General features: G+C 42.9%; 7 protein-coding genes across 18 annotated transcripts in view; 3 read left to right on the forward strand and 4 right to left on the reverse strand.

The window, feature by feature from the left end:
- Positions 1–65, forward strand: part of LOC139555044 (interleukin-6-like) — a 2410-nt gene extending 2345 nt beyond the window's left edge. Inside the window, exon 5 of the mRNA XM_071368440.1 lies at positions 1–65. This exon is cut by the window's left edge and continues 806 nt beyond it. The gene's annotated coding sequence lies outside the window, so the exon portion shown is untranslated.
- A 7930-nt stretch (positions 66–7995) lies between these two features.
- LOC139555045 (hyccin-like) lies at positions 7996–28210 on the reverse strand. Of its 5 annotated transcripts, XM_071368446.1 has the most exons (13): positions 28029–28210; positions 23927–24011; positions 22158–22259; positions 21753–21935; positions 21345–21425; positions 21070–21185; positions 20621–20716; positions 18431–18547; positions 17361–17448; positions 16999–17105; positions 13749–13807; positions 11331–11630; positions 7996–10590 (listed from the first exon to the last, which is right to left on the reverse strand). In XM_071368446.1, the coding sequence occupies exons 2-12, from the start codon at positions 23975–23977 to the stop codon at positions 11350–11352; spliced, it is 1281 nt and encodes a 426-aa protein (XP_071224547.1). In that variant the 5' UTR covers positions 23978–24011; positions 28029–28210; the 3' UTR covers positions 7996–10590; positions 11331–11349. The 5 variants fall into 5 exon arrangements, with proteins under 5 accessions (XP_071224547.1, XP_071224546.1, XP_071224545.1 ...); XM_071368445.1 differs by lacking the exon at positions 11331–11630 and having other exon boundaries at positions 28029–28208; XM_071368444.1 differs by lacking the exons at positions 11331–11630; positions 28029–28210 and adding an exon at positions 27362–27380.
- Positions 28211–30128: 1918 nt separating this feature from the next.
- Positions 30129–32291, reverse strand: LOC139555046 (uncharacterized). The gene is made up of 4 exons (XM_071368448.1): positions 32059–32291; positions 31596–31674; positions 31245–31454; positions 30129–30879 (listed from the first exon to the last, which is right to left on the reverse strand). The coding sequence occupies exons 1-4, from the start codon at positions 32110–32112 to the stop codon at positions 30488–30490; spliced, it is 735 nt and encodes a 244-aa protein (XP_071224549.1). The 5' UTR covers positions 32113–32291; the 3' UTR covers positions 30129–30487.
- Positions 32292–33076: 785 nt separating this feature from the next.
- klhl7 (kelch-like family member 7) lies at positions 33077–40157 on the forward strand. 2 transcript variants are annotated; one of them, XM_071368495.1, is made up of 13 exons: positions 33077–33709; positions 33778–33880; positions 34014–34107; positions 34193–34317; positions 34410–34585; positions 34716–34890; positions 37417–37559; positions 37727–37889; positions 38319–38396; positions 38547–38748; positions 38967–39064; positions 39155–39338; positions 39427–40157. In XM_071368495.1, the coding sequence occupies exons 1-13, from the start codon at positions 33557–33559 to the stop codon at positions 39563–39565; spliced, it is 1833 nt and encodes a 610-aa protein (XP_071224596.1). In that variant the 5' UTR covers positions 33077–33556; the 3' UTR covers positions 39566–40157. The 2 variants fall into 2 exon arrangements, with proteins under 2 accessions (XP_071224596.1, XP_071224597.1); XM_071368496.1 differs by lacking the exon at positions 39155–39338 and having other exon boundaries at positions 39427–39566.
- aste1b (asteroid homolog 1b) lies at positions 40148–46669 on the reverse strand. Of its 2 annotated transcripts, none has more exons than XM_071368493.1 (8): positions 46602–46669; positions 45903–46165; positions 43214–43347; positions 42963–43095; positions 41805–42862; positions 41368–41593; positions 41016–41181; positions 40148–40942 (listed from the first exon to the last, which is right to left on the reverse strand). In XM_071368493.1, exons 2-8 carry the CDS (start codon positions 46138–46140, stop codon positions 40657–40659), a joined length of 2241 nt encoding a protein of 746 aa, XP_071224594.1. In that variant the 5' UTR covers positions 46141–46165; positions 46602–46669; the 3' UTR covers positions 40148–40656. The 2 variants fall into 2 exon arrangements, with proteins under 2 accessions (XP_071224594.1, XP_071224595.1); XM_071368494.1 differs by having other exon boundaries at positions 45903–46160; positions 46602–46647.
- A 2702-nt stretch (positions 46670–49371) lies between these two features.
- LOC139555054 (putative nuclease HARBI1) lies at positions 49372–53127 on the reverse strand. 6 transcript variants are annotated; one of them, XR_011670931.1, is made up of 9 exons: positions 52358–53127; positions 52094–52270; positions 51942–52003; positions 51773–51859; positions 51644–51685; positions 51402–51575; positions 51287–51322; positions 50241–51188; positions 49372–50146 (listed from the first exon to the last, which is right to left on the reverse strand). XR_011670931.1 is itself a non-coding variant. In XM_071368498.1 (9 exons), exons 7-9 carry the CDS (start codon positions 50700–50702, stop codon positions 49776–49778), a joined length of 552 nt encoding a protein of 183 aa, XP_071224599.1. In that variant the 5' UTR covers positions 50703–51188; positions 51287–51322; positions 51402–51685; positions 51773–51859; positions 51942–52003; positions 52094–52270; positions 52358–53127; the 3' UTR covers positions 49372–49775. The 6 variants fall into 6 exon arrangements, 3 of the variants coding, with proteins under 3 accessions (XP_071224599.1, XP_071224601.1, XP_071224600.1); XR_011670930.1 differs by having other exon boundaries at positions 50241–50352; positions 50449–51188; positions 51402–51685; XM_071368498.1 differs by having other exon boundaries at positions 50241–50352; positions 50634–51188; positions 51402–51685.
- Positions 53128–56122: 2995 nt separating this feature from the next.
- The window catches only part of smarcc1b (SWI/SNF related BAF chromatin remodeling complex subunit C1b), a 23584-nt gene continuing 10757 nt past the window's right edge, over positions 56123–68949 (forward strand). The window contains exons 1-6 of the mRNA XM_071368501.1: positions 56123–56363; positions 56988–57107; positions 66447–66532; positions 66688–66862; positions 67067–67136; positions 67303–67375. Coding sequence (XP_071224602.1) covers positions 56187–56363; positions 56988–57107; positions 66447–66532; positions 66688–66862; positions 67067–67136; positions 67303–67375 — 701 coding nt within the window. The 5' untranslated portion in view covers positions 56123–56186. The remainder of the gene's footprint in view (positions 56364–56987; positions 57108–66446; positions 66533–66687; positions 66863–67066; positions 67137–67302; positions 67376–68949) is intronic.

Below are 68949 nucleotides of genomic sequence, written 5' to 3' on the forward strand. Positions count from 1 at the left end.
CCAGCTCTAACTGTGACAAATGTTTTGGATATAAAGAGGAATAATAAATGGTATCTGAGAGAATAGAGAAATGTGTTGCTCCTATGTTGTTCACCAAACATTGTTTCAACAAGATGGTTATTCTCACATGTGGTCATCACAACAAAACATTTCAATTTCCACTTATCGGTAGGTGTCATTTGGTCAGCAAGACGCATACATTAATTCAGGCGACAAGAGTGTGTTGACTCAATGACAATCGGCAAATGTCATTACACTTTTTGGTATTTTTTAACAGATGCCTTTTTCCATTCATCAAACGGCATGAGTGCATGGAATTATTTGAGTGGACGAACATGCGAAGGTAGCCTATTTTAAGATATTTGTTTGACAGTAGCTAGGTTTCCATCCAACTGGAGAGATTTCATTTTCCCACCAGTGGTGTTTTTCACTTAAGTTCTCATATACTGAATAAAAATCTAAAGTTCAATGTGTTTCCATCGCATTTTCAACTCTACCGATAGTTTTGTCACAAAAACTGTTGCGTTAAATAGCAAATGTGCCTACTCTGGTCTTGACATCTGCGCTCTAGCCAAAAGCTCGCAGATACAGTGCGGGTAAGCTAGTCTACATGTTGAGAAATGTATGAAATTAATTAAGGGGAAAAACTATCTACACACAATACCCCATAATGACAGGAAATACATGTTTTTAGATTTTTTTCAAAATATTTGTATTTATTTATGAAGTATATCAAATTTACAGAAGTATTCAGACCCTTTACTCAGTACTTTGTTGAAGCACATTTGGCAGCGATTACAGCCTTGAGACTTCTTGGGTATGACACTACAAGCTTGGCACACCTGTATCTGGGGAGTTTCTCCCATTCTTCTCGGCAGATCCTCTCAGGCTCTGTCAGGTTGGATGGGGAGCGACACTGCACAGCTATTTTCAGGTCTCTCCAGAGATGTTAGATTGGGTTCAAGTCCGGGCTCTGGCTAAGCCACTCAAGGACATTCAGAGACTTGTCCCGAAGCCACTCCTGCGTTGTCTTGGCTGTGTGCTTAGGGTCGTTGTCCTGTTGGAAGGTGAACCTTCGCCCCAGTCTGAGGTCCTGAGTGCTCTGGAGCAGGTTTTCATTAAGGATATCTTTGTACTTTGCTCCGTTCATCTTTCCCTCAATCCTGTCTAGTCTCCCAGTCCCTGAAAAACATCTCCACAGCATGAAGCTGCCACCACGCATCACCGTGGGGATGGTGCCAGGTTTCCTCCAGAGGTGACGGTTGGCATTCAGGCCAAAAAGTTCAATCTTTGTTTCATCAGACCAGAGAATCTTGTTTCTCATGGTCAGAGTCCTTTAGGTGCCTTTTGGCTAACTCCAAGCAGACTGTCATGTGACTTTTACTGAGGAATGGCTTCCATCTGACCACTCTACCATAAATGCCTGATTGGTGGAGTGCTGCAGAGATGGTTGTCCTTCTGGAAGGTTCTCCCATCTCCACAGAGGAACTCTGGAGCTCTGTCAGTGACCATCGGGTTCTTGGTCATCTCCCTGACCAAGGCCCTGCTCCCCCGATTGCTCAGTTTGGCCGGACGGCCAGGTGTAGGAAGAGTCTTGGTGGTTCCAAACGTCTTCCATTTAAGAATGATGGAAGCCACTGTGTTCTTGGGGACCTTCAATGCTACAGAATTTTTTTGGTACCCTTCCCCAGATCTGTGCCTCAACACAATCCTGTCTCGGAGCTCTACGGACAATTCCTTCCACCTCATGGTTTTTGCTCTAACATGCACTGTCAACTGTGGGACCTTATATAGACAGGTGTGTGCCTTTCCAAATCATGTCCAATCAATTGAATTTACCACAGGTGTTCTCCAATCATGTTGTTGACACATCTCAAGGATGATCAATGGAAGCAGGATGTACCTGAGCTCAAACTTCAAGTCTCATGGCTAAGGGTTTGAATACATTTTTTTAATTTTATTACATTTGCAAACATTTCTAAAAACCTGTTTTCACTTTGTCATTATGGGGTATTGTGTGTGTAGCTTGATGAGGGAAACAAATTATTTAATCCATTTTAGAATAAGGCTGTAACGTAACAAAATCTGAAAAAAGTCAAGGGGTCTGAATATTTTCCGAATGTACTGTAAGTTATTTAATCTGTAGCCTAATAAAAATGCACATTTTCCCAAGTCGTAGTTGGAGGAACACACACCATATCATCCCGTGACTCCAAGTTACTTCGATATGATGGGTTATCATATAAATATTTGCGCATAAAGGTGTTTCCACCACCATTTCTCACATAATTCATTTTACAGACACAAAAAGATCACACTTTGTCCAGCGTATTTTGCTTTGTCGACATTTGGAAAGTTGACCGACAAATGGTGTTTCCACCAGGCCAGTCAAGACATTTTTTACCCGACATGTACTTTACCCCCATAAAAAGGTTGAATGGAAACATGGTTAATAAGATGAAAACGTCATGACTGGTTGTGTTAATGAGAAATTAAAAAGTTACATGTTTTTTTTTTTTTACCGTTTACTGGATGGCTTTAGACTACTATTAGGCCCATACAAATGTGTAGGAGGTTCCATGAAAAAAAAATATTGTCACGGTATAATTCGGGAATCAAACTAAACAAACAGTAATCTTCTCTCAAAAGGTGATTTATAGACAAACTCAGGTCCATTTTCCACCAACAGGCAGACATTTTATACAGGATGATTTAAGGTACACAGACAAACACAGATCCATGACCAAATGAAAAGACTAGGTTTTACATGTTTCCAAACTGTCAGGAAACAAAATGAGAGAAAAACAGTCCATCACCAAGCAGTAAGGTGCAGTTTCAGAATAAGATGTCCATCACACCATTTGGTGTTTCAGAGTGAGAGGGAATTCAGCGCTTCAGGTCTCCGACCCAAACGTGAAGTGACAAAGAAAGTTCCAACCAGCCTAAAATATATGGGCCATATAGAAATTGGTGAGGGAAAGATGGCATCCACTTCCGTGGTGACAGCTGGGAGTCACATGACCATTGTGGGAGGAGGTGATTGGGTGGGTCAGGGTTGTCCTCAGCCCCACAGCAGACTGGAAGAGAGAAAACAAGGTCAGAGGTTATATTTGTCTTAATGGTATGGCCAGAGATGGTAGAGAAAGCAAGACACCCCACTCCCTCATCTAGGGGGTGCCACAGGGTGAGACATCTCACTGCCAATTTTTTTCTGGCCGGGATAGGTGGGCACAATAAGTAGACCAGAGCCAGCTATTCCCTCTCTTGCGTGAGCATGCCAGATATTATTGAGGAACCATGAGATCACGCAGGAAAAGCATGCTCACACGAGTAGAAACGCCCACTTGGACAGGAATCATGACCATTTCTAACAATGGTAAACGGCCGAGTAAACTATCTTATTAATGTATTGCTACCTATTCCCTATATAAATGCACTACTTTGACCAGAGCCATGACACACTATACCGTATGTATTTAACTACTTTGACCAGAGCCATGACACACTATTCCGTATGTATTTAACTACTTTGACCAGAGCCATGACACACTATTCCGTATGCATTTAACTACTTTGACCAGAGCCATGACACACTATTCCGTATGTATTTAACTACTTTGACCAGAGCCATGACACAATATTCCGTATGTATTTAACTACTTTGACCTGCGTCATGATACCGTATTCAAATCAAACTTTGTCACATGCGCCGAATACAACAAGTGTAGACCTTACCGTGAAATGCTTACTTACAAGCCCTTAACCAACAGTGCAGTTCAAGAAGAGTTAAGAACATATTTACCAAATAAACTAAAGTAAAATAATAACACAAAGTAGAACAATAACGAGGCGAGCATAAAAGGCATCAAGCTCGTCTGGTAGACTTGAGTCACTGAGCAGCTCGCGTCTGGGTTTCCCTTTGTAGTCCGTAATAGTTTTCAAGTCCTGCCACATCCGACGAGTGTCAGAGCCGGTGTAGTAGCATTCAATCTTAATCGTGCATTGACGCTTTGCTTGTTTGATGGTTCGCAACATTATGTACAAAATAAGTTACAAACAATCCAAAAAAACTAACAAAATAGCACAACTGGTTACGGCATGTAAAACGTCAGCCAACTTAACATTCCCTATATCAGATGGCCAAACCAAAAACAGACAGACACACACAGAGATGGACCGACAGAGACAGCGCACCTCAGGATGTTGGGCTCCGGCATACCAGGATCCCCCCCTCGTGCGAAACCTGTACATCAAAAACAAAAGAGAGCAGAGATGAAGAGAAGCAAATCGTTGTAGAAACATTAATTGCACTCCCGAGCTTCGTTTTTCAAAGCCTGCGTAACGTGACGTCTGTTCATATCGGAGCGGTTTTCCAATAAAACAGTCTCCATCATATCCTCTGACTCAAACACAAGTGATGTAGTTATCTAGCATCAGTAGCGTGTTCCTGAGAAGAGGTGAACATGCGTGTTGCGTGGCCAGCTCTTGACGTGTCATAACATTCCGAACTGGAGCTTCAGACGGACAGCTTTGGGATTTTCCCACCCACCCCTCTCTCTCTCTCTCTCTCCGTCCACCCCAATCTCTCCCTCACATTTCCCCTCTCTCTTATCCCTTTTGGCCAGCAGTTCTCACTGTGGTCCAATAAAGATGTCCGGGAAGGAAACTGAATGTTGGAACTGACTACCCTAATAGCTAAGACATATTGCAAAGATGAAAGGCTAAAAGCTGTGGGTGTCAACGAATGGTGGCGATTAAACATCTAGAATCTTCGAGAAATTAACTGATTATGACAGCCAATCTTCTGGTCAGAAGCGATAGGACAGCCACCCGCTGCTTCTGACTGTTCAGGGTTGAGTAAATTGTAGGCGTTAGAGACTAAACACATCAGGGTTGGGGTCAGCTCAAATTTAAGTCAGTCAATTCAGGAAGTAAACTGAAATTCCAATTCAGAAATTGAAAAAAATGGCTTCTCAATAAACCCGAAATTGAGAAAATATTATTCCAAAGTTTTTTGGTATTTCCATTAGTTCATTTCAAATTCCAATCACTTCCTGCATTGATTGACTTAAATTCAAACTGACCCCAACCCTGGTGTTTAGTCTCCAATACCTACTATTGGACCTGAGAGAGGGGGGAGGGGAAAAGAAAATAGCAGCAATGCTCTATGAATGAACTCATCATAAGTCACATTTCTGTTTCTGCAACACTTCATTCACTCATGCCAGAACATTGCATCAACGTCCTCATTCCTGACACATGCAGATATTCTGGGTTTCCCCATCACTTTCTCTGAAGATAGTTAGCGTATGTGTCTGTGTACTGTGTAGCCATGCTAGCTTGTGGCAGACACTCAGGGTCTCCCCCGTGTAATTATCTCCCTCCCAGAGAAGCTGTAACTATTTCCATCCTACCCTGGAGCTAAATGTAACTACTGATCAGGTACCGAAACTGGCAGGGTCCTCCGTGGCCTATCATGGGCTAGCTGTGGTTAGCATTAACATTAGCCCGGCCTGTAGCAGGTTGATGACAATAGCAATCTGCACTGGTCTATGAATACAGGTCATGATGCACGCGCGCACACACACACACACACACACACACACACACACACACACACACACACACACACACACACACACACACACACACACACACACACACACACACACACACACACTGATCCTCAGTTAGCACATAGAGGGACACACACTTGGAAAGTAGGGATGCAGTTAGAGGGAGAGGGGTAGAAAGTGAGAAGGCAGTAGGAGAGGTTGAAGAAGGAAAGAAGTAGAGAGAGGGGTTGATGGACAGAAGGCAGAAAGTCGGGCTCACAGTCTCAAAATCAGTCTCACCCTCGACCCAAGAAGGAATTTCCTATTGGGATAACACAGCGTTTCTCAAACTTGGTCCTGGGGACCCCATCGAGTGAACATTTTGTTTTCTCCCCTAGCACTACACCGCTGATTCCAATAAGGGTAAACCCATTTTAATTCAATCACTTTTTGAAGGCCTCTTTTGAACTTCACCAAACCTTCCATACCCATTGTAGAAACGTTCATAAAGTGACTTTTTGGACCTGAATGCCAAAACATTTGAGAGATAAAGGGGCTGAATTTTGCATACCCCACCATACCATAAGAGATCCATGTCTTCATCATTGGAAAAGATAGATGGTTGTCAAAGCATTTTATAAGTTCTGGGGGGGAAAAAAAGCATATTTTGTGATATAAAATGGACCTTTTCTCCTTTGACATTCAACATTGATTCATTTAAAATGTCACTGGTGTACCAGCTAAATTGCAGTGGTCTGAAGGTATGTCAATTCTATGAAGTCTATTTCTATGATTGAAATGACACCTACCCTGTATTCAAGAGCATGTGTCTCAACTGGCACAACACAAAAACCTCAGATGATGTGAAATAGGGTCTAAGCAACAACATTTGCTAATATGAAAAAAATCTGAGTTTACACGTTTTTAGATTATTGACGTTAAAAGGTTTAAAAATGACTATAATAAAATTGTTTGACAACACTAAGCTTTTAAATGATATCAAACGCAACCGTTTATATTTTCCAGTGATGAAGACAGATTTCTCATGGTGGGGTATGCAAAACGGACACCTTTTTGAGCCCCTTTAATCTCCTGAATGTTTTGCCCTTCAAGTCAAACCTCTTCAATGGGCAAACGTATCGAAAGTTGTTTAAATCTAAAGGGATGCTGTCAAAAAGTGATTGAATTCAAATTGATTTACCCATAGTCAACTCATCAAGTTTCGATTATTTTTATCAGCTCTGTAGTGTTAGGGCAAAAGTTTGGGAAACGCTGGGTTTATGGTTAAGACTTTGGTTTCTCCCGTGGGAGACCTCAGATCTCACCCGAGAAACACGCAAAGTCGTACAAACACACCGACCAACAGCATGAGTCCCAAATGTGTGTTTTGCCTAATTTTAGTTAGCTAGTTTCCCTTGACAGCTGGGGTGTTCCTGCTGTAGCTAATTCAGGAAATGTCTCACTGGCTTCGTTTCCTCACTGACCACTGTGAGCTAGCTGTGGTTTAGCTGTTATATGACAGTCCCCGTGTCACACTATGGCCACAAATCTCCATACATTTTCGGACGTAGTTTAGCTAACCGAAATTGGGAAAAACATACAACTGATTATGCAATTCCAAATGCATGCAGTGGTCGCGTTACACAAACGAGGTTTCCCTAACTTGAATTGGTTAATCATAAACAAATCTCAACCATGCTACCTATAGCTAGCAACATACCACAACAGTACAAATACTGTCACTTGGACATATCCCCCTACCCGAACTGCTATCATGCTAAGCTAATCGACTTGCCATATACTGACCAAGGTAGAGCACCGTGGGGATGAAACCCCAGCGGATGACGAACTGTCCGGCCTGAAACACCGTCTGTAGCCGCTGCTTGGTCTCTTTACTGAGCTTCGCCATGGTAGCTAGTTGGTTCACTGGTTCTGGTTCTGAAGGACGTGAAAAAGAGGAAGCCGACGCATGGCCGTAAAGCGAGGCAGGTGGTTTAGATTTTTTGCGATAGTTGGTTCAATCAGAAATATGACGAGCGCCACTTTGTGGGCGCAATGGGAAATGTTAATCTGCGCCTACAGTAGCAAACTCATACTTAAATCAACATTTCGCCTAAAATTATCATAAATACACATAAATGCATACATACACATAAGATGGCTGCATAATTTCACTCAGATGTTTTGGATTGAGAGCTAGGCCATCATGTTAGGATGATTGTTTTTGCTTTTACTATCCTTGTGTTCTCACAAGGACAGTAAAACAAGGACAGTAAAACAAGAAAATTCAGACAAGTGGGAAGAGGACAAAGGCTACTTTAGGGTTAGAATTATGGTTAGGTTAAGGAAAATCGGATTTTGAATGGGAATAAATTATTTGGTCCTCACAAGGAGAGTAAAATAAATGTGTGTATGATGAAGAACAGGGTCAGACATATAGTGAAATATAGAACAATTTTATTCTCAGAGAGTAGCTCTAGCAGAGCATTATCTTCAGACAGAAAGGCCAAACCAACAACTGAAGTCCAACAATAATATGTACAGATTCATGACATTCCATAAAGCAACAGAATACAGAAACATGATTGTTATTGTTCCACCGTATGAATATAAAACAGATCTAGAACACTGACAGACTGAGAACACTGGTTCTAGTGCAAAGGTTCCAGTAGGGCAGACGTTATTCTGCATTCAGATGTCCAGTAGCACATGACCTACACCCAACACGCTTCTCTCCAACCGCACCACAGTGAACTTCATTGCCACCAAATGGAGTGTGACTGTCGTGCAATCGTTGACTTAAAATGTTCCGCCAGTCAGCAGTGCGCCTCTCCTCAAAGGGAGCAAGTTCTTTGTCTGTATCCTCAATTTCCATTATGTTATAAAGCAGGTGATGATGAACCAGAGAACAGACAAACACAGTCAAGTTCATGTTAACATAAAAAAAATATATAATAATAAGTTAAATCAACCAATCACTCAATAAAGATCAACCAAACACAACATTACTGTACTGACACTTCAGAGTGGAAAGGGATTGGAGAGGACAGTTTACAGGCCTAATCCCAAACCAACTCCTATAAACCTATTTCCTAGCTTGTATAAGCATACCAATATTCCCTAGCCCTTATACCCACTACTCCTAGGCCTAGGGGTGTGTTCGGTTTGGTGGTGGTGTGGTTTGGGCATCAGGCACATATCGTGCAGGTTTGGGTTGGATTCTTCTTGTGCTTTAACACTGAGGAGATTCAATACGGCTCGAACAACTACGGTCTCTCCCTCCCTCTCGTAGGAAAATACCACATTTATAACCACTGTCTGCCGTACATAGAACACCACAGTTAAAGGTAGACGCAGCAATATGACATCAGCATCGACAACAGGGTGACTTCCTGCTTATGCATATCAATACCGTTAACAGGTAGGCGCCCCACTGCTTTTGATATATTGTTGCATCTATATTTAAAAACCCAAGTCTCTCAATCATAGGAAAATTCATTTACATCATACAAAGTTTATACATTATCATACAAACTTAACAAACCCACCCCCAATCAATTTATTGATCAGAAACATAAATTACCCCAATCAGCTTGTTTGTTGATCAGACCAGGGAGAAAATAACCACAGAAAGATAAATATTGCTTCTAGTAGGATGACATCAATCAATACTTTTCACACGTAAACATGAAAGACTAATGAATATTTTTGGTTTCTATCATTTTTGTGGTCTGTCATTTAATAATTGTGTGTAATGCAGAATTATTCAGACTGGATGAATAAATATTTGCTATGGCAATGGGCGTGTGGAGGTCACATTGTGTTAGGGTTCGTTCAAACCCTAGTCACTAGGGCCTAGTGCATGATGAGTAAGGAGAGGGGAAAGAGAGGGCATCTGAAAAAAAGAGTTTCACTAGAGACTGTAGTTATTTTCATTTTATTTTTGGGAGTATCACACCTTGTTCATTGCAGCAATCAGCAACCTTTATTCTAAAAACAGTCACTAACGCTTGATTGCATTCACACTCACATGCAAGCTCACACACACACACATGCAAGCTCACAAACACAGTACTTGCCCGGTGATGGGGGCGTGGTCGGGAGGGATGTACAGAAAGCCAAACAGGACAAACAAGAGTCTTAAATACTCCATTTCCAAACCCTCTCAGAAAAGTCTGCAGATCTGTCTGGTGGTTCTGTAGTTCCAGGGCGGAGGGATGGACACAGGCTCCCTGCTCTCACACCAGGCTCTCGCTTTGGAGAGAGAGGAAGTGGAGGAGAGAAGCCGGTTTCTAGAGGGGGCAGCTGTCCTACTGAAGAAGAAGAGAAGGAGATGAAGAATGGTATGGATAGGAAAGAAAGGGAGATGGTGAGGAAAGGAGGGGGATAAGAGGGAATGTGTTCATGAATTTGTGTTCCAGTCCTCCTGGCAGGCTGGGAGTACAGGTCACAGGTACAGGGGCATGGGGTTAGAGGGTTAAGATGGGGGTGAGAGCTCAAGCGTTAGAGGTCAGGGTTCACAGGTCGCTCCTAAAGTGCACGCTGATGCTGGGCGAGCGCTGGTTGTGGCTGGGGGTGGGGCTTAGATAGCCTAACTCCTCCTCCTGCAGGCTGCCACTGCACGAATAGCGGCCAGCCTCTGGGTTGCCACGGTTACCCCCGGTGTTGTTTCCCTCAAAGGAGCGGGAGAACACAGCGCTGGCCGTACGCGATAGGCTGCTCAGTGCGCTATGGCTCGGTCCCTTGGGCACCGATTGGCTGGACGTCAGCGTCAGACGTTTGATTGACAGATCCAGGTTCTCGCCCAGGGTCTGCCCCCCTGGAGGACATGCCTCCTTCTCCTTATGCGACCGTCCGCCTAGATGCCACTTCCTGCTTCCTGTCTTGGCCCCTCCCACCCCAGGGGTAACGCTGTTGCTGATAGTGATGGTAGGTGGAGTCAGTGAGTCCGGGCCACCCCCTCCTGTAGGCCACACCCCTTCGTCCACTTCAGAGATATCCATCAACTCGTCCGGGGAACCCAAATCCACTGCGTCTAGAGATAGAGAGAAAGAAAGAGAGAGGGGTTAGTTATTGTTAAATGACAGACAGAATAGTAGAGCAGGCTACAGGACAGGACAGTGGGCTGGTGCTAACCCTGGTAGTGAGTAAAGACACCTATTTACATGGTTGCCATTCAGCTGTACTACAGTTAGTGGTGCTACGATCAGTTAACTTATCAAGTATCAAATCTGAGAACAGCAACAGGCAGAGGTCTGGGCAGCAGGAGTTGTAGAAAGCAAAACACATACCAACCAACCACACACACACACACACAAAACACACGACTAACAACTCACATCTGACTGCAATCTACTATCTTATACCATCAGACAGACAGATAGGGAGGTCCTTCAGACACACTGAACTGATATACATACTGAAATTAAAACTAAATAAATACTGGGGAAGAGACTAATGACCAATCCAGAGCTGCCTATTCTCCTCAGCTGCTGCAACTAACCAATCAGGAGAACGCAGTCTGTCTCCCCTGGCAACCCAGGGATGTGTTGGAGTTAGGCGTTTTAGAGACCAAAATACCTCCACCCCCCCACCACACACACACACACACACAGAGAAAAAGGATGGAGTGAGTGATGAGGAAGGGTTCTCTCAAACTGAGTAAATCGGAGGACATGTCAGGAGGCAACGCAGTGCGGCGAAAGTTAGTCAGCCAACCAATCAACCGTCATGCTTAGAGAAGACCACGCCTCCACACAATGTTACTTAGGTTACCCCGGGGATGGGGAGGGTCTTAGTACTGGGCCCTTCCTGCGGAGGAGGGCCCAGAACTCTCGTCCACCAATCGCCTCACAGACTTCTGCCTCCTGACCTCCTGACCCCTAGGACTGGGGTCGTGGGTGGGGCTGACCTCTGAGGCTGACCCCAGCGGCTCAGGCTCGGACTGGGTTAAAGGTCGGGGGTCGCGGGGTCGTAGAGAGTCTCCGTTGGGCATCGTCACACTGATCTCTGGGATGGATGACCCTTGACCTCCAGGGGTCGCCGGGTCACCATCTACACTGACCTCCTGGGACTCTGGGGTCATGGAGATGGAGACAGATATAAAACACACACACACGAAGACACAGATAAGAGACACACACAGACAGTCAAATAAATGTGATGGCAAAAAAAATCCTAGACAAAATCATGATGACCATAACAGTATACAGAATATAGTGACACTGCACATGCAGACAGTGACAATGTACAGTTGAAGTCGGAAGTTGACATACGAGTTAATGACTTCAACCTAAGTGTATGTCAACCACTTCACAAATTTCTTTGTCGGTCAGGACTTTGAGCATGATACATTTTCCAATAAATTTTCCAATAACTGTTTACAGACATTATTTCACTTATAATTCATTGTATCATAATTCCAGTGGGTCAGAAGTTTACATACACTAAGTTGACTGTGCCTTTAAACAGCTTGGAAAATTCCAGAAAATGATGTCATGGCTTTAGAAGCTTCTGATAGCCTAATTGACATCATTTGAGTCAATTGGAGGTGTACCTGTGGATGTATTTCAAAGCCTACCTTCATACTCAGTTTGCTTGATATCATGGGAAAATCAAAAGAAATCAGCCAAGACCTCAGAAAAAAATTGTAGACCTCCACAAGTCTGGTTCATCCTTGGGAGCAATTTCCAAAAGCCTGAAGGTACCACGTTCATCTGTACAAACAATAGTACGCAAGTATAAACACTATGGGACCAAGCAGCCCTCATACCACTCAGGAAGGAGACATGTTCTGTCTCCTAGAGATGAACGTACTTTGGTGCGAAAAGTGCAAATCAATCCCACAACAACAGCAAAGGACCTTGTGAAGATGCTGGAGGAAACAGGTACAAAAGTATCTATATCCACAGTAAAACGAGTCCTATATCAACATAACCTCAAAACCCGCTCAGCAAGGAAGAAGCCACTGCTCCAAAACCGCTAAAAAAAAAGCCAGACTACGGTTTGCAACTGCACCTTTGGGGACAAAGATCGTACTTTTTTCCCCGATGAAACAAAAATAGAACTGTTTGGCCATAATGGCCATCGTTATGTTTGGAGGAAAAAGGGGAATGCTTGCAAGCTGAAGAACACCATCCCAACCTTGAAGCACGGGGGTGGCTGCATCATGTTGTGTGGGTGCATTGCTGCAGGAGGGGCTGGTGCACTTCACAATATAGATGGCATCATGAGGTAGGAACATTTTGTGGATATATTGAAGCAACATCTCAAGACATCAGTCAGGAAGCTAAAGCTTGGTCACAAATGGGTCTTCCAAATGGACAACGACCCCAAGCGACTTCCAAAGTTGTGGCAAAATGGCTTAAGGACAACAAAGTCAAGGTATTGGAGTGGCCAGCACAAAGCCCTGACATCAATCCTATAGAAAATGTGGGCAGAACTGAAAAAGCGTGCGCGAGCAAGGAGGTCTACAAACCTGACTCCGTTACACTGGCTCTGTCAGGAGGAATGGGCCAAAATTCACCCAACTTATTGTGGGAAGCTTGTGGAAGGCCACCCAAAATGTTTGACCCAAGTTAACCAATTTAAGAAGGCAATGCTACCAAATACTAATTGAGTGTATGTGAACTTCTGACCCACTGGGAATGTGATGAAAGAAATACAAGCTGAAATAAAATCACTACTATTATTCTGACATTTAACATTCTTAAAATAAAGTGGTGATCTAACTGACCCAAGACAGGGCATTTTTACTAGGATTAAATGTCAGGAATTGTGAAAAACTGAGTTGAAATCTATTTGGCTAAGGTGTATGTAAACTTCCAACTTCAACTGTACATGCATGTACAATAATGCATACAGTAAACTATTAAAACAGACGAGGCAGTGATCATGTATAGACAGTAAACATTAAACGTAATAACATGTACAGACAGTGATAATGTCTAGAGAAGACAGATGAGAAGAGCTGTAGTGAATGATAAGAAGCTAAATAAACATCCTGATGCGGAGAACCCATAGCATGCTGAACTCCGGTAGAGAGTAGTCAGTAGAGATGGGTGAGCGGGAAGCGTCTGGAACTGAGAACCTCTTATTGCAGACAGACAGCCTAATGTCTATAATCACTAGACTAGCTACAGATAATAGGCCAGATACCCTAGGTTAGCGTTTCTAACCGTCTGTCTGTCTTACCATGTCGTTTCCAGCGGTGTCCTCTGATAGAGAGTGACGTGACCGCATTCCGTGAAATCCTACAGAAGGGAATTCAAATTCAATTATTAGTAGTTCAAAAGAGGTCAACAGGAAAATCAATATAAAATGCAGTCTATAAAAATCATCACCATTCATCAAAAAACTATATTTATGTTTACAAACCAAGATCTTATGTTCACATTAAACTGTTATTGAGTGCAATGTGAAAATCCAAAAGACAATTTTCCACTAAAAAAATAACGATCAATCTATGAACCTATAACTATAGATCAAAATGGATACTGTGTATACTGTATATGATGTATTTTGCTCCTTTGCACCCCAGTTACTCTACATGCACATCCATCACTCCAGTGTTTAATTGCTATATTGTAATTACTTCGCCACCATGGCCTATTTATTGCCTTACCTCCCTTATCCTACCTCATTTGCACACACTGTATATAGACTTTTTCTATTGTATTATTGACTGTATGTTTGTTTATTCCATGTGTAACTCTGTGTTGTTGTATGTGTCGCACTGCTTTGCTTTATCTTGGCCAGGTCGCAGTTGTAAATGAGAACTTGTTCTTAACTAGCCTACCTGGTTAAATAAAGGTGAAATAAATAAAAATGTACCTAGAGGAAGTATACTGTGTAGATATATATATTTATTATATACACATACAGAGCCTTCAGAAAGTATTCACATCCCTTGACTTTTTCCACATTGTTGTGTTAGTCGGAATTTAAAATTGATTAAATAGAAGAAAAAAATGTCTCTGACCTACACACAATAACCCCATAATGTCAAAGTGGAATTGTGTTTTTCAATTTTTTTAAAAATAATAAAAAGCTGAAATGTTTTGAGTCAATAAGTCTCCAACCTCTTTGTTATGGCAAGCCAATAAGTTCAGGAGTAAAAATGTGTTTAACAAGTCACCTAATAAGTTGCATGGACTGAGTGCACTAATTGTGTTTAACATGATATGTTAATGACTACCTCATCTCTGTACCCCACACATACAGATAATTTTAAGGTCTTGGAGTTGAGCAGTGCATTTCAAACACAGATTCAACCACAAAGACCAGGGAGGTTTTCCATATGTCTCGCAAAGGCAACCTAATGGTAGATGGGAAAAAATAAAAAAGCAGACATTGAATATCCCTTTGAGCATGTTGAAGTTATTAACTACACTTTGGATATATAAATATACCAGTCACTACAAAGATACTGTACAGGTCGTCCTTCCTAACTCAGTTGCCGGAGAAGGGAACCGCTCAGGGATTTCACCATTATGCCAATGGTGACTTTAAAACAGTTACAGAGTTTAATGGCTGTGATAGGAGAACACTGAAAATGGATCAACAACATTGTAGTTACTCTACAATACTAACCTAATTGCCAGAGGGAAAAGGAAGCACGTACTGACTAAAAATATTCCAAAACATGCATCCTGTTTGCAACAAGGCACTAAAGTAATACTGCAAAAAATGTGACAAAGCAATTCACTTTTCGTCCTGAAAACAAAGGGTTATGTTTGGGGCAAATCCAATACAACACATTATTGAGTACCACTCTCCATATTTTTAAGCATAGTGGTGGCTGCATCATGTTATTGGTTTGCTTGTAATCATTAAGGACTAGGGAGTTTTTCAGGATAAAAAAAGAAACGGAATGGGGCTAAGCACAGGCAGAATCCTAGAGGAAAACCTGGTTCAGTCTGCTTTCCACCAGGCACAGAGATGAATTCACCTTTTAGCAGGACAATAACCTAAAAACAAGGCCAAATCTACACTGGAGTTGCTTACCAAGAAGACAGTGAATGTTCCTGAGTGGCCGATTTACAGTTTTGAGTTAAATCTACTTTAAAAATCTATGGCAAGACCTGAAAATGGCTGTCTAGCAATGATCAACAACCAATTTGACAGAGCTTGAAGAATTTTGAAAAGAATAATGGACAAATGTTGCACAATCCAAGTGTGGAAAGCTCTTAGAGACTTACCCAGAAAGACTCATAGCTGTAATCGCTGCCAAAGGTGTTTCTACAAATTATTGACTCAGAGGTGTGAATACTTACGTACACTGAACAAAAATATAAAAAACACAACAAGTGTTGGTCCCATGTCTTATGAGCTGAAATAAAAATAACTTTTGTTCACATCCCTGTTAGTGAGCATTTCCCCTTTGCCAAGATAATTAATCCACCTGACTGATGTCAAGAAGTTGATTAAACAGCATGATCATTACACAGGTGCACCTTGTGCTGGGGACAATAAAAGGCCACTCGAAAATGTGCAGTTTTGTTACACAACACAATGCCACAGATGTCTCAAGTTGAGGGAGCATGCAATTGGAATGCTGACTGCAGGAATGTCCACCAGAGCTGTTGCCTGAGAATGTAATGTTTTGTAGTATGTCCAACTAGCCTCACAACCACAGACTACGTGTACGGCGCCGTGTGGGTGAGTGGTTTGCTGATGTCAACGTTGTGAACAGAGTGCCCCATGGTGGCGGTTGAGTTACGATAAGGTACGGCATAAGCTATGGACAACAAACACAATTGCATTTTATTGATGGCAATTTTAATGCACAGAGATACCGTGACAAGATCCTGAGGCCCATTTACTTTTTATGTATCTGTGACCAACAGATGCATATCTGTATTCCCAGTCATGTGTAATGCTTGGAGTCGGGCCTAATTAATTTATTTCAACTTACTGATTTCCTTATATGAACTGTATCTCAGTAAAATATTGTAATTTCTTGCATGTTGCGTTTATATTTTTGTTCAGTATAAACTAGATATCTGTATTTCACTTTCACCCCCCAAAAATAAAACTTTTTCATTATGTGATATTGTGTGTAGACGCGTGAGAAAAATAAACAAATGAATCCATTTTGAAGGCAGGCTGTAACAACAAATGTGGAACAAGTCAAGGGGTATGAATACTTACTGAAGGCACTGTACATACCTAGTGTAGATAGAGAGAACATACGTACCTAGAGGAAGTATACTGTGTAGATAGAGAGAACATACGTACCTAGAGGAAGTATACTGTGTAGATAGAGAGAACATACGTACCTAGAGGAAGTATACTGTGTAGATAGAGAGAACATACGTACCTAGAGGAAGTATACTGTGTAGATAGAGAGAACATACGTACCTAGAGGAAGTATACTGTGTAGATAGAGAGAACATACGTACCTAGAGGAAGTATACTGTGTAGATAGAGAGAACATACGTACCTAGAGGAAGTAGGAGTGATCTCCACCTGAATGCTGCGAGCTCCTTCTTTACTAGCGCCAGACTTCAGCGCTGCACACTGTTGGGACGACTTGATGGCATTACCCACCTAAATAACACACACAATGTTAAGTACTGACAACAACCACAGGATGCTCTGTGTGTGTGTGTGTCTACGGTACTGTTGAACAACCGCTGCCTGCGGTTTGATGAAGCAGCCTTCAGGATTACAGATTAACATCTCAATGTTTTAACACTGTGGGATTACAGGCACCACACGCACACCATCTGGTGACATGACATGGGAGAGGTTGGTGTCCTGGCACACACCTGTACAGGTGTGTGTGTTTGTGATGTCACCCACCAGTAGAGCTTCAGGGTACAGTTCTAGCTGAGCTCGGTACAGAACATCATCCAGCGCCTTGGAACCCAGGTCCATCTCCCCATTACACCTGGAACACACAAAATAATCAACCCTCTCGTTCACAGGGTATTTTATTTTATTTGTTCACCTTTATTTAACCAGGTAGGACAGTTGAGAACAAGTTCTCATTTACAACTGCGTTCTGGCCAAGATAAAGCAAAGCAGTGCGACACAGACAACACACATGGAATAAACAAACGTACAGTCAATAACACAATAGAAAAATCTATATACATACAGTGTGTGCAAATGGTGTAAGGAGGTAAGGTAATAAATAGGCCATAGTAGCGAAGTAATTACAATTTAGCAAATGAACACTGGATTGATAGATGTGCAGATGATGATGTGCAAGTAGAAATACTGGTGTGCAAAAGAGCAAAAAAGTTAATAAAAACAATATGGGGATGAGGTAGGTAGATTGGATGGGCTATTTACAAATGGGCTTTGTGCAGCTGCAGTGATCGGTAAGCTGCTCTGACAGCCGATGCTTAAAGTTAGTGAGGGAAATATTAGTCTCCAACTTCAGTGATTTTTGCAATTCGTTCCAGTCATTGGCAGCAGAGAACTGGAAGGAAAGGCAGCCAAAGGGGGTGTTGGCTTTGGGGATGACCAGTGAGATATACCTGCTGGAGGGCAGGGTGGGTGTTGTTATGGTGACCAGCAAGCTGAGATAAGGCAGGGCTTTACCTAGCAAAGACTTATAGATGACCTGGAGCCAGTAGGTCTGGCGACAAATATGTAGCGAGGGCCAGCCAACGAGAGCATACAGGTCGCAGTGATGGGTAGTATATGGGGCTTTGGTGACAAAACGGATGGCACTGTGATAGCAAACTGGATGCAGTCTGAGTAGAGTGTTGGGGGCTATTTTGTAAATGACAAAATAGATAGTCCGTTTTACGAGGGTATGTTTGGCAGCGTGAGTGAAGGAGGCTGGTTTCATGGTTAGAGGTTAGGGATAGTGTGTGTGTGTGTGTGTGTGTGTGTGTGTGTGTGTGTGTGTGTTTTCTCACAGCGCGTAATGTATCCCAGTGATGAGTTGGACCAGGAACTCAGAGGTGACGGTCAGACGAGAGCTGATGCCTTTATACCTCCTTAGCTGTTGCCGCGGGTAACCACAGATACACACCCTGTAGACCAATCACACAACAGAGAATACCGTAATTCAACCAATCACAGTACAGAGAATACAGCCACCAACCAGAACACAAATGGCAAGCTTTGAGAGTATCTTCATAAAAGACCAGTATGATTTGAAAAATCCATGCCATCAATAATATACTGTTGTGTTTCGTCAAGCAGCCAGATTCCTCTAGATCAGTGGTTCCCAAACTTTTTATAGTCCCATACCCCTTTGAACATTCAACCTCCAGCTGCGTACCCCCTCTAGCACCAGGGTCAGCGCACTATCAAATGTTTTTTGCCATCATTGTAAGCCTGCCACACACTATACGATACATTTATTAAACATAAGAATGAGTGTGAGATTGTCCCTTCCCACGAGCCGGGTTGTGACAAAGAGCTCTTATAGGACCAGGGCACAAATAATAATACAATAATCAATAATTTTGCTCTTTATTTAGCCATCTTACAGATAAAACCTTATTTGTTCATCGAAAATTGTGATTAACTCACCACAGGTTAATGAGAAAGGTGTGCTTGAAAGGATTCACATAACTCTGCAATGTTGGGTTGTATTGGAGAGAGTCTCAGTCTTAAATCATTGTCCACACACAGTCTGTGCCTGCATTTAGTTTAAATGCTAGTGAGGGTCTTGAATCACTCTCACATGAGTACGTGGTTGCAAATGGCATCAGTGTCTTAACAGCGGAAGCGCAGCCCTATCCAGAAATCTGGCAGTGGCTTCTGATTAAATTCAATTTTCACAGAACAGCTTGTTGCAATTTCAATGAGGCTCTCTTGTTCAGATATCGGTAAGTGGACTGGAGGCAGGGCATGAAAGGGATAACGAATCCAGTTGTTTGTGTCATCCGTTTCGGGAAAGTAACTGCGCACCCAACTCACTCAGGTGCTTCGCTATATCACATTTGACATTGTCCGTAAGCTTGAGTTCATTTGCACACAAAAAAAATCATACAATGATGGAAAGACCTGTGTGTTGTCCTTGTTAATGCAGACAGAGAAGAGCTCCAACTTCTTAATCATAGCCTCAATTTTGTCCCGCACATTGAATATAGTTGTGGAGAGTCGCTGTTATCCTAGATTCAGATCATTCAGGCGAGAAAAAACATCACCCAGATAGGCCAGTCGTGTGAGAAACTCGTCATCATGCAAGCGGTCAGACAAGTGAAAATGATGGTCAGTAAAGAAAACTTTAAGCTTGTCTCTCAATTTAAAAAAATGTGTCAATACTTTGCCCCTTGATAACCAGCGCACTTCTGTGTGTTGTAAAAGCGTTACATGGTCGCTGCCCATATCATTGCAGAGTGCAGAAAATACACGAGAGTTCAGGGGCCTTGCTTTAACAAAGTTAACCATTTTCACTGTAGTGTCCAACATGTATTTCAAGCTGTCAGGCATTCCCTTGGCAGCAAGAGCCTCTCAGTGGATGCTGCAGTGTACCCAAGTGGTGTCGGAAGCAACTGCTTACACACGCGTTACCACTCCACTCCTCATGTCATGGCTTTTGCGCCATCAGTACAGATACCAACATAAGTAGCAGATACGTTTAGCTACATACGGGCTGTTAATGAAATCCCTGCAAGAGTGTAACGGTTAATGTGATTGGATGTTAATTATTAGGCTACCTGTATTTGACATTGTATTGTTATTTTGCTGAACACTAGATAGTTTAATTTGTTGTCAGTGAAACAAGGCTACTCGGGTGACAAAAAAAAACGATTATTTGGCATACCCCCGATGGCATTGAACGTACCCCAGTTTTAGAATACCTGCTCTAAGTCAAAGAGTAGAACTGCAGTGAGCTGATCACCTCCCTGTCTCTCTTTAGCTCAGTGTTCATCACACTAATGCTCAACCACTGCCAGCAGATTAACAACTCCTCAGACAGAGACCTGTGTGTGTGTGTGTGTGTGTGTGTGTGTGTGTGTGTGTGTGTGTGTCCTAGGCTCTCAGGGAAAGTGGTAGTATCTTGGCCCAGTTCTCCGCTAAAGTCTTTAAGAGGATCAAATAAGCGGATGCTGGCAGGGGAGCGTGTGTGTGTGTGTGTGTGTGTGTGTTACCTGGAGCTGAGCTGGCAGAGGGACTGCAGAGATGAGGAGGTCATGTAGCTGAGAGCTGCATTGTAACACAGCAGCAGGAAGGTCAGCACCTCAAACCTACACACACACACACACACACACACACACACACACACACACAGAGAGTGGGTTTAGAAACGCTAACCTAGAGTCAGTAGGGTATCTGGCCTATTATCTGTAGCTAGTCTAATGATTATAGACATTAGGCTGTCTGTCTGCAATAAGAGGTTCTCAGTTCCAGACGCTTCCCGCTCACCCATCTCTACTGACTACTCTCTACCGGAGTTCAGCATGCTATGGGTTCTCCGCATCAGGATGTTTATTCAGCAACGTTAACACAAACCAAGATCTTAAGCACTTCAGGCAAATTGCCATAAAACAAATTTATCACACTGCAGCCCAGCTCCAATTCAACCATAACTCTGTCTGACCTGTTCTGAGCCGTGAAGGTTTCTCTCTGTAGGTGAGGCCCGCTGTACACCACTCTACGCAGCCCATGATTAGCTAGAGCCCCTTCCGTCAACGCCAGGGAGCCAATGGTGGAGGGCTGGGGGAAGGGTTTATTCATATTACTAACTTGATCTATAAAAAGTTATTTAAAGATGGTCATGGATTATAAACTTTCATCTAGGGAGGATTTAATAGTTAGCCAACTCATCCATATACCATGTTCATAGAGAAAGACTGACTTGAAAGGTGAACTTACTTCGTGGTATACTGAGGGTTTGGAGAGGGAGGGGACAGTGAAAGAAAGGACTTTACTCTGTCCATCCTTATCTACAATCTCCTACAGAGAGAAAGACAGAGAGAGAATGTCAGTGTGTGGGCGAGGGAAATAAAAGCTATTTTAAAGAGTACACCTTATTAAAGCAAAGCAGTGTCTCAGTGGTGTCTGTCTGTCTCTGTGTGTGTCTGTGTGTAAAGGCCTGTTTGGCGATGTCAGAGCTGTTAATGTCAGGATGAGTAATAGCTGTGACAGGATGCTGAATGACAGCTGACCTACTCTGCTATTCTGAGACAGACAGTGAGCGACAGAGAGAGAGAAAAAGCCCTAATTGCTAACCCCCCCACACCCTCCTGAAATTGTGTGTTAGACTGTGGGTGTGTATCTCACCAGATTATATATCCCCAGTAGCAGTGCCTCTATACAGCCGGAGGTATGTGGGTCCCTGGCTGCAGACGGAGCCAGGAGGAGGGACCAGAGCAGCTCAGGGAGGAACTGGAGAACAAACCGCTGCAGCCGTGGCTCTCCGCTACGATAGAACTCAAACAACTGGTGACACACTGGCTCCAACAACTAGAAGACAGATATAGAGGAGAGGGTTTGAGGGAGAGTTCACTTTTTGAAGTTTTAGCTTAGTTCTGTTAAATACCTAGGTTGTTAATGTTTCATTAGCTGGATATTTAGCAAAGTCCAGAAGCTCCTGGCGAGCATTTTTGCAGAATGTTGCAATGCTAGTGGAAACGGATTGTATCCGTGTATGCATTAACGTTGTATGTGCGTGTGTGTAGTACGTACGTCACTGTAGTTCTCCCTGATGACTTTGTAGAGCGCTGGGATCAGGGAGCCTTTCTCCTTCAGAGACGCTGCGTAGCTGGACACTGCACTGTCAGGAAGGGTCTGTACACAATCACACAGATCAACACTCTGTACCCGGAGCAACCTTGAAATAACAGGTAACTATGTGTGTACTAAGCCCACACATCTACGCTTGTGTGTGTGTGTGTGTGTGTGTGTGTGTGTGTGTGTGTGTGTGTGTGTGTGTGTGTGTGCTGACAAACAGAAATACTGATGAGGAGACAGTGACACTGGCTCTCCCCTAAAACACATACACAAACACACCAGGGTTTCCGTTAGGAAAATGTGGCGTCAGACAGCGGACAGGCAGAATTGAATTTTCTGGACCCATATTCATTGGGTGCATAACCCACTAGGGCGTCCACCCACGGTGTTCAGAATGACAGAAATCACACTTAGATTATGGTAATGCATCTTAACAGAACATGCAACTCGAGGATGCAACGGTGTGCTTCCTTCTTACCGAATTCTGATGCATACTTTGAAGATGTCTTGTTGGCTGAGGAAAAGTACGAGTAACGAACAGCAAACTCACTAGCCTATCCCCCATAGTAGAAAAGTTGACCTATTCTATTGGTCAGCTTGTTGTTCTGTGCGAGAAAGAAATAGCCTATTCCAAAACAGATTCTAGGACAGTTGTAGGACGATAGATCCCCAAATTCACACAACCAGTAGGCCTAGGCTACACCAAAACATCTTTAAAAAGAGGCTGATGCAACAGATCAGAGTATTTATCTTCAAATGTTGATGAACTATTATTTCTTCACATTATAAAGCTCAGCGATGCGCACAAGGCAGTAGGCTACACGCACATGTTCTTTCCATAATGCAATTAGCGGGAAAACAGTGGTAAAAAGCACACCGCATGTCAGCAGTTTCATATGACAGACGAAAATATAATTTAGAAATGTTGAAAAAGGGGAGGTCTAAAGATGCAACTAGCATTGGTTGCTAATATGACTAGGATGGAAGTTTAGCTACTGGACAATGAAAGAAAGTTGATTTGAAAACCATTAGCTACTGGTTTCAATGGCATATGGAAGTCTTTATAAAATACTTTTGGCTAGGCTACTTTGAAGCAAGGTAAGACATGCCTCATAATATGATGTAAAATGTTCAGATTTCAAACAATTAAGAATATGTTTACAAAATGCATACTGCCTCCAGCTCATTGTAAAGCGGTGTGTGATGGATTAAAGCCTGCCTATCATTGTCTATGTACTTGAATGGCGAATGGGAAGCAAGCTTCAATTACCAGTTGAGAAATAAAAAAAGGATATATTTTTAATCGTGGACATCAAAACTGTTTTAAAGACGCGATGGCATTTGCAATTGTTGTGTAATGATTGGGCTTATAAAAGCATGCTTTACCCCATTAACAACGAACGAGCTGTGTGATCAGCTGTAGCAGCAGCTCTCGCGCTGTATGACAGATTTTCCGCTCATATACAGGCTCTGTATCCGTTTGCGTGTGATAAATAAGACACGTAATGACCAACGAAAATACACACGCACCAATTTAATTCCACAAAATTATGCAAATTAACCTAGAGACCGATAAGACCGGTCAAATGCATTTCCATCAATGAATAAAAGTCATTATTTTTCTATGGGATTTTTAGCTGGTGACAATTTTACTTATGGGCTTGGGGGGGGGGGGGGGGTAAAAGCTTACCGGCTAACGGAAAACCTGACTGACAGACACACACCTTAAACTCTGACAGCCACTCCTCCACCACTCCTTGGTCCATAGCCAACATCTTCCCTCATCTGCTGCTGTGGACACACCTCTACCTGGGAAGCAAAGAGAGACTGTTGTTAGTACACTCACAAACTAAGACAGACACACAATACAAAATCCATCTCTTTCCCTCACGTTCCCTTAGTTACAGCTTCACACAATCTCTGCTGTTTCTCACCTCTCTCACTATCAACAGCACTCTCCCTCGCTCTCTCCTTATAATGTTACTTCAGGCTCTCCCGCAGTTACATAAGAGTGTGTGTGTGTGAGAGAGATAGGGAGGAAAACAGTGCTAAGCCCCCACTCCCCCATCCATTTCTACATCCCTACCATCTCTCCCCTCATGGATTTGATATGTTTGTTCAAGACAATGAAGTACAGCACTACATCTGTGTGGTGTGTGTGTTTGTGTGTCGTGAGAAGTGGGTGCAAGGGGAAGAGATGGACCATGTCCACACACTGTGTGAAAGAGAGGGAAAGAGTGAAAAAGAGAGGGGGTGAGAGAGAGAGAGAGAGAGAACTCTCATGCAGGAACATGTGCTCAGATTGGAATTATTCTTTCTTCAACTACTTCTTAAGATTCTTTACATTCACATGATGTCACACAAACACAACACATTAGTCTGGTTCTACGAGACTACACACACACACTGCTCCTCGTATGGTATAAACAGAGCTAGATGAATCATGTAAATATCATCCATCTACAGTGTGTTTCCATGAGCTCAGATCTGGCCTGCTAGACTAGAAGACATAATGACCAAACGTTGACCATGGTACCGGGGGATCACCGAGCTAAAGCAGCATGTAAAGTGCTGCTCCCATGTTTCATGAGCTGAAATAAATTAGCACAGAAATGTTTCATACACACAAAAAGCTTATTTCTCTCAAATGTTGTGCACAAATGTGTTTACATCCCAGTTAGTGAGCATTCCCCTTTGCCAAGATAAATCCATCCACTTGACAGGTGTAGCATTTCAAGAAGCTGATTAAACAGCATGATCATTACAATGTGCAGTTTTGTCACACAACACAATGGCACAGATGTCTCAAGTTAAAGGAGCGTGCAATTGGCATGTTGACTGGAGGAATGTCCACCAGAGCTGTTGTCAAATAATTTCATGTTAATTTCTCTACCATAAGCCGCCTCCAATGTCACTTTAGCAGTATGTCCAACCGACCTCACAACCACAGACCATGTGAATGGCGTTGTGTGGGCGAGCCGTTTGCTGATGTCAACGTTGTAAACAAACAGAGTGCCCCATGGTGGTCGTGGGGTTATGGTTATGGAGAGGACAATGAACACAATTGCATTTTACCAACGGAAATTCAAAAGCACAAAAATACTGTAACGAAATCCTGAGGCCCATTTTCTATGACAACAGATGCATATCTGTATTCCCAGTCATGTGAAATCCATAGATTAGGCCTTAATACATTTATTTAAATTGACTGATTTCCTCATTATGAACTGTAACTCAGTACAAATCTTTGAAATTGTTGCATTTTGCATTTATATTTTAGGTGGAGACACAGTGGAGTGTTGCCCAACACCAAACAGGAACGTGGGCGTGTGTGTATTCTAATATTCACCTCCATGTTTCACAAAACAGAGAGCCTGCCAACCGGTTATAACTGCAATCATAAAGACTCCATTCACGGTCTCACACACACTGACCTCTAGGTTCCTACCACAGAGCTTAAAACAGGCAGCCTCTCCTCATAATCCTCTCTATTTAAACACATTCCTCTGCTAGTTTACACTTCTAATCCTCTCTGTGTGCCTGTGTGTGTGTGTGGTCCGAGTGGTACAGTAAGCCCAAACGAGTAGCAGCCAAACAAACAACCTTTAACATCAATAGGCCAGCCACACACACTCCAGGTGGATGCTAGCTCCACAGTAGTAGTTTCTTCTCCATCTATCAATCACAGTACCAATACCATCAAACTTGTCCTATAAACACAGCCTATCAGAAACAAGCTAACAGACAGCACAGCCAATCACATACTCTTACACTGGCTAACTGGAGAACAAGCTAATCTGAATCAACGTTATTACACAACACACTACTTACTGCGCTGTCAGCAGGAGATCTTTTATCGCAAGACTGTATACCAACGCACACAGAACAGACACACCCACCCACCCACCCACTCCTCCTAGACAACTCACTCTCTATGACAACTCTTTCCAATACATAAGCCTACTCACACTATGATGCATTCCAATTCTCTGTCCTTTCTCTTAAAGAATGCGCTCCTCCCCACGCACTTAAAAACAATGGGTTGGCGTAAGCAAGGGCTAGCCGTGTTCAAAGCAAGTTTCCACCATATTTCTTACACCAGTCTTATTCCTTATGAATCAAGGAAGTGATCAAGTGAAAAATGGACAGGGCAAGCCAAGGACTGCTCTGGCATGTTATCAGACCGGAGCAAAAGCCAGGAAGTGAATGGGCCAATCAGAACACCCTGTTTTGGAGAGCTTGGAGGAAAGAAGAAAGAGCTGCCCGAGCCGCTTTTTCCTGTGTTACGGGGTAAACCACACACACACGGTAGTCATATAATTGTGCCATGCCCTAGAGGAAACAGAGGAGAGAAAGAGAGCGAGAAAGAAAGAGCGCTGCAGCCCAAATGAGGTGAAGGAATGTCCTGAAAAGAGTCTACATTATCCTCATACTCACTCACACGAGTACACACACAATCCTAGCAGATCTCCCTCTCCTTTGGAAATAATGCCCTTGTTTTCCTAACCTCTTACTTCCTCCAGACTTCCTCTCCTCATCGCTCAATCACCCGATTCTGCAGAATCTGCACCCCCCCTTCCCCTGCAGTAGTTTCTCTGCCAGCAGCAGTAGTGTGCCTAACTCTAATTAGTAGCTGTGTGTGTGTGGTCTGAGCTGTGGGTTCTGAGAGAGAAAGCAGACAGGCTGGAATCCTCTTATAGCAGCCTACACTCCTGTTCCCTCTCTGACTCTCACTCTCTCTTCACCCCCCTCTGTCTCAGGTAACTATAGGCTCGGCCCTGATCATATTTACAGAGAGCTCTCTCCTCATACTGCTGTTTGGCAAACTGTCCTATCATTCTGTATAGCAGAGGGACTGGACTGTGTGTGCGTGTGTGTACCATCCTACAGAGGTTCCACTCCATTAGAGCCGTGTTTCTCGCCAGTCTCTAGGGCTTTACTGAGGAAAGCTGCGTCACATGTCAGCTATTGCAAAAATCTGAACAATGCATTACTCAACCTGTCCGACAGGCAGGGGAGCGAGCACACACACACACGGTCGTGTGTGTAACAGCTATTAACAGCAACATTTAATGAAACAAAGGATTTTAATCAAACATGCTTGACAGAGCGAACACAGACACAACTGGCTAAAGACTCGGCATAGCGTACACACTCACCCCTATGTCTATGTGGTGTCCACCACTGATCGATCCTACAGGACTATTGATCAGCGTACAGCCACAATATCCACCGGCAGAAACCCTAAACAGTAGATAGACCATCACTATAAACATCATCCTTGTCATCATCATGTAGTTACATCATGTGGAGACTAAACCATTGACTGACTGAAAAGGGTACTACTTGAAATAAGACTATGGGTACTTGCTAGCTAGCTAACCAGAAGACGAGCTGAGGGACAAACTTTTTGACAGCCTTCTGGCTAAGGAAGCTAACTGTCCTGGGCTTGTCAGGCCAATGACAGTTAAACCTGCTAGCTAGCTTGCTGGCCAACGTAGTGACAGAACTAAGTTAGCTGCTAATTGTGAGAGTTCCACTTCACGCCTGTCAGTTGGCTAGCTAGATGCTAGCTGGCAAGATCCTTCACCTTTCACACAGCTTCGCAAGTCTGGTCTACAGCTATACACAAGCTCGCTACATACAAACGGTAGCTATTTAACTATTACCGCAAACAACTTTGTGTGAGATCTAGCTAATGTATATGCTTCCGAGCTCGACATAATCTCTAGCCGAATCGGCCAGGTTTCAAACTGAAAATGTTCATGCAGAAAGCGCTCTCCAAGAAGACGAACTAGCTGGCTGGAAAGTTGTTTGTTTACTTACTATCATGCTATCTCGAGATTTCCTTTGTCTCCAAGTCCACTATTGTTCCGTCCGAGGAAATAGGTAGATATCAATTACTCCATAAAGACACTAGCAAGCTAAATCATTAATCAACATCAAAACCTCCATTTTCATTTACTCCCACCACTCGCCAACACTAGAGCGAACTCGAGAAGGACTAATTCGGATTGGCAGGCCTGTAAGCCAATGGTTAAGCAGTATAAAAAGTAAGACCCGCGCCTCCAGAAATAGCGACCAATTAAATTTGGTGTAGGGGCGGGACATAATCATTTTCACAAATAGGGTAGATTGTCGCTGTCATCGCTGTTTGACAGTCCGGTCATTGTCATAGTTATATGATTTATGACCTTTGTGTTTTAGCTATCATATCTTATAGTTCTAACTTTTAAATAAAACTTTGATTTGTGATTTTAAAAGGGAAAGTATACTATGTCCCATATCAAATCAAATACATTTTTATTTGTCACATGCGTCGAATACAACCTTACAGTGAAATGCTTACTTACAAGCCCTTAACAAACAATACAGTTTTAAGAAAAAAAGAAAGGAAAAAAAGTAAGAGATAAGAAAAACAAACAGTTAAGGAGCAGCAGTAAATAACAATAGCGGGGCTATATACAGTGGGTACCGGTTCAGAGTCAATGTGTCAATGTGCGGGGCACCGGTGTCGGGGTAATTGAGGTAATTATGTACATGCAGATAGGGTTATTAATGTGGCTATGCATAGATAATAACAGAGAGTAGCAGCTATGTTGTCAACTCTTTAAAGGGTATGTATTTATAATATGCTGGATTATAAATTGTATGTACATGGTTATTACTGCAGGGTCCATTATATAAAAATGTTATGGTAGTCTGTAATAATAATTATAAACTGGGTGGTTCGAGCCCTGAATGCTGATTGGCTGACATCCGTGCTATATCAGACCATATACAAAACATTAATTTTTCCTGCTCTAATTACGTCGGGGGTTTGTGATATATGGGATACCACGGCTAAGGGCTGTGTCCAGGCACTCCATGTTGCGTCGGCGGCAGGTAGCCTAGTGGTTAAGAGCGTTGGGTCAGGGTCACTGGTTTGAATCCCCAAGCCAACTGGGTGAAACGTCTGTTGATGTGCCCTTGGCCAAGGTATTTAACCCTAATTGCTCATGTAAATCACTCTGGATAACAGCGTCTGCTAAATGACTAAAATGAAAGAGCAGCCCTTAGCTGTGGTATGGGCCTTATTGCTTAATTATATAAGGTTGACATAATAATTAACCTGGGAAAAGCCTGTCTGCCAGTCTCAGTATGAGGTGCATAGCTAATGGCCATGCAAAGGTTATGGATGCAGAAAAACAGTAGGCCTTCAGATAATTGCAGTACTTAACATTTGAGCTAATACATTATGTAAGTTATTGACTGGCATGTCCTAGTCCACACTACAGCAGCAACATATCAGTAGCAAAACTTTTTCTTCCATCCTCTCATCTCCCTTTTTTCCCTCTCAACACACACACACATCTCTCTCACTCTCTCACTCTCTCCCATCCCTAACCCCCCACACAGTCTCTCCCTCCCTCTCCCTACCCCTTCCTCCATCCCCTTCTCCTGCTGCGGGGTCCTGTCAGTACCAGTAAGGAGTCTCTATGTGCTAAGTGGTTGTGATGTGTGGAATAAAAATGTTTAATACTATGTCTGTCACACTCTGACCTTAGAGAGCCTTTTTATGTCTCTATTTGGTTTTGTCGGGGTGTGATTTGGGGTGGGCATTCTATGTTTTGTTTTCTATGATTTTGTGTTTCTATGTTTTGGCCGGGTATGGTTCTCAATCAGGGACAGCTGTCTATCGTTGTCTCTGATTGGGAACCATACTTAGGTAGCCATTTTTCCCTCCTTTCGTTGTGAGTAGTTAACTTTGTTTGTGGCACTAATGCCCTGTAAGCTTCACGGTTGTTTCTTTCGTTTGTTGTTTTGTTGGCGACATTTCTAAAATAAAAGGAAAATGTACGCTCACCACGCTGCATCTTGGTCTTCTTCCAGCATCGGCCGTGACAATGTCACTCAAACATATTCATTCAAACCTTAAGACACTAACAAGTTTGCAGTTTTAATGTGTTATAAAATACAATAACATACAGTATTAACATAGAAAAAACACTAACATGATCTCTAACATTGACAGTGGTTTAATCAACACAGTGTTTGATTAGATTAGGATTTAGATGAGGAATTCCTGTGCAGAATACATTAGGATATATCACAGCTAATTTCTCTAACATGTTTATAGACATACTCACTATATAATACTGAAATACTATCTAGTGTGCTGTGTAACAGTGTAGGTCCATAGTGTGCTTTTACATGATAGTAAAAATAGCCTAAATTAATTCCCAAAAGATTTAAATGTGACATTTATAGATTCAGTGTTACCAGAGTGTGTCTGTATGCGTGTGTCAGGCCAGCCCTGCTATCTGTGCGGCCTCAGTTTGGATCTCTCTAGCCTGCAGGCAGTACCCTAGCGAAAGCTCCCTCACCCTTCTCACTTCCTGCATGGTCTCAATCAGGTTCTCCTCCAGCCTACAGTGGTCCTGATGAGTTGGTGCCACCTCCCTGACCTGCTCCGCCATTCGCTCCCCCCGACTAAGCAGCCAGTCTATCAGCACCTGGAGCTTGGTCCCGGCAGCGACTATTGCTATGGCGCCCTGGGAAAAGCCCCTGAGCTCATCCTGAGCCAACCGGAGTAGGCGAGGTAGAGACTTCTCTCCCTCATCCACAGACCTCAGCGGAACCACAGAGAGAGAGAAGTCATACCCCTTTATCACCACGGTTACCCTGTAGCTGTCCTCTGGAGCGAGAGAGAGAGAGGGAAAGATAAAAAAAGTTATATGGCTTCATCTGTAGTAGGAGTGAGAGGGGTAAAAAGAGGACATCTTTTGAAAAATAGATTTTTAGCTCAACGAAACTAACCTGGTTAAATAAAGGTTCAATAAAAGAGAGAGAAATAAATAGAAAGGAAGGGCATGGCTCTGTTATGTGTGTGTGTGTGTGTGTGTGTGTGTGTGTGTGTGTGTGTGTGTGTGTGTGTGTGTGTGTGTGTGTGTGTGTGTGTGTGTGTGTGTGTGCGTGCGTGCGTGCGTGCGTGCGTGCGTGCGTGCGTGCGTGCGTGCGTGTGTGTATGCATGCGTGTATGTGTGCAGATGTGTGTCTCACCGTACTCCTCCTTGATCTTCCTCACACACTCGGTCAGAGTCAGGGTGCTGTCGTTGTTACAGTTGTAAGTGCGGCGAAGAGATATGACGCGTTCCTTCATGACATTATAGCTCTCATGTTGTTGGTTGAACGTCTCGGTCACATCAGAGAACCGCTGGTCCAAGTCCTTCACACCCACACGCTTCGGGACCAACTGACCACTCCGACTCACTGAAACACACACACACACGCACGCAAACACACACACACACACACACACACACACACACACACACACACACACACACACACACACAGTCAATAACACACACATACACACTTGTAATATGATGGTAATATGTGTGATTGAACCTGTGGGTGCTGGTCGAGGCTGTCTGGCCGACACTGGCTTCTCTGATTCTGGAAGCTTGGGGTGCAGTAGAGGCTGTCTCTGTAACACACACGTTCCACTATGTGTGAATGAGGTATAGGGCGGGTTATACTAATCCGATCAATGTCTAATACTGTAACAACATACCTATTCTATTCAGTAGTCCGTGTTTCACTCAGTTGGTAATATTGTGGCATAACACTTCCTGATGCAGAAACATGTACGTTGTGTGTTGTCATACATGCAATGACCTATTGGCTTAACATGATACGTTTTTAAACAAGCCTATTTGAAAGTAGCCTAATGCATGAGTGATTATAATGTGCTTGTATGTATCTTATTCCACAAATGCCTCCCTCGGGTAAAAAAAATGTGGTTGTACGTGTTACTGTAAGCACACCCAGACAATAAATCATGCTTCTTTCCTGTTCCCATATACAGTACCTCGTCGGTGTCTTCGGAAGGAAAAACACAGCGGCAACAAAATAGCACAGACATTGCGGCTGAAATAAACGATCCCGAGACCCGACAGTTAATCCTCGCAAACAATCTCTCGTTATTGTTTGTCACAGACTTTATTTTTCTCTCTCGTTATCCAGGTCAATCCATCACTGCCCTGCATTCCTGGTGACGTCATCTGTCATGGGACTTGCGGGAAAGTTTTGTAGCTGTACTACAATAGATAGGACAGGTGCACCCAATTTATATGCCGGAACTGTACAGGTGAAATGCATAGCTATACGTTTTAGCATTCAATAGTAAACAACAAAGACATTTGACACGTCAGCTCCGTCTTTTTCGGTAGTGCATTTCAGTGGTATAAAGTACTTAAAGAAAAAAAAATTAAAGTACTACTTAAGTATTTTTGGGGGGTATCTGTACTTTACTTTACTATTTATATTTTTGCCAACTTTTACTTTTACTTCACTACATTCCTAAATAAAACAATCAAATTTTTACTCCATACATTTTCCCTGACACCCAAAAGTACTTGTCACATTTGACAGGAAAATGGTCCAATTCACGCACTTATCAAGAGAACATCTCTGGTCATCGCTACTCTCTGATCTGGCGGATTCACTAAACACAAATGCTTCGTTTGTAAATTATATTGGTGTGCCCCTGGCTATCCGTCAAACTATCTGGTTTGCTTACTATAAGGAATTTGAAATGATTTATACTTTTACTTTTGATACTTTAGTATATTTAAAACCAAATACTTTTAGATTTTTACTTGAGAAGTATTTTACAGGGTGACTTTCACTTTTACTTTACTCGGTGACTTTCATTTTCTATTAAGTTACCTTTACTTTAAGTCAAGTATGATAATTGAGTACTTTTTCCAACGCTAGTGCCTTTATGAAACGACAAACCGTAGGCTGCCTGTAAGAAATACACTTTTTCCGTTCAGAATGAAAACAGATAAACGGAGGCGGTCTGTCAACTGACGCTAGAGGGCAATATTTGACAGCTGCTGCTACTGATTCTACCACAACAGGGAGCCGGAAGAAGTGAGGAAGTGATCAGTGCGAGAGATACTCTGACAGTGCTAGCCGGCTAGCTAACACATATAATAAGAACCCACTTTTCTTAACTTATTCTGTGAGCAAACTAAACCAATATTATAGCCCAGCGGTTTACTCGCAGCGAGTCAACATCAAGATTCGTGTATATACGAGCTGGACATGCCTATGTATGTAGCTAGCTGTTGAACTGCACGCAGTCTATATAGCTAGTTAGCGTAATTACTATCTCCAAAACAAACAGGGTGTGATGTGCAGTGGACTTTGGCAGCAGCAGAGTGGGAGTTCTAGCTACTATTGCAAGCTAGCCAGTTTATCCATACACATTATTATTGGTGCGTATTTGAATTTCCTGTCTTATGAGGCTATTGACAACCCTAAGTTAACTAAATATACACTAAATTTAGTAGCCAGCAGCTATGGCCAGCACCAGCATGGCTTCTGCAGCTGTAACAGGAGACAAACCCCCAGGTTCGGGTTCTAAGAAGAAGAATGAAAAGAAGTTTGCTTCCAAAGAGGAGTCCAGATTCCTGTCCAGTATCATGGGCGTCATGAACAACCTAAGGAAACAGGTGTGTGCGTGCGCGCCGTGTGTGTATGTCTCTAACAGTGTGTGTCTAACAGTGTGTGTTTTCTGCAGGGTACCCTATGTGATGTGATCTTGGTGGTTCAGGGGAAACATATTCCTGCTCACAGAGTGGTTTTAGCTGCAGCCAGCCACTTCTTCAGCCTCATGTTTACTAGTGAGTACACTACACACATACTCAACTTTATTGTAACCCTATCTCTTTCTCCCCTACCTCTAATTACCCAATGTGACACATGTCTCTCTCTATCGCTCCCCCTCCATATCTCTCTCTCCATATCTCTCTCTAGCCAGCATGATGGAGTCTACCAGTCACGAGGTGGAGTTGAGGAGTGCTGAGCCTGAGATCATAGAACTGTTGGTGGAGTTTGTCTACACCGCTCGGTAAGACGCGCGCACACACTCGAATGTCCATCCATATGGGACACTTCAGACACAAAACACACCCCAAACCGTGTGTGTGTTTCAGTATCTCAGTGAACAGCAGTAATGTCCAGTCTTTGCTGGATGCAGCCAACCAGTACCAGATAGAACCTGTGAAGAAGATGTGTGTTGACTTCCTAAAAGAGCAAGTCGATGCAACCAACTGTCTGGGTAAGACATGTCTAGATTCTATACATCTATAATAGTGTCTCTCAAATTCACCTCCACACAAACACACTCCTTAACCTCTGGTCTCTCTCTAGGCATCTCTGCTCTAGCGGAGTGTTTGGACTGTCCAGAATTGAAGCTGTCAGCGGATGACTTCATCCATCAACACTTCACTGAGGTCTATAAATTGGATGAATTCCTCCAACTGAACGTCACCCAGCTCACACAGCTACTGCACCAAGACACACTCACTGTCCGGGCCGAGGACCAGGTAACACACACACACCAAGATACTTTACCATGTTGTCATTAATGTGTGTAGATCACTGGCTCAAGTATGACATGCCCCCCCCCCCCCTCTCTATTTCTCTCTCTCCCTTTCTGTGTGTTTGTGTGTGTAGATCTATGAGTCTGCGGTGCGGTGGCTGAAGTATGATGTGTGTAACAGACAGAGTCACATGGTGGAGGTGTTGGGCTGTGTTCGCTTCCCTCTGGTGTCCAAAGCCTTCCTCTCTAAGACCGTCCAGGCTGAACCCCTCATACAGGACAACCCAGAGTGTCTCAAGATGGTCATCAGTGAGTACACACAGCTGCATATGGGTCTTACTATAAACTGGGGTACCAGTGAGGATTTCCTACACTGGACAACTTGTTACAGCTTTTGATAAGTCGTTGATAATAATCTGCAAACCATTTTCATGTCATTACATTAAGATATACAGTGGGGCAAAAAAGTATTTAATCAGCCACCAATTGTGCAAGTTCTCCCACTTAAAAAGATGAGAGAGGCCTGTAATTTTCATCATAGGTACACTTCAACTATGACAGACAAAATGAGGGGGGGAAAATCCAGAAAATCACATTGTAGGATTTTTAATGAATTTATTTGCAAATTATGGTGGAAAATAAGTATTTGGTCAATAACAAAAGTTTCTCAATACTTTGTTATATACCCTTTGTTGGCAGAGGTCAAACGTTTTCTGTAAGTCTTCACAAGGTTTTCCCACACTGTTGCTGGTATTTTGGCCCATTCCTCCATGCAGATCTCCTCTAGAGCAGTGATGTTTTGGGGCTGTTGCTGGGCAACACGGACTTTAAACTCCCTCCAAAGATTTTCTATGGGGTTGAGATCTGGAGACTGGCTAGGCCACTCCAGGACCTTGAAATGCATTCTTCGGAAGCCACTCCTTCATTGCCCGGGCGGTGTGTTTGGGATCATTGTCATGCTGAAAGACCCAGCCACGTTTCATCTTCAATGCCCTTGCTGATGGTAGGCTTTGTTACTTTGGTCCCAGCTCTCTGCAGGTCATTCACTAGGTCCCCCCGTGTGGTTCTGGGATTTTTGCTCACCGTTCTTGTGATCATTTTGATCCCACGGGGTGAGATCTTGCGTGGAGCCCCAGATCGAGGGAGATTATCAGTGGTCTTGTATGTCTTCCATTTCCTAATAATTGCTCCCACAGTTGATTTCTTCAAACCAAGCTGCTTACCTATTGCATATTCAGTCTTCCCAGCCTGGTGCAGGTCTACAATTTTGTTTCTGGTGTCCTTTGACAGCTCTTTGGTCTTGGCCATAGTGGAGTTTGGAGTGTGACTGTTTGAGGTTGTGGACAGGTGTCTTTTATACTGATAACAAGTTCAAACAGGTGCCATTAATACAGGTAACGAGTGGAGGACAGAGGAGCCTCTTAAAGAAGAAGTTACAGGTCTGTGAGAGCCAGAAATCTTGCTTGTTTGTAGGTGACCAAATACTTATTTTCCACCATAATTTGCAAATAAATTCATAAAAAATCCTACAATGTGATTTTCTGGATTTTTTTCCCTCATTTTGTCTGTCATAGTTGAAGTGTACCTATGATGAGAATTACAGGCCTCTCTCATCTTTTTAAGTGGGAGAACTTGCACAATTGGTGGCTGACTAAATACTTTTTTGCCCCACTGTAGGTGGGATCATAGCTATGGTTGGTGCCTTGAAGGATTTGTCCAAAATCGTGTGACATAAAACATTACTTTTCTGTCCTTGCATTTATGGCAATGTAAGTTGTCTTTATATCATATATTAAGCATTAATCAGTTAAATTAGACATTGAACTTGAACCCTGTAAGAATCCTGGATCTAACTGTCAGTTTTTGTATAGAGATCTCAGAAATGCAGTGTAACTACATAACATTTTGTAAATGCTTTAAAAAAGTAAATACTATTGAAAAATCAAATGTCTCTAACCGAGAGGGACCTTACCTTGATACTTAAAACCTAAATCCATACTGTCATTAACATGCTTCTTCAATCATTATGCATACTACTTGTTGGATTTGCATTTGGTATCCATTTTATTACATTTTTGATCAGTTTTTGTCAGAGATGTGACCACTTTCGTTTGTTTTCCGCCGCTTCAATTGAAAGGCGCTGCGCAACTCTGTTGCGGTAAAACCATGTGCGGTTATTATGATGATGACAACATCTCATGTTGGCTTCAACTTGGCTTTCCATACAAATCCTTCCTGTTTTTTGGTCACTTTCTCATGATAACAGCGATGGTGAGATTAATGCTACTGCTATTCATGGATTTATTATATGTGCCTGCGTCAGCCATATAGGCTACAGAAACATTGCCGTGCATGCATCCAATCTATTTAGTCAGGAAATGTCCACATTATTCTCACATATTTTAGAATGTAATAATAATTTGAATATCAAGGCCTAAAAAATGCATTATTCTCAGTGATAAGGGCCTACTTTTTCTTTTACACTTTTTGCATGCTTTTTGGGGGGAGGGGGGTTCCCTATACTGTATGTACAGTTATATAAATTATACAATTGTATAACATTGAGGTCCTTGAAAATTACAATTAAGTGCCTGAAAAAGTCCCCAAAAGTCCTTGAATTCGACTTGCCAATGTCTGTATGAACCCTGCTTAAAGATGTGTGGTCCTCGGCCTAAGGAGGAAGTATAAGTGGAGTTATGGGACAATGTGCATATATGTGGGACTGCATTTAAACTCATTTTTTGTTGTTTCAAACCATTTTGACGTGTGGATCCCAATGTCACACATTGGCCCCATTATTTATGTTGGTGTGTGTAACCTCTTTTGTGTATCTAGGTGGGATGCGGTACCACCTGTTGTGCCCAGAGGATCGTGAGGAGTTGGGAGAGAACAGTCGCCCGCGGCGTAAGAAACACGACTACAGGGTTGCTCTGTTTGGAGGCTCGCAACCACAGTCCTGCAGATACTTCAACCCTAAGGTACACAAACACACAAACACACCTTTGTAATCCTACATGTGCTTCATCTCAAAGAACATTACGTCACTTAGATAAGGCCAGTCTGTAGTCCATCTGCTCTCATTCAAGTATGTGGGGATGTTAATGAAACGGCTGAATCATTTCAAGTACGGGCCGTGTGTGTCCAGGACTACAGCTGGTCAGACATTCGTTGTCCGTTTGAGAAGCGTCGTGATGCCACGGCAGTGTTCTGGGATAATGTTGTTTACATCCTGGGAGGATCTCAGCTGTTCCCCATCAAGAGGATGGACTGTTACAACGTACTGAAGGACAGCTGGTACTCCAAACTAGGTACTGGAAAGTGTGTGTGTGTTGTATTAGTGACTGAAATGGGAGTAGTGTGACTTGTGTTGCAACACAGAAAAATGTGTGTGTGTGTTAGGGCTGGGTGATATATTGTGAAAACCAGCATACCCCAGTATGGATATAATACCATCTATAAAGGTATTTTGATACAGTGCTAAATAAATGAAAAGTTCTACATATTGGACTACTTCACTGTCAGTTTTGTCCTAGTTTGGTTGTGTATAAAACCATCAGAATGAAGAAAGCCCATTAAAACCACTTGGAATACATTTTTTGCCATTCTAGGGTCATTCCCTGTTCATAAAACATTTAGTATTCGGTATCTTTTAATACCATCAAATACGCACTCCCATGTGGTCTAAAATGAGAAAAATATTGTGTGTTTGTTCTTACATTTTCTCTTCTGTAAACCAGGCCCCCCTACACCACGGGACAGTCTGGCTGCTTGCGCCTCTCAGGGCAAGATCTACACCTCTGGAGGGTCGGAAGTAGGTGAGCTTCACACACACACACACACCGGAGAACAGGGAAGTATTGGGCTGATGGCTTATCTATATTAGTATTGTAGCGTACCATTGTATCTCCTTTGTATTGAAGTGTTTGTGCTCCTTTCTGTGTGTGTCTGTCCGTCTCTCCCTCCAGGCAGCTCAGCGTTGAACCTGTTTGAGTGTTATGACACGCGGTGTGAGTCATGGCAGACCAAAGCCAGTATGTTGATGCCTCGCTGTAGCCACGGCAGCGTGGAGGCCAATGGGCTCATCTACGTCTGCGGAGGGTCCCTAGGCAACAACGTCTCTGGGAGGGTCCTCAGCAACTGTGAGGTCTATGACTCCGTTAAGGAGGAGTGAGTCTAATCACACATACTATGGCAGCCCCCCGCACCTTTCTGATTCAGAGGGGTTGGGTTGAATGTGGAAGACACATTTCAGTTGAAGTCATTCAGTGGTACAACTGACTAGGTATCCCCCCATTTCCCTTTCGGAAGTACTCGCTCACATACACACACACACCATACTCCTCTAGAAGTTAATAACTGTGTGTATCTTCTGTGTGTGTTTTTAGATGGAGGGAGCTGAGTGGGATGAGGGAAGCCAGGAAGAACCACGGTCTGGTGTTTGTCAACAACAGAATCTATGCTGTGGGAGGAATGAACGGACTGGGTATGGCATACACACACACACACACACACACACACACACACATACACTGTCGGGTATGTTTGGGGTATATTTATATGTGTGAGTGTATAGGTGGGCTGGACTCGGTGGAGTACTATGACATCGGCAGGAATGAGTGGCACGTTGCCGCGGCGATGCCGTGGCGTGGGATGAACGTGAGGTGTGCTGCAGTCAGCGGAGTGATTTACGTACTGGCAGGTTTCCAGGGTGTCGGACGACTAGGACACATCCTGGAGTACCACACTGACACTGACAGGTACACACACACACACACACACACATTTGTGTATGATTTCCTGTGTGTGTTTTATCTTACTCCTTTGTGTGTGTGTGTGTGTGTGTAGGTGGGTGACGTGCAGTAAGGTGAGAGCGTTCCCCGTCACCAGCTGTCTGATCTGTGTGGTGGACACCTGTGGGGCCAAGGAAGAGGAGACTGAGTCAACACACACTCACACAGTACCCCCATCATCATCCACAGCATAACCCAGGGTCTTTCAAATGTTTTATCTGTTGTGCTTTTATTTGGAGGACGAGAGCTGGTCAGTGTGGTATGAAACTGCTGTAGTGGAATCATGTTGAAGCTTCACATTGACAGAAATCATAGAGAACACACTCTTTGAGGCGAGGTGCTGACTAGCAGAACATAGAACTGGGAAAATACTAACATGAAAGTCACTCAGTGATGATTGCCTTCAGACAGAAGCTCAATGTTAAAGCTACAGACGACTGATCTAAGAGCTTTCAGCTGATACACTTAGTCTCAACTAAACATGTTTTTATCAGACCTGGGTCAAATACTTTTAACTACTTGAAAGTAGATGCCACTTTTGGAACTAATCCATTGGTTGTATTTTACCATGTAAATGAAATCAAGTGCCGCTCAAGAATTTGAAAAATATGATTCTATACAATGTATTTTATGCTATTGTGTGTATTTAATTGTACTGTTTTATGTTGTACTGCAATGAAATTATGTAATGTCTGAGGTTATAGAAGAAACTTTAGCATTTTTACTACTGTATGTATGTGATGACTGTTACATGAAATTGAAAATAAACAGAAAGCTGGAACTGAACATGTTTTTATTTGGTTACTAATAGTTAAGTAACTCTTACTATGGTCTGGTTGGGTTTCTATGTGGACATTGAGACTAATGATAAGAACAATATGCACATCATTGAGTTTACACATTTTGATTAAAAACAGTTCAAAGGCTCAATGTTTTGTGTAGACTCATATGCTGACAAGGTGACATCAGCTGCTTGTTAAGATGGCATTAGCTGCCGTAAAGGCCTCATGAAGGCCATACGTATACATACTTTATATGTCCTAATTAAAAGGAAGCGTTTCATCAGAAATGTTAATCATTTAGAATCGTCATTGAAACGCAGCATTCCCTGAGTGGGTTTAAATCATATGGATTAATGCTTCCTAAAATAGTGTACCTATACCACAGGCCATCTCTTTCTTTTCATCCCACTCCTCTCTAAGCTGTAAAAAGAGGAACAACGTTTATTCATGAGCACCACGTTGACTAGAAAGAACCTACAGTAGTCTCCTCACTCCTATCCCTCTCACTCTTCATCCTCTTCCTCAGTCATCAGCAGAGCAAACCTGTTGTTAATCTCCTGGGAGGAAGGGGCTCCTCCCCTTCTCCCTCCTTTCTCTCCTCCTCCTCTTCCCCTCTTCCTCCTCCCTGATGATGATGAGGGTAGTGTATTTGGCATGCAGTCCTCCAGAGCAGCCAGTAGGGAGTGGTAGATATGCCCAGAGAGAGGAGCTGCAGCCAGAACAGACTCAGGAGAACAACCCCCTCTCAGACGGCCAACCAAACCATGGACCAGACTACCACTGAATAACCTGGGGGACAGAGGGACAGTATGGTTCAAACGGGTAGGGGCAGTTTGTGTGTGTGTGTGCTTGCGTTACCTACCATGCTGTGTCTGGTTCAGGCAGGGGCAGACACAGTAGCTGGTTCAGACTGAGCACACTCCACAGGCAGGCCTGCCATTGGCTGAGGGAATGAGCCACGCCCACATCGAAACCCCGCCTGTCTCCTGGCCGCAGGCGAAGCTTCATCCACAGGTTCCGTTCGGCGGCTGAGTTAGAGCGAGAACTGGTTTAGTGTGTATGTTGGTGTACGAAAGACAAGACTGTACAACCAAATATTTGGGCACTTTGCAATGTGATGTTTTTTGTGGATCTAACTAAAGTGTTTGTGTGTGTGTTTTTGCACACGTTTATGCGCGTGCCTGTGTGTTTGCATGTGTGCACACTGCCCCTACCTGTGTTCTGGTTCTGTACAGGATGAGTGTTCCGGGCCATCTCTCCATGGACCATGCCCAGCAGCAGAGCCTGTACCTGGGGTAGAGAGGGAAAAGGTCTGGCCTCTCTCCTCCAGAACCCAGTCACTCCAAGGGCCAGCCTAAGGTGAGGAGGTAGGGGGGACAGAGAGGACTCCTTCACCCCCAGAACATCATACAGTACTCCCAGCCGCACTGACACAGGAGCCTATAGAGAGATGGAGCGAGAGAGAGGGAGGGAGAGAGGGAGGGGTGGGGGGTTAGTAAAATCAAAAGGAAGATGACACTATGGACAAAAAAGTAACAATCTTGGGGGAAAAAGTAGACTGAGTGTGTTGTTATGGTTACCAGGTATAGTGTGTTGATATTGTTACCTGCCAGTGTGTTGCTATGATTACCTGCCAGAGAGTTATGGTTACCTGGCAGAGTGTCTCAAGTTGTAGCCTGGTTCCAGGGGTCCGTGGCTCCACCTGGCACTTCCTCAGGTTCAGATTGTGTCTGTCGTACTCCTCCACAAACACACTCATACCTCTGTCACTCTCCACAGCGCTAGGGAAGTTGTTCTCACCCTGACCACTGCCTGAGGAAGGCTCTGCACCCCCCTGACCCATACCCTGTTTCTGACCTCTGCCCCTTCCCCTCCTCCCCCACTGCCTTCCTCCCCTCCCCCTTTCTCCCTGTCCCTCTACCTGGGTCTCCTGTCCACCTTGTCTCTGGACCCTGTGACCCTCTCCCCACCCCGTCTCTCCCCTCTCGCCCTGCTCCTGATTGGCCAGTAGGATCCCGTAGAGGGCCTGTCGTATGGCCGTGGCACTGCAGTGGCTGCTGGGTAGTCGGCTGTTTTCCACCTGAGGGATGAGCAGCACCCTCCTGAGCTCCAGGACATCCAGCACCAGGGGGGCCATCGCCCCGCTCCCTGCGGCCCAGCACAGCCACTCTGGCAGCGGGCAGGGAGTAGCAGCCCACAGCCCCTCTGGCGACCTGGATGAGCCTCCAGAGAACCAGGTAGAGAGACGGCTCTGAGGAGTCAGATGGTACTCTTGCATGCCTGACCAGAGCACAGAACACAGGCCGGACTTCTCTCCTCCTCTCCCCCTTCCTCCTCTCCCTCTCTCTCCTCCTCCTCTTTCTACTCCTCCTGTCAGTCTCCCCACCTCCTGCAGAGCCTCCTCAGGTCCAGGGAAGGAGGAGAGCCAGAGAAGGAGGCCCTCTATATGGGATTGGCTCCCTCCGCCCCTGCCTCCCCTCTTCCCTCCTGTGGTCAGCTGAGGGAGGAGTGTGTGTATGTGTTTGTAGGTTTGTTCTGTAGTGTAGTCATTCCCTGCCAGGACAGCACACAGCGGCAGAAGTTCCCGGTTCATTCCCCTGAAGTGCTGGCACATCCCACTGACCGTGTAGCGTCTGGCTGGGATGTAGTGATTTGGAGGGGAACCGCTAACACTGGCCCATTGGAAGAACCGGAATGGAATATAACCACCTGGAAATAGAGGCGGGAGAAAGGGATGAGAGAGAGGAGGGGGGAGGGGTAAGATAAAAACTGGAAGGAGACCTTCACTTCCTGGTCTGGCTCCACCCACCTGGCAAGTCAAAGATGTAAAAGTCGCTGTCATTGGTCAGAACTGGACAGCCCCACTGATTGGCCAGGCAGGCAATCTCCCAGTCTGCCTCGGCGGGGCACTGGACCAACGGGACACCTCGCTGGGAGAGGACCTGAGGGAGGGACAGAAAAAAAAGAATGTGATGCGAAAAAGGAGAAGAGTGGTGTGTATGAGTTCGCCTGTATGTTGTACGTGTGTATGTCTCTGGGTCCGTCTGTGTGTGTCTGTACCTGGATGAAGACGTGTCTTGTGAGGAGGGGGAGGACGGAGCCGTGTCGGCCCCGGGACAGAGACTCAGCCTCTTGGATCTTACTCTGCAGCCGCTGCCTCAGGGTGGACAGCTTCTTATCACTGGGGTCCATGCCTGACACACACACACCAGGGTTTCCGTTAGGAAAATGTGGCGCTGGACAACGTGACCGGGAAGATTCAAATTTTCGGGCCATTTGAGAAATCTATCGGACCCATGTGCATAAGGGGCGTCCACCCACGGTGCTCAGAATGACAGAAATCCCATTTAGATTATGGTAATGCAGTTTAACAGAACATGCAACTCACATAATGAAGCAGACAATAAAACGTCATTTTCAAACATTTGCCAATATACAATTCCCAGGAAAACACCATTCTAAACAGCGCACCTGGTAAAACACCATTCTAAACAGCACACCTGGTAAAACACCATTCTAAACAGCACACCTGGGAAAACACCATTCTAAACAGCACACCTGATAGTGGTTATAAAGAGGGGGAATTTAAAGATGCAACAACTAGAATGGGTTGCTAATATGACTAGGATTGTGTGGATAGGAAGTTCATATGAAAACCAATAGAACAGGAGTGAAATTGCATAGCGGTGGATTGAATAGGGAAGTAAATGGAAATACATGTGCCAAAATTATAGAATTGCTCCTGTCTGTATAGAAATAAATAAAATAATTCAAAATACTTCACCAGAAAGTATTATTTAGCCACAGAGGAAACAAGGGTTATTAGCTTATTTTAAAAAAAATAGCTGTGGATTGTTTCAAATCATAAGATGGTAAACCTATGCCTATTTGCGAAGTCCGCATTTTGGGCAGCACGCGTGGGAATAGGCCAAGCTGGTTATTGAGTTATGGGTGTCAGTGAAAAACATATCAAATATGTGTGGAGATAATGTGTCTTGAGTTTAATTTAAAATGTTGAGACATGAAGAAGGGAAGGGATGTGTGGCGAAGATACTGTATAGGCGAGTCTCTCTCTTGCGCATTCATTGTTTCATTGTGTGAATTGCTTGCCCTTTGATTATATATTGTTTTTATCAATTCCCCATTATATATGTCACCAGTAGTTAATTCCCGTCATTTGGTTACATCAATTTCTGTTAATACATGTATTAATTACAGTTTTCACCGTTCTCATGCGCGGAGTGGAAACGTTGTTTGCAGAGTTCACAACCTGCTACACTTGCGAGAAACAAGTTTGGGTTTATTTCATAACCATCATTTACAAGATTTATAAATGTTTTCATTGTCTTGTTTGGAGTGCTCCATGTGAGCAATGAGCATGTGTCTAGTTTCTCTGTTCTGATAATGTTGGGGGACCTCGCACGCATAGACGTACCTGGCCTGCTGCGCGGAAATGTAGGAAAGTGTTGTTGCTTTTTACATCCATTGCAAATTATAATATATTACAACTTTACTTCCTCACAGTAAGCTGTTTCAAAAATCTTTACAACAATCTCCCGCTCGATAATCATCAGTTATAGGCTACTGCTGCATTGGCCTATAGGCTATGAGTTCCATACGCTCATTTCCTTAGCCGCCAATGGATCACGGTGTATCAATGTGTCCGTATGGCAGAAGCTGGTGATCTCGCATTAGTTGACTTAACTTTTAGAATTTTAATTAAATGTTTATGATTAACCATTTGATAATGATTTTGAGAAATTAAAACTTTATTATTGAAATGAAACGGTTCCACGAAAATGTGACTATGAAAATCATAACTGGCACGCAGAACGGTAGAAATGGTAGGATAAATTGTCATCTTCCCCAAACTTGAAACTCACGCGCCTTTATAAAATAATTGCCTCCACGTTTCCATGGTCAGATTTAGCCTATAGGCTACTTTGAAGCAATGTAAGACATGCCTCATAATATGAAATAAAACATTCAGGTTTCAAACAATTAAGTATGTTTTCAAATGCATACTGCCTCCAGCTCACATTGTAAAGTGGTTGGTGACCCACTGATAGCCTGTTGCCTGCACTTGAATGGTGAATGGGTGGCGCACTTCAATTACCAGTTGAGAAATAAAAAATCTATTTTTAATTTAGAACCAAAACTGTTTTTAACACGAGATTACATTTAGAATTGTTGCGCAATGAATGGGCTTATAAAAGCACGTTTTACTCCAGCACCAACCAGCTGACAATCTGCAGGAGAAATCCCGATCAAAATAGGCTCTAAATGCTGTGCGCATATGATAGTTCAGAATGGGCTGGATAGTTGTGTTGGATAAATAAGATATCAGATGACAAACGAAAATACACAAAGGCCAATTTAATTCCACTAAATTATGCAAAGTAACCTATAGACCGATAAGCATGACAGTCAAATGTATTTACATGAATTAATAAAAAAGCGTTATTTTGCAATGGGATTTGTTTTTCTCCCAGTCATTTTGGCCGGCAACAGTTTTATTTATCGCCTTTGAATTTTTTGGGGGTGCGGCCAAAAGCCGGCTAACATAAACCCTGACACACACATCATCATCATCATCATCATTGACGGTCACTGGAGTCGATCATGATTTATTTTATTTATGGGGCTTCAGAAGATACTGACGAGGCCGATTCGTGAGCCACAGATCCTGTTGCACACACACACACACACACACACACACACACACAAACAAACAACTCCTCCTCCTTACCGCCATCCAGCACCACATAAGGCTGTATGTTGCAGGCCTCCAGTGCAGAGATGAAGGTAGACAGTAGGGCAGCGAAGGCATCGTAGTCCCCTCCGTGTGCCTGATCCAGTCCATGGTTTAGATAGAGCCTGAAGAACAGACTACAGCCATCTATCACAAGTCTGCTGTCTCTGAACCTGACGTCCTGGAACAAGCCCCTGTTACCCTCCACATAGCTGGTCAGACCATGGACACCCATCACATCACATCATATATAGACTGCCCTGGAGGTAGAGTGAGGGAGAAAGAAAGAGAGGGAAGGAGTGTTGCGAAAGATAGGGGGTGTGGAGAGAGAGATAACGGTTCTTACAACCAATTTTACACGCAAGTATACAGAGTTACATGAAAAGGATTAAAGTATAGACTGTGTACTCTTGTCTACACTACACATTATTGGTATTCTGGAGAATGTGTTCATCCTGATCTTGTTTAGGGGCTGACTGTGGTCAGGGAAAAACATTTCCTGGAAAACATTAACGTGACGAGGCGCAGACCTTGCTGTGCAGTGTGCATAGCCTATTGTGTTAACGTGAAATATAAAACGACACAGATATATATGAACTACATTAGATATAATCCAGACGTTGCTGTGCATATTGTATTGACGTGAAATATAAAATGAGACACATAAATATGCACGTTAATTGTCATAAAACTCACCAGTTTCACTTCAAAAGAACCTCCCCTATCGACATGCCAAGTTTACTTCCTGCTACGTCAAAACACGCGCGAAAGGAATCTTGGGAGATTGAGTTTCAAAATGTATTTTTGTTTAACTAAGCCATTTAAGAACAAGTTCTTATTTGCAATGACAGCCTACCCCCAGCCAAACCCTAACAACGCTGGGCCAAGTGTGCACTGCCCTATGGGACTCCCAATCATAGACGGTTTTGATACAGCTTGGAATTAAACCAGGGTCTGTAGTGACACCTCCAGCACTGAGATGCAGTGCCTTAGACCGCTACTCCACTCGGGAGCCCCTAAATCCACTTGCTAAATTCATTGTATAAAAAAACAACCCATTGCAAAATAAAATATCATTTTATTACTCTCACTGAATATTTTATGTAAAAGAGTTGTCTCCTTGCAATGCATCAGTTCACTGTTCAGCTGGCCTTAGGGTGACCACATTTAAAATACCCAAATGTGGGACAAAAGGATGATTTTGCGAGTCATTCGCAAGACAGTGTAGTCTACATTAATATTTTTTGTGTTGAGCACAGTCATTGCTGTTGAGAGAGAGCTGCAGCAGACAGAAGGCAGCTGAGTTTACTTTAGCCAACACAGAAAGGGAGAGAAACTGAGAAATAGTCCTAATCATTCAAATAGTTTCGGGAGAGAGGATTGAAAGATGTGCTTTCTTTCTAGGTAGGCTATATAGCTAGCTCATCCGTCTCAAGATCAAATTGGCTATGTCTGGGATGGTTCAAACAGGACCATAGATACACCATTTCAGTGGAGGCTGCTGGGGAGAGGACGGCTCATAATAATGACTGGAACAGATTGAATGGAATGACATCAAACACATGGAAACCATGTGTTTTATGTATTTGATACCATTCCACCGATTCCGCTCCAGACATTACCATGAGCCTGTCCTCCCCAATTAAGGTGCCACCAAGCCCCTGTGCAACGTTCATACAACAAGGTATACTTTACATCAACAAATGTTAAAAAGCAATGAGGCTGATGCAACAGATCAGAACGCTTAAAATGTTGAAAACGATTATTTCTTCACATTATAAGCGCAGCAATGCACACATGGCAGTAGGCTATGCTCGAATGTTCCTAAATACAATTAGCGGGAACACACCATTCTAAAAAGCGCACCACATATGAGAGTGGTTTCATGTAACAGAGGTTAAAATTTCCCTTAGAAATTTAGAGAGGGTAAATCTACAGATGCAATAAACAACACCAGGATGGTGAATGCTGACTGTCTCCACTCAGATTGCAAGGTGGGTGACATGTGAGGTGCGCAGCTGCAACAAGGTATCAGAGCATTTCGTATTATTCTTTCCGTAAATCAGAGTACTTTTCGTATGGTATGTATTACTTTGTGGATATTCAGCACCCATTTCGTATGATGTGTTATGAATTCTAGCTAGGTGGCTAGGTGGTTAATGTTAGCTAGCTGGCTAAAGGAAAGGGGGATACCTAGTCAGTTGTACAACTGAATGCCTTCAACTGAAATGTATCTTCTGCATTTAACCCAATCCCTCTGAATCAGAGAGGTGTGGGGGGGGGGGCTGCCTTAATCAACAGTCACGTCTTCGACACCCAGGGGAACTAACGTTAGCTACACTAAGGGTTGGGGTTAAGGTTAGGGTTAAGTTTTGGAGTTAGGTTAAAGGGTTAGGGTTAGGGGAAGGGTTACCTAAAAGGGTTAAGGTTAGGGGAAGGGTTAGCTAAAAGGGTTAAGGTTAGGGGAGGGTTAGCTAACATGCTAAGTAGTTGCAAAGTAGGTAAAAAGTAGTAAGTAGTTGAAAAGTTGCTAATATGCTAAAGTTGTCCTTGATGTGATTCAAACTAACAACCTTTAGGTTGCTAGGTGTTTGTGTTATTCGCCCACCCATCCACCCTGACCTTAGTTTTTGCCTTAAGTAACCATCTGTCTTATGTAACCATAACAAACATAACAATATCACACTAATTTGAGTGTCACTGATTTACTTTTACTATGTTACGTCTAGTATATGAGACCTGGGGCCTGTTGCACAAAACTAGGATAAGGGATTAAGCCAGGATATCTTGGTGATCCTGGCTCAATTGATCCGTAATCCGGTTGCACTAAAGATGGATAGGGGGCAGGAGGATATGTTATGGTATAAATTACCATGGAGATTTATTCTGTGGAGCTAGCCTGCTCCAGACCAGGCTAAATTCCAGGATCTATTTAATCTCATCCCTAATGTCAGTCAGCAGTCACCACAAATGGAAACCAATAGTTATTTCACTGCTCACTATACATTGTTATCACATATAACTAGACCCACTGTTATTATTTAAACGTTTGTGATCATTAATTTCAATGATTTTGGATAAAAAATGATTTTTAGATGATGTTGCTATCATTAGATAATTTACAGTTTCCCATAGACTATAAGGCTATATATAAAATGATAGAATATTAGGGCCACAGAGGGGAAAAAAACACAAGTCATAATATTGTAACCAGTTGTTTTAAAGGAGGACAGTTGTTAAAATGACAGATGTGGGGCATTTCGTGAAATTGTACTTCAGTATGGTTTCATAAACAAAGACATGCTGATGTGCCAGAATATTAAGTATCACATTGTCATAAGTATCAAAACTGTAAAAACAATATGTAGCTTTTCTGCAGAAAGAACCAGCCTCATAAATTTATGACTTTATCCTTTTTCTTCAGTGTGGCCCTAGTACTCTGTCATATAAACAAATACACATTCCATATGAATATAAAAACACAATGTGTAACATTATGTTCCTTTATTGAATAAGGACAAAACAAAGCAGGTAAACCATCAGCTCCTTTCGAAACTGAAGTCACAGTGACTCTACAAGATGGAAAGCACAGAATCCAAGCATATTATACAAAATGATACATACACATTCAAAGGTCTGTATATAACACACCCTGCATGTCTGCACACTAAAATAAATGCAGGACAAATCCATACACATCAACTGAACAGACAAATGAATGGATGCAGTAGCCTCCCTGCAGCCTTGTATTACACACAGTATACCGCACAAACATCATAAGAGGCCAAATTCGTCAAAAAACGAACCCAAAAAAACCCAAATTCCTCTGCCACCGCAGGACATATTTAACCAAAATTGAAAGCACACATACTAACTAAAATAATTCAACACATATTGGTCCCTCAGCAGCCGACCACTGTCGTCATCAGGGAAGATTGCCGGATTGTCCCAGTCCATGGCTGGTGGCACTCTGGGGGCCCTCTCCTTCCTCAGGCAGGCCACATTGTGGAGGACAGCACAAGCCACAGTAATATCACATGCCCTAACAGGGCTGACCCTTAATTTGTGAAGGCAGTGAAAGCGTGCCTTCAGGAGGCCAAAGGTCATTTCAACTCTGGCCCTGGTCCTGGCATGGGCATGGTTGTAGGCCTGCTGTGCTTCCTGGGGGTCTGTGAAAGGTGTCAGGAGAAAAGGCTGGCAGCCATACCCCCTGTCTCCCAGCAACACACCAGAGAATTCACCTGTCAACACAAAATCTCATCATTACTACCTCATAAACACAGTGATATTCTTGACACAGCCATGATGGTTATAAATAGGGGTTGTGTGGCTTACCTTGTGATAGGCACTGATAGATTTCAGAGGCCCGAAAGATTCTGGAGTCATGGACTGAGCCAGGCCATTTTGCCACAACATTGCTGATCACACAGTCAGCATTGCAGACCATCTGAAATCATAAGATGAGGAATATTACACCAATCAATGCACATCACTGGCAATGCAGAGTGTTCGTCAATGGACAATATCAAAAAGTTATGTTCACCTGAACATTAATGCTGTGAAAGGATTTCCTATTCACAAAATCAGCCTCATGGGCACCTGAGGGGGCTTTTATCCTTATGTGTGTGCAGTCCACTGCACCAATGACATTGGGGAAACCTGTCACACAAAGTAATGAGTATCCTACTATGTGTTAACAGTTGTCCTGTAATTTGTAGATCCTCTTACCTGCAATCCTATAGAACTCCTCTTTGATGTCACAGAGTCTTCTGTGGCCAGGGAAGGAGATGAAGACATCTGCTAATGCTTTGATAGCCAGACACACACTCCTTATTGTGCGGCAAATTGTGGCCTTGTTCAGCTGTTCTGCATCCCCCACTGAGTACAGGAAGGCTCCACTAGCAAAAAAGCGCAAGGCCACACAAACCATTTGCTCCACACCCAGTGCATGGCTCCGTGCAGTGCGGTGCTTAATCCTGGGACCCAGTAGTCTGCATAGATACCTGATGCCATCTGCAGAAAACCTGTATCTTTCATATAGATGGTCATCAGGGAAGGCCAGTGGGTCCAACCGGTCCCTGAAGACCCTTTCTCGCCTGAAGGCTCTCCTCAGCACAAGTGCTTCTTCATCCACCACATCTCGCACGAATGGGCATGCCATTGTCAGAGCAGAAAGGAACACACAATTTTGGGCCTTCATATAGGCTAGTGGCCACACCTGGTGCTGGGGGGGTGGGCAAAAGAGGGCGATGCCTTATAACGATGACTTGGTTGTACTGATTGCTGGGAAAATAAAAAAAACCTTAGAAAGATGCCACCGTCCTGTGTGCTCACAATAAGAGCTCATATGTCATGGCTCACTTGACTTTACGAGAATATACCTAATTTTTATTTTGAGCTGTGTCATCTTCTTGGAGCTGGGGGAGGAAAGAAAAATAATGATTAATACATTTGTGTTACAGTTAGCATACAGTGTACATTGAAGGCATATCTCACCTCCCTCTCAAGTTTTTTTATTTCAAGGTCCAGTTTCCTAATTGTCCTCTTTTTTATTTCGGACTCCAGTGCAAGATTTTCCATATTTTTCTTCTTGTACTGAATGTCTATGTCTGCCAGTTCTATTTGGCGCCGGAGGTGGTTGCCATACAACTTTCTGATAGCTTGTGAGCTCTGTGAACACAATACAATTAGCGCAGCTGGAATTTGGCAGGATGTGGTGTCCTTTTATTAATACGCACTATGTTGCCAGGCTGGTTTTCCCACTGTATAGCATCTGGGTCCTGTAAAAGAAATTAGATTTTTTGATTTTGATGAGGACTCCTCACCATTGTAGAGTAAATAGTACTTTCACAGTCTTAACATGATACCTCATGCCTTCTGGAATCCAGAGAGATGGTCTCCTCCTCATCATTGTCTCCATCATGTGCTGTTGCTGCTGCACTGGGGCCTTCACCCTATCACATTTAATCGGATTCATATTGAAGCTAGTAGACAAGACATGCCAGGCCTACAGTATGCCTTTGATGGAGTACTCACTGGATCAGCATCGTCTGGTGCTTGTGCTGGTGGCTCTAACAGGAACACAGTGCTGCCAGACACTGCAAGGCAATAGGTAAACCAAAGTCAGACAGTCCAAATTGATTCAATATGAATGTGGTTGTATCCCATGTAGAGATGGAAGGACATACCTTGAATGAAGCGGGTGGCATCTTGGGAGGAACCTATGCTCGTCTCTTTCCCCCCAGGGATCCCCTCTAAGACGGGCCTGCCTTTATTTAGCTCCAAGGCCATGTCCTCTGCTGGGGTAAGGTCAGCCTTTGGTGACCCACCACCCGTGCCTTGTCTGTGGGTATTCTTTTTCACTGCTAAAACAGTACAGACAATGTGTGAGCAGGCACCTTCTGGGTACAATATATGCTTGTGCTTTGTTAAATATTAGTCAGGGACCATACCATTCTGCAGAATGTTCTTGTATTTGATTTTGACCTGCTGCCATGTCCGTTTTGGCCCGTTCATGTTTAATCTACACACACACACACACACACACACATTTAATGGAGTCACACTGCAAAAAATTACTTGGTATTTTTGTCTTGTTTTCAGTAAAAATATCAGAAAATTTATCATAGCTTTATACAGTGTGATGGAGTTACTTTACACAATTTCACTCATATCTGCAGTGCATTTCAATTAAAAATTTAACCGTTTCATAATTACAGTACAACTGCATTTTTGGAGATGTGAATTAAATATTTGAATTGTAATTGTGATGTTTCAGCGGAGCGGTGAGTGTGTAATTGTGCACTACTTACGCATTCAGGCGGTCTGCAATACTTTGCCACGCTTTTTCTCTTTGCTTTATCACTGTGGCGGTGTTGCCTTTCTTCTTAATTATATATTTTACCTCCTCGTATGCCTCCATGAGGATTTGTGCTTCCGACGGGGAAAAGTACGCGGCTCTAGTTGCCATGGTAAATCAGTTAATCTGTGATCTGTGGCGGGGTCTATTTGAGTGAGCCGTGAGCGCGCACCTATGCAGGATTGGTTTCACCTGGCTTAATGAATCCGTGTCTGCTCATCCTGGCTTGGTCTTTGTGCAACCAATTAAGCCTGGACGCACATGTTTTGGCTTCATTGAGCTCAGCTGAGTCATTTATCCCGGATGTCTTAATTCTACTTTTGTGCAACAGGCCCCAGGCTACAAATATACATAGCTTATATAGCCTAAAAGCCCATTTATGCTTGATCCAAAAATCTCTTTGCCATGCACCTCCCAAATTGTGTAACAATGCTGAGGGCTCTGTATAGCTCAACATTGACATGATTGGTTGACTGTAGGTGAGGGTGGGAGGTCTTGTATAAACACAAAATCACTTCCTTGAGAACAACTCTGCACTGCTCTGTGAAGTGCAAGAGGTATGAATGCCCTCACTTCTGCAGAGGCCATATCACCGTAAATGCTGCATGGCCAATGCAGACATCTGTGCCTTTTCCAGCCAATTCATGCTTGAATCTAAAATGTGGTTGGGGGCGTCACATGGATGGTGTGACGCAATTGCGGAACCTCCAGAGGCACTCAGAGTCCAAATTGAGCTCCATACTGCATCGCAATGCACCTCTCAAATGTTTTAACAATGTGGAGGGCTCTGTATAGCTCTGCATTGATATGATTGGTTGATGGTAGGTGAGGGCGGGAGGTCCTGTATAAACAAAAACTCACTTCCTTGACAACTTCCTTCACAACAGTTCTGCACTGCTCTGTGAAGTGCAAGAGGTATGAATGCCCTGACTTCTGCAAAGGCCATATCACCGTAAATGCTGCACAGCCAAGGCAGATGTCAGATTACCAAGCAGCGCCTTTAACCTAGGCTACAATTTTACATGTAGGCAAATTATTATGTAGGCTACATTTAGGCAAAATAGATTTAAATATACGATTTAAATGTTGGCCTTTTAGAGGCAATTTTTTTACATGTGAATTTCTGGCTCAGACAGCCCCATTTATCTATTTCAGTTGTAGGCTACTCTTATTAGTCTTTTAAATCAATGTAAATGACCTAGGTCCAAGAATAGACCCATGTTGCCATATGAAAACAGTAAAAATATATATATTTATATCTGAATATGGGATGGTTCATCTTCAGTTTTGGACAATTTCAATTACACTTCTGGATGATTCTGGGATGGTGATGAAAAAAGTTAGTATTGAGCCCTGTATGTAGCAGGTTAGCTGGCATTGGCCAGAAAGTTGAAGTCAGACTAGAGAGCTTCGCTTGACTTGGGCCGGAGCTGTCCAGGGCGCAATTCTGGCACCTCCAATTTTTGGGGAATTGCATACTGCCTCCGTTGTAAAACAAAGTGAACTATCGCCGGCCTGGATTCACACACACCAGCAAAAAAAGTTTGATCAAAATGCAGTGAAGGCGGATCTGCATTGAATAGCAATGGAGAATGCATTCATATCCGCTTTGTTCAATCTTATTTGACACTAGTCTGTGAAACAGGTGTATGCGTGGAGTTTGATAATGCGCAGGATGGTTCTTATGGTCATGAAAATTCTGGAAAAATCATGGAATTGTATTATTGTGTTTTCCTTTTTAATTATATTATCTACTTATCAGCCATGATCAAAATTAGGCCTACCCTTCAGGGCGTCTGTGTGTGTGTGTGTGTTGTGCAACATCTGCGTGTGTACCACTGCGAGTGGGCAGTTGACGGAGGAGAGAGATTTCATCAGCAGGTAGCCTATAAAATAATGATAGACTAACTAAATAGCTAATTCAAAACATAATAAGCCATGCTACAACTATCTCGCTAGTTAACGTTTTAGCTATAGGACTAAGCATTATTGTAATTGGCTCGTTGTCGCCTTTCCACTGGCACTGTTGAGAAATACATCGGACACGTTATTTGAAAGCTGGGATTCCCCTCTATTAAAAACAGTAGGCTATGTAATTCAGACACAAATTACATAAAAAAATTGCCCAATTGACAAATAGCTTCCATGGTGTGCATATATATCTCCCCTAAAACATTAATATTTTTGCCTTATAAGGTTATAGATAAACATGTCTTAGTTAGCTACCTTACTTTGAATTAATTACTTTGAATGTACCTTTATTTAACCTTTATTTAACTGAAGTAGCCTACCTTATCCATTTTATCCCTGATTCATTGAATGAGGGAATAATTATATAAAGACATGAAAGTATTTGGTTGTAATGTTGATATTTTATATTAAGGGTGACCAACCATCCTCCAGGAGAGCTACTGTATGTGCAGGCTTTTGTTCAGCCCTGCTCTAACACACCACATTGTAGCCCAAACATCAGCTGCTCAACATGACCTAGATAGGCAGACGTGGGTGTGTTTCAGGGCTGAATCAAAAGCCTGCACCCAGTAGCTCTCCAGATGGAGGGTTGATCATATGTATTTTATGCAGTAGCCTAACAGTGCAGTTATTTTACTTTGTTGGGGGTTAAGTGTCTTGGCAGGAGATAGTAGGATTACATAGGATCAGAGACCAGCAGCCTTCTAGTGTCAATTCCACATTCATGCTGACTTTTTCATATAGGCCACATAGACATAGACATAGGCCACATAGACATGGAAATGTGGTTAAAGTCATGGAATTCCATCTGTCAAAAATGTGTATGAACCCTTAACAGTCAATAATCAGAGGTCTCTATAGCATAATATAATTTGGGAATTTCTGTGAACATAGTCTAATGGACCGACTTGAACAAAAGCTGAATATCAAATTATAATAGTTTTCTAGTGAGTGATTGATTTATAGTAGAGTAAAACTATCTTAATGTAGCCTACTGGACCTAATGGATGATGGATCTCCTCTCTCTTTCCTTTCCATCTTGCTCCAAAGGGATGGATGACTGGGGCATCTAGCCACACATGAATTTACATGTTTTATTGAATAAAATAAGCCAAAAAGCAAACTGAAGAAAAAAACTACGCGTTTTAACCATTCACTATCAATAGCTCAGATTAAATAATTTGGTGTGATGAACCAATAACAAAGGAGAAAATGCAGAGAACATGGTAATGCAATTTTACCAGTTGTATTTAGATTGTTATAATGGAGACATTTATTGGATAAATGTGGCAACTCGTCTCTTGTTGCGAAAAATATTTTTTTGGCAAGTTTTCAGGCCTTGTGGGCGGGATTTAAGTGGTTATTGTGTAAGACATTTTTGCTACCCCTGGCAACCCTGCTGATTTACAGCTGTAACAGCTCTTGAGCGGGCTAGTTTTCCACCCGTTATTATGGCGACAACGTCTGGGGGACCCAACATCGGGACTCCCGGGACCAGCCAGAGTCCACACACCACTATGGCACAGCGGAAAAAAGACGGGAGTCCGTCCGCGAGGTACTGGGAGAGCCACGACTCCCTGGTTCAGCTCGAGACGGTGCGACAGTGGATCGGGAAGCACTACAAAAAGGTGCGTGAGCTAACACTAGCGTAGCGGCTAACTATTTACATTGGTAACCATGGGCTAGTTAGCATAGCGGCTAACTTTTGTTGACATGAAGAATACTGCTAGCTAGCTAGCTTAGCAATTTATCGCTACTTAACTAGCTAACTAAAGTAAGTTATTAAATACATTTGCTGCATGCCTTAGCTAGCTAACTAACTGCCCGAGGTTGGAAGCTACTACTAACTAACTAGCAAGATTGCAAGCAAGTAAGCTAGCAGCTAACGTTAGCTAGCTAACTGCGTTACAATAGCAGGGTTGCGATCAATTTCAATTCAGAAAGTAAACCAAATTCGAATTCCAGTGTACTTCCTGAATTGACCCCACCCCTGTACAATAGCAACTGTTTATAATCTGCAAACAGTAACATTGTAAACTAGCTTGCTAGGTAACTACGTATGTATGTTTTCAGCTGCTAAGGCTGCTACCTTCTACTCAGTTAAAACACTATATAGCTTGTTTTGTGCTCCGTATTTCCTAGAGTAGTGACTGCTGTGGACTGTACGATGTAGCAAGATGCTCAAGCTATACCAGATGTTCTACTGTTAGGCATGTCCTTCTGCATTACTGATGGTGTGTTTGTGTGCGAAGTATGTGCAGGCAGACTCTCCATCCTGCCAGGCTCTAGCCTCCCTCGCCCTTCAGCTGCTTCAGTTCCAGGAGGAAGTGTTCGGCAGACGGGCCGAAATCCGCACACACACCAAACTACCTGTGAGTATACAAACACACTTCTGTAAGGACAAGTGACCGGGAAGATTTTAATTTACCGGACATATGCATTGTGTGTGTCGTGGAAATTACCACCAGGGACACCTGAAGTCAATCTTAAAATAATAATTATTTATTTACAGCAACCTGGAGAGGTCACAGTAAAACTTAGATCCATAAAGTACCGGTCTGAAGTGAGCTCCCTCGGGGCAGACCCATTAGATCTGTTATATACTGCTTAAACAGACAAGTTACATAGGCATGGTTCATAGGGTTGGTTCCTGCATGTGTCTGGCATCGTATCCTATCTTAACTTATAGAACATATTCTGGGCGTTCGGCCAGATGGTCCTAAGGATGGCTTCATGTCACCCCCGCATATATTTACCAAGCACAGGCAGGAACCAAGGATTATTTATGACACGAAAGACAAGATGAACATTTTCAAGGCTGCCTCTTCAAACAATAACATTTTCCATCAATAAACAAGGGATATTGGACAAATGGGCCATATTGACGTGTCCTTAAAAACAGCCTGTAATATAACAAATCAAAAAAATATTCCTTGTGTTTCGATGTGTGCAGAACTTTAGCCTATTGGTTTTTACTTTGCTAAAACAATAATTGTCCACCTCACAGCGATTTGAGAGGGAGAGAGAGGCATATGCCGGTGGCATGCTATGACACCAAAATGCATTTCTTTATCCTTGTCAGATAGGCTACTGCATCTGCTATACAGATATAGGTGTACAGAAGGAGGCTAAATCATTTTTTAAAATATTTTTATATATTTTTATGAATCATTATATTGTTAGATTATAGGACTGACTCTGGTAGGCTAAAACATTCTTCCTCACATCAAGTTCAACTGTCGGAGTCAGTTGGAGCACCAGTGGGTACAACCTTCATATCATAGGCCTGCAGTATAATGGACTAATAGACACACCACAAACCTTCACAAAAGATTCCAAACGTTATTAGGGTACAGTTGAAGTTGGAAGTTTACATAGACCTTAGCCAAGTACATTTAAACTCAGTTTTTCACAATTCCTGACATTTTTAATCGTAGTAAAAATTCCCTGTCTTTGGTCAGTTAAGATCACCACTTTATTTTAAGAATGTGAAATGTCAGAATAATAGTTTCAGCTTTTATTTCTTTCATCACATTCCCAGTGGGTCAGAAGTTTACATACACTCAATTAGTATTTGGTAGAATTGCCTTTAAATTGTTTAACTTGGGTCAAACTTTTCGGCTAGCCTTCCACAAGCTTCCCACAATAAGTTAGGTGAATTTTGGCCCATTCCTCCTGACAGAGCTGGTGTAACTGAGTCAGGTTTGTAGGCCTCCTTGCTCCCACATGCTTTTTCAGTTCTGCCCACAGATTTTCTATAGGATTGATGTCAGGGCTTTGTGATGGCCACTCCAATACCTTGACTTTGTTGTCCTTAAGCCATTTTGCCACTACTTTGGAAGTATGCTTGGAGTCATTGTCCATTTGGAAGATCCATTTGCGACAGTTCTATTTTTGTTTCATCGGACCAGAGGACATTTCTCCAAAAAGTACGCTCTTTGTCCCCAAAGGTGCAGTTGCAAACCGTAGTCTGGCTTTTTTATGGCGGCTTTGGAGCAGTGGCTTCTTCCTTGCTGAGCGGCCTTTCAGGTTATGTCGATATAGGACTCGTTTTACTGTGGATATAGATACTTTTGTACCTGCTTCCTCCAGCATCTTCACAAGGTCCTTTGCTGTTGTTCTGGGATTGATTTGCACTTTTTGCACCAAAGTACGTTCATCTCTAGGAGACAGAACATGTCTCCTTCCTGAGCGGTATGAGGGCTGCTTGGTCCCATAGTGTTTATACTTGCGTACTATTGTTTGTACAGATGAACGTGGTACCTTCAGGAATTTGGAAATTGCTCCCAAGGATGAACCAGACTTGAGGTCTACAATTTTTTTTCCTGGGGTCTTGGCTGATTTCTTCTGATTTTCCCATGATGTCAAGCAAAGAGGAACTGAGTTTGAAGGTAGGCCTTGAAATACATCCACAGGTACACCTCCAATTGACGTAAATGATGTAAATTAGCTTATCAGAAGCTTCTAAAGCCATGACATCATTTTCTGGAATTTCCCAAGCTGTTTAAAGGCACAGTCAACTTAGCATGTAAACTTCTGACACAATGGATTTTTGATACAGTGAAATAATCTGTCTGTAAACAATTGTTGGAAAAACTACTTGTGTCATGCACAGAGTAGATGTTCTAACCGACTTGCCAAAACTATAGTTTGTTAACAAGAAATTTGTGGAGTGGTTGAAAAACGAGTTTTAATGACTCCAACCTAAGTGTATGTAAACTTCCGACTTCAACTGTATATCAAATGTATTCATAAAGCCCTTCTTACATCAGCTGATATCTCAAAGTTCTGTACAGAAACCCAGCCTAAAACCCCAAACAGCAAGCAATGCAGGTGTAGAAGCACGGTGGCTTGGAAAAACTTCCTAGAAAGGCCAGAATCTAGGAAGAAACCTAGTGAGGAACCAGGCTATGAGGGGTGGCCAGTCCTCTTCTGGCTGTGCCGGGTGGAGATTATAACAGAACATGGCCAAGATGTTCATAGATGACCAGCAGGGTCAAATAATAATAATCACAGTGGTTGTCGAGGGTGCAACAGGTCAGCCCATCAGGAGTATATGTCAGTTGGCTTTTCATAGCCGATTATTCAGTGTATCTCTACCGCTCCTGCTGTCTCTAGAGAGTTGAAAACAGCAGGTCTGGGACAGATAGCACGTCCGGTGAACAGGTCAGGGTTCCATAGCCGCAGGCAGAACAGTTGAAACTGGAGCAGCAGCACGGCCAGGTGGACTGGGGACAGCAAGGAGTCATCAGGCCAGGTAGTCCTGAGGCATGGTCCTAGGGCTCAGATCCTCCAAGAGAATTAGAGAAAGCATTCTTAAATTCACACAGGACACCGGATAAGATTGGAGAAATACTCCAGCTATAACAGCCTGACCCTAGCCCCCCGACACATAAACTACTGCAGCATAAATACTGGAGGCTGAGACAGGAGGGGTCGGGAGACACTGTGGCCCGTCCGACGATACCCCCGGACGGGGCCAAACAGGCAGGATATAACCCCACCCACTTTGCCAAAGCATAGCCCCCACACCACTAGAGGGATATCTTCAACCACCAACTTACCATCTTGAGACAAGGCCGAGTATAGCCCACAAAGATCTCTGCCACGGCACAACCCAAGTGGTGCCAACCCAGACAGGAAGATCGCGTCATATCAAAAGTAAGTCAAGCCATTGCTTATAGGGAAAATACGAGTAGGATATTATATTGTGGCAAACACAACATTACAGTTGGAACAGAATGAAACAAAACACTTGCGAACTGGTTTAAAACTTCACACATTTTTGAACAGGCTACTCTATATTGCAGCAATTACCAAGAAAGGCTAGTGCCTACCGTACCCAACAAATGACAGCAGTACGCTAATTATATTTATTTTACAACAGGCCTACTTAGAACCTTAAACTAAATACGGAGAACACAATTAAAAAGACAGATCGGACTTAATTTAGCCAGTGACAATTTCTCAACAGAATCAATCAAAACACGTTTTGCTTATTTAAAGAACTGGTTTAGATTAATAAATAGGCATACAATGATATACAATAATGATAAAACAAATAATTATAAATATGAAAAAAAATACACAAAATAAAGTTGCATCATACCTGAATAGCTAGTTGCACAGTCGCCTGCATTTGGCCACGCCAACGTTCTTCTCATCTTTGTCCAATACAATATTAAAACTTGTCCATACAGAGGACATTCCCCTTGTAGACTTTTCACTATAGGCATGCACTCTAACTTTCGTTTTACTTCAGTGCAAAAGGCCTACATCCTCGCAATAAACAGTAGCCCAAGGCTCCTCTAGCGCTCTTTTTCTCTTCAGCAGCAGGCGCATGCATGTAAGGCAGAGTGTAATGAGTGAGAGAATGGTGCTGAAGCGTGAAATCGGGATGTATGATAGGCAGCCCTGGACAATTTGGCCAGCTACGATTTAATTTGTCTTTTAATTTATTTAAGCAGCCAAAAGCCTGCAATTACCAGCTAGCGGAAACCAACAATGTGTTGGTTTCAAATCTTATTTTATTTGTCACGTTCGCCGAATATAACAGGTGCTGTTGCTCACACCTTACCGTGAAATGCTTACTTACAAGCCCTAAACTAAAGTAAAAAAATAAAAGAGCAACAATAAAACAACAATAACGAGACTATATACAGGGGGTACCGGTACCGAGTCAATATGCTGGGGTACAGGTTAGTTGGGGTAATTGAGGTAATATGTACATGTTGGTAGGGGTAAATTGACTATGCATAGATATTAAACAGCGAGTAGTAGCATCAGCATAAAGGGGGGGGCGGGTCAATGCAAATAGTCCGGGTAGCCATTTGATTATCTGTTCAGCAGTCTTATGGCTAAAGGGTAGAAGCTGTTCAGAAGCCTTCTGGACCTAGACTTGGCACTCTGGTACCGCTTGCCGTGCAGTAGCAGAGAGAACAGTCTATGACTAGGGTGGCTGGAGCCTTTGGCAGTTTTTAGGGCCTACCTTTGACACCGCCTGGTATAGAGGTCCTGGATGGCAGGAATCTTGGCCCCAGTGATGTACTGGGCCATACGCACTATCCTCTGTTGTGCCTTGCGGTAGGGGGCCGAGCACTTGGTCAGCGCATGCTCGGAGTGCACGTCCTGGTAATCCGTCTGGCCCTGCGGCCTTGTGAATGTTGATCTGTTTAAAGGTCTTGCTCACATCGGCGATGGCGAGCGTGATCACACAGTCGTCTGGAACAGCTGGTACTCTCATGCATGCTTCAGTGTTGCTTGACTCGAAGCGCCTATAGAAGTCATTTAGCTCGTCTGGTAGGCTTGTCACTGGGCAGCTCGGGGCTGAGCTTCCGTTTGTAGTCTGTAATAGTTTGCAAGCCCTGCCACATCCGACAAGCGTCGGAGCCGGTGTAGTAGGATTCAATCTTAGTCCTGTATTTACGCTTTGCTTGTTTGATGGTTCGTCTGAGGGCATAGCGGGATTTCTTATAAGCGTCCGGGTTAGAGTACTTCTCCTTGAAGTGGCAGCTCTACCCCGTTATCTCGGTGCGGATGTTGCCTGTAATCCATGGCTTCTGGTTGGGGTATGTACTCTAGGTCGACCGATTAATCGGCATGGCCGATTTCAAGTTGTCATAACGGTCGGTAATCGGCCTTTTTGGACGCCGATTATGGCTGATTACATTGCAATCCACGAGGAGGCTGCGTGGCAGGCAGACCACCTGTTACGTGAGTGCAGCATCAAAAGGACTTTGTGGCTGCAAGGAGCCAAGTTAAGTTGCTAGCTAGCATTCAATTTATCTTATAAAAACAATCAATCTTCACAAGCACGAACTACACATGGTTGATGATATTACTAGGTTAACTTCTTATGGCTGGGATCGATATGACAACAGCCAGTGAAAGTGCAGGGCGCCAAATTCAAAACAACAGAATTATCATAATTAAAATTCCTCAGACATACAAGCATTTTACACCATTTTAAAGATAAACTTGTTGTTAATCCCACCACAGTGTCCGATTTCAAAAAGGCTTTACGACGAAAGCACAACATATCATTATGTTAGGTCAGCACCTATTCACAGAAAAACACAGCCATTTTTCTAGCTGAAGAGAGGAGTCACAAAAAGCAGAAATAGAGATAAAATTAATCACTAACCTTTGATGATCTTCATCAGATGACACTCATAGGACTTCATGTTACACAATACATGTATGTTTTGTTCGATAAAGTTCATATTTATATCCAAAAATCTTAGTTTACATTGGCGCGTTATGTTCAGTAATGTTTTGCCTCCAAAACATCCAGTGATTTTTGCAGAGAGCCACATCAATTTACAGCAATACTCATAATAAACATTGATAAAAGATACAAGTATTACACATGGAACTTTAGATAACCCTCTCCTTAATGCAACCGCTGTGTCATATTTAAAAATAACTTTACGGAAAAAGCAAACCATGCTATAATCTGAGTACAGCGCTCAGAGCCCAAACAAGCCATAAAGATATCCGCCATGTTGTGGAGTCAACAGATGTCAAAATAGCATTATAAATATTCACTTACCTTTGATGATCGTCATCAGAATGCATTCCCAGGAATCCCAGTTCCACAATAAATGTTTGATTTGTTCCATAAAGTCCATAATTTATGTCCAAATACCTCCTTTTTGTTCGCGCGTTCAGTACACAATCCAAACTCACGACGCGCGGGCAAGTCCATGCGAAAGTTCAGACGAAAAGTCATATTACAGTTCGTAGAAACATGTCAAACGAAGTATAGAATCAATCTTTAGGATGTTTTTAACAAATCTTCAATAATGTTCCAACCGGAGAATTCCTTTGTCTGTAGAAATGCGATGGAACGCAGGTCTAACTCTCACGCATGGTCAGCTCATGGCACTCTGCCAGAAACCTGACTCAAAGAGCCCTCATTCCCCCCTCCTTCACAGTAGAAGCATCAAACAAGGTTCTAAAGACTGTTGGCATCTAGTGGAAGCCTTAGGAAGGGCAATATGACCACTATCCCACTATATATTCGATAGGCGATGAGTTGAAAAACTACAAACCTCAGATTTCCAACTTCCTGGTTGGATTTTTCTCTCCGGTTTTTGCCTGCCATATGAGTTCTGTTATACTCACAGACATCATTCAAACAGTTTTAGAAACTGAGTGTTTTCCATCCAAATCTATATTGGATCCAAGCTACTCAATACTGCCCCCAGCCATAAGAAGTTAACTAGCTTGTCATGTGTTGCATATAATCAAAGCGGTGCTTGTTAATTTATCATCGAATCACAGTCTACTTCAACTTCGCCAAACGGGTGATTTAACAAAAGCACAATCGTTGCACAAATGTACCTAACCATAAACATCAATGCCTTAATCAATACACAGAAGTATATATATTTTAAACCTGCATATTTAGTTAATATTGCCTGCTAACATGCATTTCTTTTAACTAGGGAAATTGTGTCACTTCTCTCTTGCATTCAGTGCAAGCAGAGTCAGGGTAAATGCAGCAGTTTTGGCCGCTTGGCTCGTTGCCAACTGTGTGAAGACCATTTCTTCCTAACAAAGACCGTAATTAGTTTGCCAGAATTTTACATAATTATGACATAACATAACATTGAAGGTTGTGCAATGTAACAGCAGTATTTAGTCTTTGGGTTGCCACCCGTCAGTGAAATACGGAACCGTTCCGTATTTTATCGGAAAGAATAAGCGTTTTGTTTTTTCGAAATTATAGTTTCCGGATTTGACCATATTAATGGCCAAAGGCTTGAATTTCTGTGTGTTTATTATAATTAAGTCTATGATTTGATAGAGCTGTCTGACTGAGCGGTGGTAGGCAGCAGCAGGCTCGTAAGGATTCATTCAAACAGCACTTTACTGCGTTTGCCAGCAGCTTTTAGCAGTGCTTGATTCACTGTGCTGTTTATTGTTCAAGCTTATGAACTCCCGAGATTAGGCTGGCAATACTAAAGTGCCTATTAGAACATCCAATAGTCAAAGGTATATGAAATACAAATGGTATAGAGAGAAATAGTCGACGCGTCATAATTCCTATAATAACTACAACCTAAAACTTCTTACCTGGGAATATTGAAGAGTCATGTTAAAAGGAACCACCAGCTTTCATATGTTCTCATGTTCTGAGCAAGAACTTAAACGTTAGCTTTTTTACATGGCACATATTGCACTTTTACTTTCTTCTCCAACACTGTGTTTTTGCATTATTTAATCCAAATTGAACATGTTTCATTATGTATTTGAGACTAAATTGATTTTATTTATGTATTATATTAAGTTAAATGTTAATTGTTCATTCAGTATTGTTGTAATTGTCATAATTTTTTATATATATATATATAAATAAATAAAGCAGATACCGATTAATCGGCAGATTTTTATATATAGATAGATAAAAATCTGCCGATATTAATCAGTATTGGCTTTTTTTTGGTCCTCCAATAATCGGTACTGGTGTTGAAAAATCATAATCGGTCGACCTCTAGTATGTACGTACGGTCCTTGTGGGGACAACATTATCGATGCACTTATTGATTAAGCTGGTGACTGATGTGGTATACTACTCAATGCCATCGGATTAACATATTCCAGTCTGTGCTAGCAAAACAGTCCTGTAGCTTAGCATCTGCGTCATCTGACCACTTCTGTATTGAGCGCGTCACTGGTGCTTCCTGCTTTAATTTTTGCTTTGAATCAGGAAGATAGAATTATGGTCAGATTTGCCAATTGGAGGGCGGGGGAGAGCTTTGTACGCGTCTTTGTATGTGGAGTATAGGTGGTCTAGAGTAAAAAATAAATAAAAAATCTTGTTGCACATGTAACATGCTGGTAGAAATGAGGTAAAACAGATTTCTGTTTCCCTGCACTAGGAGTACTGCCTCTGGATGAGCATTATATTGTTTGCTTATGGCTTTATACAGCTCGTTGAGTTTGGTCTTAGTGCCAGCATTGGTTTGTGGTGGTAAATAGACAGCTACGAAAAATACAGATAACTCTCTAGGTAAATAGTGTGGTCTACAGCTTATCATGAGATACTCTACCTCAGGCGGACAAAACCTAGAAGCTTCCTTGATATTAGATTTTGTGCACCAGCTGTTATTTACAAATGGACGCAGACCGCCACCCCTTGTCTTACCGGAGGCAGCTGTTCTGTCTTGCCGATACATGGAAAACTCAGCCAGCTGTATGTTGTCCATGTCGTCATACAGCCACTACTCGGTGAAACATAAGAAATTACAGTTTTTATTGTCCCGTTGGTAGGATAGTCTTGAACCCGAGCTCCTTCAGTTTAGTCTCCAATTATTACACGTTGGCCAATAGGACAGATGGTAGAGGAGGGTTACTCACTCGCCGACAAATTCTCACAAGGCACCCGGACCTGCGTCCCCTGTATCTGCGTCTTCTCTTCACACGAATGGCGGAGATTTGGGCCATGTCGGGTATCTGGAGTAAATCCTTCGCGTCCGACTCGTTAAAGAAAAAATCTTTGTCCAGTACGAGGTGAGTAATCACTGTTCTGATATACAGAAGCTCTTTTCGGTCATGAGAGACTGGCAGAAACATTATGTACAAAATAAGTTACAAATAACGTTAAAAAAACACACAAAATAGAACACATGGTTAGGAGCCCGTAAAACAGCAGCCATCTCCTCCGGCGCCATTATTGGTATTTTTGTGTGTGTGTTCCTCTCTAGTCTCGGTGCTTCCTGGACCTGCGCCCAGGAGGCGGGCTTTGCCACATCCTTGGCTCTGCCTACAAGTTCAAGACTGATCAGGGCTGGTGAGTGACAGATCTTATCCCCTATCACTTACCTCCTAGCCCCCATCCCCTGTCTCCTATCTCCTCCCTCTGACAGAGCTGGTGAGTGACACCTTTGGCAACGTCCTGTTTCGGGGCCTGCTTGGTAACATGCATGGGTACTCTTTCTCCCCCAGGAGAAGGTTTGACCTACAGAACTCCTCCAGGACGGACCGTAACGTAGAGATGTTTACTACTCTAGAGAAGACCCTGGTCCAGAATAGCTGTCTGTCGAGGCCCGTCGTGTATGTGGACCAGGAGGTGGATCAGAACCTGAACAGCAGACTGGCTGACATCGTCGCCAAACACCAGGTGAGGGAGGGAGGGAGGGAGGGAGGACAGCAAGAAGGGAAGATGCAGGGGGAGGAAGGAAGATTTTTGTAATTTTGCCATGGGTGCTGTTGTTTTCTCTCTTGGGCTGTTATCTCTGTTGGGAAACGTAGTTCTGTCTCAGCTGATGGGCAATGTAGTTCTTTGTCTCAGCTGATGGGTAATGTAGTTCTTTGTCTGTCTCAGGGTTCGTTGACTGAGGACAGAACCCAAGCCTCTCACCACATCTACCCCCGTCCAGCTGTCACAGACCAAGGTCAGTGTGTGTGTGGGGTCATCGCATAGAATGGCATATTGTAACTCATTTAATAGGATCTTTGTGGGTCATAGCCTGTTGGCAGCTTTGACCCAAATTCACATTTTTAAGTATTTTTGTGAGTTCTGTTCTTAGGTTTTGACCGTTTGTGTGTCCTTATTTCCAGATTGGGAGTGGGTGCGCCCTGTCATGCGGAAGGACAACTATGTGTTGGTGCACTGGGGCAGGCACCCTGACAGGTAACACACACACACACTAGGGTTGAATGGTGGGAACCCGGTTACTGAGATTTACCTCCAATACCACTCCCTTTTCCGGGGTTAAATAACTGTGAGAAACCGGTAAATTATAATTTATTTATATGAAAAGCATGGCTTTCGGGGGCAACCTTATATTTTAATTGTAAAGATTATAATTTAATTGCAGCTGCAGAGTTTTAAAACAGCCTATCACTCGAATATCGTAGCTCTAAATCAATGCACGCGCGAGCACTTTTTCTCTCAACTCCAATCAAATTGCATCCAAAATAGATCATCCTGTTCTAGATTGATATATAGCTCTATATATATAGATGTCCTAGACTACCTCTTTCAGGTTATATATTCAATGCAGTATTAGCCTTATATTTAGCTAATTAATGATTGGTTATGCATAATAAGCTTCTAACTTATAGCCTCTGTCTCTTGCGCAATACGCACGCACCTGTGCTCCGCTGGCCTCGCTCCTGAAAAAAACTCAGCTCTTGGAATCCCATGCAGGAAAAGCTACCTACAATACCTTGCTGGACATAATTTCTTATACCAATATACTATTTGAAGAGGGATGCAAGCTCTTGTTTGCTGAATGTTTTATACAGCAGCCAATAGAACTCACTGGTAGTTTGAAAGAAGAGCAAATCGCTATGCTGGTTGGCTGTAGCAGTTATTTATTCAGACACAACCATTCCATCTTCCAGAAGAGAAGTGAAAGCCTTCTGCATCTAATTCTAGTCCTATATTATTCAAGTATGTCATTAGAATGATGAGGACAACCAAACTTATTTCATTTAACTGTTGAAATGGAGGAAGGAATGAAGCAACAATAGAGAGAGAAAGAGGAGGAAGGCTAATAACACGGGGAAATGTTATCAAAGGTATATATGCGTCAGCCTACTAATTATACAAATATTAAAATCAAATTCGCTAGCCTATACTTGTAACTTCGTAGGCCGCATGTGCTGCACCAGAATCGCATGTTCTCTCCCTGCTTTATCATGGTTTGAACGATGTGCGTAATTCCAGTCCATATAATACAGTCCACAGTCAAAAAGATTAGCCTACTGGAGCTAGTTTCACTTATTTACCCAAGAGAGCATATAGCTAGGTACATCTATAGGCTTTTTATTTTTCTGTTGTGCGTAATGTGCAGTAGCTTATATCATCGATGTATTGGATAATGGCACAATCATGTGGGCTTAGGGTCATTAAATGCCTTTTAATATATGGCTCATAATGTATTTCATGTATGGCTCAGGTAGCATCAGGCTTGAATTTCCTATCAAAGCTCTAACTCTGGATTGTGAACTGTCATGGTCAAAACATAGATACAACATTAGCTAAGATGGGGAGAAGTCTGTCCATAATAAAGCGCTACTCTGCATTCTTAACAACACTATCAACAAGGCAGGTTCTACAAGCCCTAGTTTTGTCGCACCTGGACTACTGTTCAGTAGTCTTGGTCAGGTGCCACAAAGAGGATCTTGGCAGGAAAATTGCAGTTGGCTCAGAACAGGGCAGCCATGCATACCCCACAAGACATGCCACACATCTCTTCA

Source organism: Salvelinus alpinus, chromosome 26, assembly GCF_045679555.1.
Source record: "Salvelinus alpinus chromosome 26, SLU_Salpinus.1, whole genome shotgun sequence".
NCBI lineage: Eukaryota > Metazoa > Chordata > Actinopteri > Salmoniformes > Salmonidae > Salvelinus > Salvelinus alpinus.

Bases quoted from the DNA above. Each gene is read 5' to 3' on its own strand.
- klhl7 (XM_071368495.1), top strand. From the start codon at position 33,557: ATGGCCAGCACCAGCATGGCTTCTGCAGCTGTAACAGGAGACAAACCC. The intron at 33,710-33,777 runs GTGTGTGCGTGC...TGTTTTCTGCAG, and splicing joins TGAACAACCTAAGGAAACAG to GGTACCCTATGTGATGTGAT. The intron at 34,891-37,416 runs GTGAGTACACAC...TTGTGTATCTAG, and splicing joins GTGTCTCAAGATGGTCATCA to GTGGGATGCGGTACCACCTG.
- LOC139555046 (XM_071368448.1), bottom strand. From the start codon at position 32,112: ATGTCTGTGCTATTTTGTTGCCGCTGTGTTTTTCCTTCCGAAGACACC. The intron at 31,675-32,058 runs GTACTGTATATG...TGTGTGTTACAG, and splicing joins CTTCCGAAGACACCGACGAG to AGACAGCCTCTACTGCACCC. The intron at 30,880-31,244 runs GTGAGACACACA...CTCTCGCTCCAG, and splicing joins GAAGATCAAGGAGGAGTACG to AGGACAGCTACAGGGTAACC.
- aste1b (XM_071368493.1), bottom strand. From the start codon at position 46,140: ATGGGTGTCCATGGTCTGACCAGCTATGTGGAGGGTAACAGGGGCTTG. The intron at 43,348-45,902 runs GTAAGGAGGAGG...TGTGTGTGTCAG, and splicing joins TTATGTGGTGCTGGATGGCG to GCATGGACCCCAGTGATAAG. The intron at 41,594-41,804 runs GTAACCATAACT...ATCTCTCTATAG, and splicing joins AACTTGAGACACTCTGCCAG to GCTCCTGTGTCAGTGCGGCT.
- LOC139555054 (XM_071368500.1), bottom strand. From the start codon at position 50,702: ATGTCTTCATCTCCTTCCCTGGCCACAGAAGACTCTGTGACATCAAAG. The intron at 50,353-50,633 runs GTAAGAGGATCT...TTATGATTTCAG, and splicing joins GGAGTTCTATAGGATTGCAG to ATGGTCTGCAATGCTGACTG. The intron at 50,147-50,240 runs GTAAGCCACACA...TTGTGTTGACAG, and splicing joins CTATCAGTGCCTATCACAAG to GTGAATTCTCTGGTGTGTTG.
- LOC139555045 (XM_071368445.1), bottom strand. From the start codon at position 23,977: ATGTTGGCTATGGACCAAGGAGTGGTGGAGGAGTGGCTGTCAGAGTTT. The intron at 21,426-21,752 runs GTGAGATACACA...TTCTCTCTGTAG, and splicing joins TACTGGGGATATATAATCTG to GAGATTGTAGATAAGGATGG. The intron at 17,106-17,360 runs GTGGGTGACATC...TGTGTTATTTAG, and splicing joins TGTACCCTGAAGCTCTACTG to GTGGGTAATGCCATCAAGTC.